The sequence below is a fragment of the Lissotriton helveticus genome, chromosome 6, assembly GCF_964261635.1.
Source record: "Lissotriton helveticus chromosome 6, aLisHel1.1, whole genome shotgun sequence".
Lineage (NCBI taxonomy): Eukaryota > Metazoa > Chordata > Amphibia > Caudata > Salamandridae > Lissotriton > Lissotriton helveticus.
Genome location: NC_136067.1, coordinates 1,129,569,283 through 1,129,641,371, shown reverse-complemented (window position 1 = coordinate 1,129,641,371; position 72,089 = coordinate 1,129,569,283).

The following is a 72,089-nucleotide window of genomic DNA, read 5'->3' as shown; positions in this document are numbered from 1 at the left end:
ACATTTTGAATAATTTTTGGTACAGTCCAAAAAATTAATTTTCTGATGAAAAACGATGACTCCGGATCTGTCGAACGTTCCCAAAATGGTCAATATGGATGAAATTTTAACATTACATTTTTTTACTCTAAATGACAGTTGGATGTGAATTATGACTTTTTCAACAAGAATAAGTGTGTTAAAATTCATTTCTGTGCCTGAAATTGGTCAAAATTGAAGCTTTTGAGTAAGCAAAACTCTGTAAAAATGGCAATTATGGTCACTGTGAGGGTTTAAAAAGTGGTTATTCAACATGAGGCACGATCCAATTTATATTTTGAATCATTTTCGGTACAGTCCAAAAAAATCAATTTTCTGATGAAAAACGATGACTCCGGACCTGTCGAACGTTCCCAAAATGGTCAATATGGATGAAATTTTAACATTTTATTTATTGACTGTAAATGACTGTTGGATGTGAATTATGAGTTTTTCAACTAAAATAAGTGTGTTTAAAGTCATTTCTGTGCCTGAAATTGGTCAAAATTGAAGCTTTTGAGTAAGCAAAACTCTGTAAAAATGGCAATTTTGGTCACTGTGAGGGTTTAAAAAGTGGTTATTCAACATGAGGCACGATCCAATTGACATTTTGAATCATTTTTCTTACAGTCCAAAAAAGTCAATTTTCTGATGAAAAACGATGACTCCGGACCTGTCGAACGTTCCCAAAATGGTCAATATAGATGAAATTTTAACATTTTATTTTTTGACTATAAATGACTGTTGGATGTGAATTATGAGTTTTTCAACCAAAATAAGTGTGTTTAAAGTCATTTCTGTGCCTAAAATTGGTCAAAATTGAAGCTTTTAAGTAAGCAAAACTCTGTAAAAATGGCAATTTTGGTCACTGTGAGGGTTTAAAAAGTGGTTATTCAACATGAGGCATGATCCAATTGACATTTTGAATCATTTTTGTTACAGTCCAAAAAAGTCAATTTTCTGATGAAAAACGATGACTCCGGACCTGTCGAACGTTCCCAAAATGGTCAATATAGATGAAATTTTAACATTTTATTTTTTGACTATAAATGACTGTTGGATGTGAATTATGACTTTTTCAACTACAAAAAGTGTTTTAAAGTCATTTCTGTGCCTTAAATTGGTCAAAATTGAAGCTTTTGAGTAAGCACAACTCAGGTAAAAATGGCAATTTTGGTCAATGTGAGGGTTAAAAAAGTGGTTATTTAACATGAGGCACGATCCAATTGACATTTTGAATAATTTTTGGTACAGTCCCAAAAAAATCAATCTTCTGATGAAAAACGATGACTCCGGATCTGTCGAACGTTCCCAAAATTGTCAATATGGATGAAATGTTAACATTTAATTTTTTGACTGTAAATGACTGTTGGATGTGAATTATAACTTTTTCAACTAAAATAAGTGTGTTTAAAGTGATTTCAGTGCCTGAAATAGGTCAAAATTGTATCTTTTGAGTAAGTAAAACTCTGTAAAAATGGCAATTTTGGTCACTGTGAGCGTTTAAAAAGTGGTTATTCAACATGAGGCACGATCCAATTTACCTTTTGAATCATTTTTCGTACAGTCCAAAAAAATAAATTTTCTGATGAAAAACGATGACTCCTGACCTGTCGAACGTTCCCAAAATGGTCAATATGGATAAAATTTTAACAATTAATTTTTGGACTGTAAATGACTGTTGGCTGTGAATTATGACTTTTTCAACTAAAATAAGTGTGTTTAAAGTCATTTCTGTGTCTGAAATTGGTCAAAATTGAAGCTTTTGAGTTAGCACAACCCTGTAAAATGGTAATTTTTGTCACTGTGAGGGTTTAAAAAGTGGTTATTCAACATGAGGCACGATCCAATTAACATTTTAAATCATTTTTGGTACAGTCCAAAAAAATAAATTTTCTGATGAAAAACAATGACTCCGGACCTGTCGAACGTTCCCAAAATGGTCAATATGGGTGAAATTTTAACATTTAATCTTTTGACTCTAAATGACTGTTGGATGCGAATTATGACTTTTTCAACTAAAATAAGTGTGTTTAAAGTCATTTCTGTGCCTGAAATTGGTCAAAATTGAAGCTTTTGAGTAAGCACAACTCTGTAAAAATGGCAATTTTGGTCACTGTGAGGGTTAAAAAAGTGGTTATTTAACATGAGGCACGATCCAATTGACATTTTGAATAATTTTTGGTACAGTCCAAAAAATCAATTTTCTGATGAAAAACGATGACTCCGGATCTGTCGAACGTTCCCAAAATGGTCAATATGGATGAAATTTTAACATTTAATTTTTTGACTCTAAATGACAGTTGGATGTGAATTATGACTTTTTCAACTAGAATAAGTGTGTTAAAATTCATTTCTGTGCCTGAAATTGGTCAAAATTGAAGCTTTTGAGTAAGCACAACTCTGTAAAAATGGCAATTTTGGTCACTGTGAGGGTTTAAAAAGTGGTTATTCAACATGAGGCACGATCCAATTTACATTTTTAATAATTTTTGGTACAGTCCAAAAAATCTATTTTCTGATGAAAAACGATGACTCCGGACCTGTCGAACGTTCCCAAAATGGTCAATATGGGTGAAATTTTAACATTTAATCTTTTGACTCTAAATGACTGTTGGATGCGAATTATGACTTTTTCAACTAAAATAAGTGTGTTTAAAGTCATTTCTGTGCCTGAAATTTGTCAAAATTGAAGCTTTTGAGTAAGCACAACTCTGTAAAAATTGCAATTTTGGTCACTGTGAGGGTTAAAAAAGTGGTTATTTAACATGAGGCACGATCCAATTGACATTTTGAATAATTTTTGGTACAGTCCAAAAAATCAATTTTCTGATGAAAAACGATGACACCGGATCTGTCGAACGTTCCCAAAATGGTCAATATGGATGAAATTTTAACATTTAATTTTTTGACTCTAAATGACAGTTGGATGTGAATTATGACTTTTTCAACTAGAATAAGTGTGTTAAAATTCATTTCTGTGCCTGAAATTGGTCAAAATTGAAGCTTTTGAGTAAGCACAACTCTGTAAAAATGGCAATTTTGGTCACTGTGAGGGTTTAAAAAGTGGTTATTCAACATGAGGCACGATCCAATTTACATTTTTAATAATTTTTGGTACAGTCCAAAAAATCTATTTTCTGATGAAAAACGATGACTCCGGACCTGTCGAACGTTCCCAAAATGGTCAATATGGATGACATTTTTACATTTAATCTTTTGACTCTAAATGACAGTTGGATGTGAATTATGACTTTTTCAACTAAAATAAGTGTGTTTAAAATCATTTCTGTGCCTGAAATTGGTCAAAATTGAAGCTTTTGAGTAAGCACAACCCTGTACAAATGGCAATTTTGGTCACTGTGAGGGTTTAAAAAGTGGGTATTCAACATGAGGCATGACCCAATTTACATTTTGAATCATTTTTGGTACATTCCAAAAAATCAATTTTCTGATGAAAAACGATGACTCCGGACCTGTCGAACGTTCCCAAAATGGTCAATATGGATGAAATTTTAACATTTAATTTTTTGACTGTAAATGACTGTTGGGTGCAAATTATGACTTTTTTAACTAAAATAAGTGTGTTTAAAGTCATTTCTGTGCCTGAAATTGGTCAAAATTAAAGCTTTTGAGTAAGGATAACTGTAAAAATTGGCAATTTTGGTTACTGTGAGATTTGAAAAAGTGGTTATTCAAAATGAGGCACGATCCAATTGACATTTTGAATCTTTTTTGAAACAGTAAAAAAAAATCTTTTTTCTGATGAAAAACGATGACTCCGGACCTGTCGAACGTTCCCAAAATGGTCAATATGGATGAAATTTTAACATTTAATTTTTGGACTGTAAATGACTGTTGGCTGTGAATTATGAATTTTTCAACTAAAATAAGTGTGTTTAAAGTCATTTCTGTGCCTGAAATTGGTCAAAATTGAAGCTTTTGAGTAAGCAAATCTCTGTAAAAATGGCAATTTTGGTCACTGTGAGGGTTTAAAAAGTGGTTATTCAACATGAGGCACGATAAATTTACATTTTGAATCATTTTTGGTACAGTCCTAAACATCAATTCTCTGATGAAAAACGATGACTCCGGACCTGTCGAACGTTCCCAAAATGGTCAATATCGATGAAATGTTAACATTTTATTTTTTGACTGTAAATGACTGTTGGATGCGAATTATGACTTTTTCAACTAAAATAAGAGTGTTTGAAGTCATTTCTGTGCCTGAAATTGGTCAAAATTGAAGCTTTTGAGTAAGGACAACTCTGTAAAAATGGCAATTTTGGTCACTGCGAGGGTTTAAAAAGTGGTTATTCAACATGAGGCACGATCCAATTGACATTTTGAATCATTTTTGGTACAGTCCAAAAAATCAATTTTCTGATGAAAAACGATGACTCCGGACCTATCGAACGTTCCCAAAATGGTCAATATGGATGAAATTTTAACATTTGATCTTTTGACTCTAATTGACTGTTGGATGTGAATTATGACTTTTTCAACTAAAATAAGTGTGTTTAAAGTCATTTCTGTGTCTGAAATTGGTCAAAATTGAAGCTTTTGAGTAAGCAAAACTCTGTAAAAATGGAAATTTTGGTCACTGTGAGGGTTTAAAAAGTGGTTATTCAACATGAGGCACAATCCAATTGACATTTTGAATCATTTTTGGTACAGTCCAAAAAATCAATTTTCTGATGAAAAACCATGACTCCGGACCTTTAGAACGTTCCCAAAATGGTCAATATGGTTGAAATTTTAACATTTAATCTTTTGACTCTAAATGACTGTTGGATGCGAATTATGACTTTCTCAACTAAAATAAGTGTGTTTAAAGACATTTCTGTGCCTGAAATTGGTCAAAATTGAAGCTTTTGAGTAAGCAAAACTCTGTAAAAATGGCAATTTTGGTCAGGGTGAGGGTTTAAAAAGTGGTTATTCAACATGAGGCACGATCCAATTAACATTTTGAATCATTTTTGGTACAGTCCAAAAAAACAAATTTTGTGATGAAAAACAATGACTCCGGACCTGTCGAACGTTCCCAAAATGGTCAATATGGGTGAAATTTTAACATTTAATCTTTTGACTCTAAATGACTGTTGGATGCGAATTATGACTTTTTCAACTAAAATAAGTGTGTTTAAAGTCATTTCTGTGCCTGAAATTGGTCAAAATTGAAGCTTTTGAGTAAGCACAACTCTGTAAAAATGGCAATTTTGGTCACTGTGAGGGTTAAAAAAGTGGTTATTTAACATGAGGCACGATCCAATTGACATTTTGAATAATTTTTGGTACAGTCCAAAAAATCAATTTTCTGATAAAAAACGATGACTCCGGACCTGTCGAACGTTCCCAAAATGGTCAATATGGATGAAATTTTAGCATTTTATTTTTTGACTCTAAATGACTGTTGGATGTGAATTATGACTTTTTCAACTAAAATAACTGTGTTTAAAGTCATTTCTGTGCCAGAAATTGTTCAAAATTGAAGCTTTTGAGTAAGCAAAACTCTGTAAAAATGGCAATTTCGGTTACTGTGAGGGTTTAAAAAGTGGTTATTCAACATGAGGCACGATCCAATTTACATTTTTAATCATTTTTGATACAGTCCAAAAAATCAATTTCTGATGAAAAACGATGACTCCGGACCTGTCGAACGTTCCCAAAATGGTCAATATGGATGAAATTTTAACATTTAATTTTTGGACTGTAAATGACTGTTGGGTGTGAATTATGAATTTTTCAACTAAAATAAGTGTGTTTAAAGTCATTTCTGTGCCTGAAATTGGTCAAAATTGAAGCTTTTGAGTAAGCAAAACTCTGTAAAAATGGCAATTTTGGTCATGTGAGGGTTTAAAAAGTGGTTATTCAACATGAGGCACGATCCAATTGACATTTTGAATCATTTTTGATACAGTCCAAAAAATCAATTTTCTGATAAAAAACGATGACTCCGGACCTGTCGAACGTTCCCAAAATGGTCAATATGGATGAAATTTTAGCATTTTATTTTTTGACTGTAAATGACTGTTGGATGCGATTTATGACTTTTTCAACTAAAATAAGAGTGTTTGAAGTCATTTCTGTGCCTGAAATTGGTCAAAATTGAAGCTTTTGAGTAAGCAAAACTGTGTAAAAATGGCAATTTTGGTCATGTGAGGGTTTAAAAAGTGGTTATTCAACATGAGGCACGATCCAATTGACATTTTGAATCATTTTTGATACAGTCCAAAAAATCAATTTTCTGATAAAAAACGATGACTCCGGACCTGTCGAACGTTCCCAAAATGGTCAATATGGATGAAATTTTAGCATTTTATTTTTTGACTGTAAATGACTGTTGGATGCGAATTATGACTTTTTCAACTAAAATAAGAGTGTTTGAAGTCATTTCTGTGCCTGAAATTGGTCAAAATTGAATCTTTTGAATAAGGAAAACTCTGTAAAAATGGCAATTTTGGTCACGTGAGGGTTTAAAAAGTGGTTATACAACATGAGGCACAATCCATTTGACATTTTGAATCATTTTTGGTACAGTCCAAAAAAATCAATTTTCTGATTAAAAACGATGACTCCGGACCTGTCGAAGTTCCCAAAATGGTCAATATGGATGAAATTTTAACATTTAATTTTTGCACTGTAAATGACTGGTGGATGTGAATTAAGACTTTTTCAACTACAATAACTGTGTTTAAAGTCATTACTGTGCCTGAAATTGTTCAAAATTGACGCTTTTGAGTAAGCAAAACTCTGTAAAAAAGGCAATATCGGTTACTGTGAGGGTTTAAAAAGTGGTTATTCAACATGAGGCACGATCCAATTTACATTTTGAATCATTTTTGGTACAGTCCAAAAAATCAATTTTCTGATGAAAAACAATGACTCCGGACCTGTCGAACGTTCCCAAAATGGTCAATATGGGTGAAATTTTAACATTTAATCTTTTGACTCTAAATGACTGTTGGATGCGAATTATGACTTTTTCAACTAAAATAAGTGTGTTTAAAGTCATTTCTGTGCCTGAAATTGGTCAAAATTGAAGCTTTTGAGTAAGCACAACTCTGTAAAAATGGCAATTTTGGTCACTGTGAGGGTTAAAAAAGTGGTTATTTAACATGAGGCACGATCCAATTGACATTTTGAATAATTTTTGGTACAGTCCAAAAAATCAATTTTCTGATAAAAAACGATGACTCCGGACCTGTCGAACGTTCCCAAAATGGTCAATATGGATGAAATTTTAGCATTTTATTTTTTGACTCTAAATGACTGTTGGATGTGAATTATGACTTTTTCAACTAAAATAACTGTGTTTAAAGTCATTTCTGTGCCAGAAATTGTTCAAAATTGAAGCTTTTGAGTAAGCAAAACTCTGTAAAAATGGCAATTTCGGTTACTGTGAGGGTTTAAAAAGTGGTTATTCAACATGAGGCACGATCCAATTTACATTTTTAATCATTTTTGATACAGTCCAAAAAATCAATTTCTGATGAAAAACGATGACTCCGGACCTGTCGAACGTTCCCAAAATGGTCAATATGGATGAAATTTTAACATTTAATTTTTGGACTGTAAATGACTGTTGGGTGTGAATTATGAATTTTTCAACTAAAATAAGTGTGTTTAAAGTCATTTCTGTGCCTGAAATTGGTCAAAATTGAAGCTTTTGAGTAAGCAAAACTCTGTAAAAATGGCAATTTTGGTCATGTGAGGGTTTAAAAAGTGGTTATTCAACATGAGGCACGATCCAATTGACATTTTGAATCATTTTTGATACAGTCCAAAAAATCAATTTTCTGATAAAAAACGATGACTCCGGACCTGTCGAACGTTCCCAAAATGGTCAATATGGATGAAATTTTAGCATTTTATTTTTTGACTGTAAATGACTGTTGGATGCGATTTATGACTTTTTCAACTAAAATAAGAGTGTTTGAAGTCATTTCTGTGCCTGAAATTGGTCAAAATTGAAGCTTTTGAGTAAGCAAAACTCTGTAAAAATGGCAATTTTGGTCATGTGAGGGTTTAAAAAGTGGTTATTCAACATGAGGCACGATCCAATTGACATTTTGAATCATTTTTGATACAGTCCAAAAAATCAATTTTCTGATAAAAAACGATGACTCCGGACCTGTCGAACGTTCCCAAAATGGTCAATATGGATGAAATTTTAGCATTTTATTTTTTGACTGTAAATGACTGTTGGATGCGAATTATGACTTTTTCAACTAAAATAAGAGTGTTTGAAGTCATTTCTGTGCCTGAAATTGGTCAAAATTGAATCTTTTGAATAAGGAAAACTCTGTAAAAATGGCAATTTTGGTCACGTGAGGGTTTAAAAAGTGGTTATACAACATGAGGCACAATCCATTTGACATTTTGAATCATTTTTGGTACAGTCCAAAAAAATCAATTTTCTGATTAAAAACGATGACTCCGGACCTGTCGAAGTTCCCAAAATGGTCAATATGGATGAAATTTTAACATTTAATTTTTGCACTGTAAATGACTGGTGGATGTGAATTAAGACTTTTTCAACTACAATAACTGTGTTTAAAGTCATTACTGTGCCTGAAATTGTTCAAAATTGACGCTTTTGAGTAAGCAAAACTCTGTAAAAAAGGCAATATCGGTTACTGTGAGGGTTTAAAAAGTGGTTATTCAACATGAGGCACGATCCAATTTACATTTTGAATCATTTTTGGTACAGTCCAAAAAATCAATTTTCTGATGAAAAACGATGACTTTGGACCTGTCGAACGTTCCCAAAATGGTCAATATGGATGAAATTTTAACATTTAATTTTTGGACTGTAAATGACTGTTGGCTGTGAATTATGAATTTTTCAACTAAAATAAGTGTGTTTAAAGTCATTTCTGTGCCTGAAATTGGTCAAAATTGAAGCTTTTGAGTAAGCAAATCTCTGTAAAAATGCCAATTTTGGTCACTGTGAGGGTTTAAAAAGTGGTTATTCAACATGAGGCACGATAAATTTACATTTTGAATCATTTTTGGTACAGTCCTAAACATCAATTCTCTGATGAAAAACGATGACTCCGGACCTGTCGAACGTTCCCAAAATGGTCAATATCGATGAAATGTTAACATTTTATTTTTTTACTGTAAATGACTGTTGGATGCGAATTATGACTTTTTCAACTAAAATAAGAGTGTTTGAAGTCATTTCTGTGCCTGAAATTGGTCAAAATTGAAGCTTTTGAGTAAGGACAACTCTGTAAAAATGGCAATTTTGGTCACTGTGAGGGTTTAAAAAGTGGTTATTCAACATGAGGCACGATCCAATTGACATTTTGAATCATTTTTGGTACAGTCCAAAAAATCAATTTTCTGATGAAAAACGATGACTCCGGACCTATCGAACGTTCCCAAAATGGTCAATATGGATGAAATTTTAACATTTGATCTTTTGACTCTAAATGACTGTTGGATGTGAATGATGACTTTTTCAACTAAAATAAGTGTGTTTAAAGTCATTTCTGTGTCTGAAATTGGTCAAAATTGAAGCTTTTGAGTAAGCAAAACTCTGTAAAAATGGAAATTTTGGTCACTGTGAGGGTTTAAAAAGTGGTTATTCAACATGAGGCACGATCCAATTAACATTTTGAATCATTTTTGGTACAGTCCAAAAAAATTAATTTTCTGATGAAAAACAATGACTCCAGACCTGTCGAACGTTCCCAAAATGGTCAATATGGGTGAAATTTTAACATTTAATCTTTTGACTCTAAATGACTGTTGGATGCGAATTATGACTTTCTCAACTAAAATAAGTGTGTTTAAAGACATTTCTGTGCCTGAAATTGGTCAAAATTGAAGCTTTTGAGTAAGCAAAACTCTGTAAAAATGGCAATTTTGGTCAGGGTGAGGGTTTAAAAAGTGGTTATTCAACATGAGGCACGATCCAATTAACATTTTGAATCATTTTTGGTACAGTCCAAAAAAATAAATTTTCTGATGAAAAACAATGACTCCGGACCTGTCGAACGTTCCGAAATTGGTCAATATGGGTTAAATTTTAACATTTAATCTTTTGACTCTAAATGACTGTTGGATGCGAATTATGACTTTTTCAACTAAAATAAGTGTGTTTAAAGTCATTTCTGTGCCTGAAATTGGTCAAAATTGAAGCTTTTGAGTAAGCACAACTCTGTAAAAATGGCAATTTTGGTCACTGTGAGGGTTAAAAAAGTGGTTATTTAACATGAGGCACGATCCAATTGACATTTTGAATAATTTTTGGTACAGTCCAAAAAATCAATTTTCTGATAAAAAACGATGACTCCGGACCTGTCGAAACGTTACCAAAATGGTCAATATGGATGAAATTTTAGCATTTTATTTTTTGACTGTAAATGACTGTTGGATGCGAATTATGACTTTTTCAACTAAAATAAGAGTGTTTGAAGTCATTTCTGTGCCTGAAATTGGTCAAAATTGAATCTTTTGAATAAGGAAAACTCTGTAAAAATGGCAATTTTGGTCACGTGAGGGTTTAAAAAGTGGTTATTCAACATGAGGCACAATCCATTTGACATTTTGAATCATTTTTGGTACAGTCCCAAAAAATCAATTTTCTGATGAAAAACGATGACTCCGGACCTGTCGAAGTTCCCAAAATGGTCAATATGGGTGAAATTTTAACATTTAATCTTTTGACTCTAAATGACTGTTGGATGTGAATTATGACTTTTTCAACTAAAATAACTGTGTTTAAAGTCATTTCTGTGCCTGAAATTGGTCAAAATTGAAGCTTTTGTGTAAGGACAACTCTGTAAAAATGGCAATTTTGGTCACTGTGAGGGTTTAAAAAGTGGTTATTCAACATGAGGCACGATCCAATTGACATTTTGAATCGTTTTTGGTACAGTCCAAAAAAATCAATTTTCTGATGAAAAACGATGACTCCGGACCTGTCGAACGTTCCCAAAACGGTCAATATGGATGAAATTTTGACATTTAATCTTTTGACTCTAAATGACAGTTGGATGTGAATTATGACTTTTTCAACTAAAATAAGTGTGTTCAAAGTCATTTCTGTGCCTGAAATTGGTCAAAATTGAAGCTTTTGAGTAAGCAAAACTCTGTAAAAATGGCAATTTTGGTCATGTGAGGGTTTAAAAAGTGGTTATTCAACATGAGGCACGAACCAATTGACATTTTGAATCATTTTTGATACAGTCCAAAAAATCAATTTTCTGATAAAAAACGATGACTCCGGACCTGTCGAACGTTCCCAAAATGGTCAATATGGATGAAATGTTAGCATTTTATTTTTTGACTGTAAATGACTGTTGGATGCGAATTATGACATTTTCAACTAAAATAAGAGTGTTTGAAGTCATTTCTGTGCTTGAAATTGGTCAAAATTGAATCTTTTGAATAAGGAAAACTCTGTAAAAATGGCAATTTTGGTCACGTGAGGGTTTAAAAAGTGGTTATTCAACATGAGGCACAATCCATTTGACATTTTGAATCATTTTTGGTACAGTCCAAAAAAATCAATTTTCTGATGAAAAACGATGACTCCGGACCTGTCGAAGTTCCCAAAATGGTCAATATGGGTGAAATTGTAACATTTAATCCTTTGACTCTAAATGACTGTTGGATGTGAATGATGACTTTTTCAACTAAAATAACTGTGTTTAAAGTCATTTCTGTGCCTGAAATTGTTCAAAATTGACGCTTTTGAGTAAGCAAAACTCTGTAAAAATGGCAATTTTGGTCACGTGAGGGTTTAAAAAGTGGTTATTCAACATGAGGCACGATCCAATTTACATTTTGTATCATTTTTGGTACAGTCCAAAAAATCAATTTTCTGATGAAAAACGATGACTTTGGACCTGTCGAACGTTCCCAAAATGGTCAATATGGATGAAATTTTAACATTTAATTTTTGCACTGTAAATGACTGGTGGATGTGAATTAAGACTTTTTCAACTACAATAACTGTGTTTAAAGTCATTACTGTGCCTGAAATTGTTCAAAATTGACGCTTTTGAGTAAACAAAACTCTGTAAAAATGGCAATTTCGGTTACTGTGAGGTTTTAAAAAGTGGTTATTCAACATGAGGCATGACCCAATTTACATTTTGAATCATTTTTGGTACAGTCCAAAAAATCAATTTTCTGATGAAAAACGATGACTCCGGACCTGTCGAACGTTCCCAAAATGGTCAATATGGATGAAATTTTAACATTTAATTTTTTGACTGTAAATGACTGTTGGGTGCAAATTATGACTTTTTCAACTAAAATAAGTGTGTTTAAAGTCATTTCTGTGTCTGAAATTGGTCAAAATTGAAGCTTTTGAGTAAGCACAACCCTGTAAAATGGCAATTTTTGTCACTGTGAGGGTTTAAAAAGTGGTTAATCAACATGAGGCATGATCCAATTTACATTTTAAATAATTTTTGGTACAGTCCAAAAAATCAATTTTCTGATGAAAAACGATGACTTTGGACCTGTCGAACGTTCCCAAAATGGTCAATATGGATGAAATTTTAACATTTAATTTTTGGACTGTAAATGACTGTTGGGTGTGAATTATGAATTTTTCAACTAAAATAAGTGTGTTTAAAGTCATTTCTGTGCCTGAAATTGGTCAAAATTGAAGCTTTTGAGTAAGCAAAACTCTGTAAAAATGGCAATTTTTGTCACTGTGAGGGTTTAAAAAGTGGTTAATCAACATGAGGCATGATCCAATTTACATTTTAAATAATTTTTGGTACAGTCCAAAAAATCAATTTTCTGATGAAAAACGATGACTTTGGACCTGTCGAACGTTCCCAAAATGGTCAATATGGATGAAATTTTAACATTTAATTTTTTGACTGTAAATGACTGTTGGGTGCAAATTATGACTTTTTCAACTAAAATAAGTGTGTTTAAAGTCATTTCTGTGTCTGAAATTGGTCAAAATTGAAGCTTTTGAGTAAGCACAACCCTGTAAAATGGCAATTTTTGTCACTGTGAGGGTTTAAAAAGTGGTTAATCAACATGAGGCATGATCCAATTTACATTTTAAATAATTTTTGGTACAGTCCAAAAAATCAATTTTCTGATGAAAAACGATGACTTTGGACCTGTCGAACGTTCCCAAAATGGTCAATATGGATGAAATTTTAACATTTAATTTTTGGACTGTAAATGACTGGTGGATGTGAATTATGAATTTTTCAACTAAAATAAGTGTGTTTAAAGTCATTACTGTGCCTGAAATTGTTCAAAATTGACGCTTTTGAGTAAGCAAAACTCTGTAAAAATGGCAATTTCGGTTACTGTGAGGGTTTAAAAAGTGGTTATTCAACATGAGGCACGATCCAATTTACATTTTGAATCATTTTTGATACAGTCCAAAAAATCAATTTCTGATGAAAAACGATGACTCCGGACCTGTCGAACGTTCCCAAAATGGTCAATATGGATGAAATTTTAACATTTAATTTTTGGACTGTAAATGACTGTTGGGTGCAAATTATGTCTTTTTCAACTAAAAAAGTGTGTTTAAAGTCATTTCTGTGCCTGAAATTGGTCAAAATTGAAGCTTTTGTGTAAGGACAACTCTGTAAAAATGGCAATTTTGGTCACTGTGAGGGTTTAAAAAGTGGTTATTCAACATGAGGCACGATCCAATTCACATTTTGAATCATTTTTGGAACAGTCCAAAAAATCATTTTTCTGATGAAAAACGATGACTCCGGACCTGTCGAACGTTCCCAAAATGGTCAATATGGATGAAATTTTAACATTTAATTTTTTGACTGTAAATGACTGTTGGATCCGAATTATAACTTTTTCAACTAAAATAAGTGTGTTTAAAGTGATTTCAGTGCCTGAAATAGGTCAAAATTGTAGCTTTTGAGTAAGTAAAACTCTGTAAAAATGGCAATTTTGGTCACTGTGAGCGTTTAAAAAGTGGTTATTCAACATGAGGCACGATCCAATTTACCTTTTGAATCATTTTTCGTACAGTCCAAAAAAATCAATTTTCTGATGAAAAACGATGACTCCTGACCTGTCGAACGTTCCCAAAATGGTCAATATGGATAAAATTTTAACAATTAATTTTTGGACTGTAAATGACTGTTGGCTGTGAATTATGACTTTTTCAACTAAAATAAGTGTGTTTAAAGTCATTTCTGTGTCTGAAATTGGTCAAAATTGAAGCTTTTGAGTAAGCACAACCCTGTAAAATGGTAATTTTTGTCACTGTGAGGGTTTAAAAAGTGGTTATTCAACATGAGGCACGATCCAATTTACATTTTGAATCATTTTTGGTACAGTCCAAAAAATCAATTTTCTGATGAAAAACGATGACTTTGGACCCGTCGAACGTTCCCAAATGGTCAATATGGATGAAATTTTAACATTTAATTTTTGGACTGTAAATGACTGTTGGGTGTGAATTATGAATTTTTCAACTAAAATAAGTGTGTTTAAAGTCATTTCGGTGCCTGAAATTGGTCAAAATTGAAGCTTTTGAGTAAGCACAACTCTGTAAAAATGGCAATTTTGGTCACTGTGAGGGTTAAAAAAGTGGTTATTTAACATGAGGCACGATCCAATTGACATTTTGAATAATTTTTGGTACAGTCCAAAAAATCAATTTTCTGATGAAAAACGATGACTCCGGATCTGTCGAACGTTCCCAAAATGGTCAATATGGATGAAATTTTAACATTTAATTTTTTGACTCTAAATGACAGTTGGATGTGAATTATGACTTTTTCAACTAGAATAAGTGTGTTAAAATTCATTTCTGTGCCTGAAATTGGTCAAAATTGAAGCTTTTGAGTAAGCACAACTCTGTAAAAATGGCAATTTTGGTCACTGTGAGGGTTTAAAAAGTGGTTATTCAACATGAGGCACGATCCAATTTACATTTTTAATAATTTTTGGTACAGTCCAAAAAATCTATTTTCTGATGAAAAACGATGACTCCGGACCTGTCGAACGTTCCCAAAATGGTCAATATGGGTGAAATTTTAACATTTAATCTTTTGACTCTAAATGACTGTTGGATGCGAATTATGACTTTTTCAACTAAAATAAGTGTGTTTAAAGTCATTTCTGTGCCTGAAATTTGTCAAAATTGAAGCTTTTGAGTAAGCACAACTCTGTAAAAATTGCAATTTTGGTCACTGTGAGGGTTAAAAAAGTGGTTATTTAACATGAGGCACGATCCAATTGACATTTTGAATAATTTTTGGTACAGTCCAAAAAATCAATTTTCTGATGAAAAACGATGACACTGGATCTGTCGAACGTTCCCAAAATGGTCAATATGGATGAAATTTTAACATTTAATTTTTTGACTCTAAATGACAGTTGGATGTGAATTATGACTTTTTCAACTAGAATAAGTGTGTTAAAATTCATTTCTGTGCCTGAAATTGGTCAAAATTGAAGCTTTTGAGTAAGCACAACTCTGTAAAAATGGCAATTTTGGTCACTGTGAGGGTTTAAAAAGTGGTTATTCAACATGAGGCACGATCCAATTTACATTTTTAATAATTTTTGGTACAGTCCAAAAAATCTATTTTCTGATGAAAAACGATGACTCCGGACCTGTCGAACGTTCCCAAAATGGTCAATATGGATGACATTTTTACATTTAATCTTTTGACTCTAAATGACAGTTGGATGTGAATTATGACTTTTTCAACTAAAATAAGTGTGTTTAAAATCATTTCTGTGCCTGAAATTGGTCAAAATTGAAGCTTTTGAGTAAGCACAACCCTGTACAAATGGCAATTTTGGTCACTGTGAGGGTTTAAAAAGTGGGTATTCAACATGAGGCATGACCCAATTTACATTTTGAATCATTTTTGGTACATTCCAAAAAATCAATTTTCTGATGAAAAACGATGACTCCGGACCTGTCGAACGTTCCCAAAATGGTCAATATGGATGACATTTTAACATTTAATTTTTTGACTGTAAATGACTGTTGGGTGCAAATTATGACTTTTTAACTAAAATAAGTGTGTTTAAAGTCATTTCTGTGCCTGAAATTGGTCAAAATTAAAGCTTTTGAGTAAGGATAACTCTGTAAAAATTGGCAATTTTGGTTACTGTGAGATTTGAAAAAGTGGTTATTCAAAATGAGGCACGATCCAATTGACATTTTGAATCTTTTTTGAAACAGTAAAAAAAAATCTTTTTTCTGATGAAAAACGATGACTCCTGACCTGTCGAACGTTCCCAAAATGGTCAATATGGATGAAATTTTAACATTTAATTTTTGGACTGTAAATGACTGTTGGCTGTGAATTATGAATTTTTCAACTAAAATAAGTGTGTTTAAAGTCATTTCTGTGCCTGAAATTGGTCAAAATTGAAGCTTTTGAGTAAGCAAATCTCTGTAAAAATGGCAATTTTGGTCACTGTGAGGGTTTAAAAAGTGGTTATTCAACATGAGGCACGATAAATTTACATTTTGAATCATTTTTGGTACAGTCCTAAACATCAATTCTCTGATGAAAAACGATGACTCCGGACCTGTCGAACGTTCCCAAAATGGTCAATATCGATGAAATGTTAACATTTTATTTTTTGACTGTAAATGACTGTTGGATGCGAATTATGACTTTTTCAACTAAAATAAGAGTGTTTGAAGTCATTTCTGTGCCTGAAATTGGTCAAAATTGAAGCTTTTGAGTAAGGACAACTCTGTAAAAATGGCAATTTTGGTCACTGTGAGGGTTTAAAAAGTGGTTATTCAACATGAGGCACGATCCAATTGACATTTTGAATCATTTTTGGTACAGTCCAAAAAATCAATTTTCTGATGAAAAACGATGACTCCGGACCTATCGAACGTTCCCAAAATGGTCAATATGGATGAAATTTTATCATTTGATCTTTTGACTCTAATTGACTGTTGGATGTGAATTATGACTTTTTCAACTAAAATAAGTGTGTTTAAAGTCATTTCTGTGTCTGAAATTGGTCAAAATTGAAGCTTTTGAGTAAGCAAAACTCTGTAAAAATGGAAATTTTGGTCACTGTGAGGGTTTAAAAAGTGGTTATTCAACATGAGGCACAATCCAATTGACATTTTGAATCATTTTTGGTACAGTCCAAAAAATCAATTTTCTGATGAAAAACCATGACTCCGGACCTTTAGAACGTTCCCAAAATGGTCAATATGGTTGAAATTTTAACATTTAATCTTTTGACTCTAAATGACTGTTGGATGCGAATTATGACTTTCTCAACTAAAATAAGTGTGTTTAAAGACATTTCTGTGCCTGAAATTGGTCAAAATTGAAGCTTTTGAGTAAGCAAAACTCTGTAAAAATGGCAATTTTGGTCAGGGTGAGGGTTTAAAAAGTGGTTATTCAACATGAGGCACGATCCAATTAACATTTTGAATCATTTTTGGTACAGTCCAAAAAAACAAATTTTGTGATGAAAAACAATGACTCCGGACCTGTCGAACGTTCCCAAAATGGTCAATATGGGTGAAATTTTAACATTTAATCTTTTGACTCTAAATGACTGTTGGATGCGAATTATGACTTTTTCAACTAAAATAAGTGTGTTTAAAGTCATTTCTGTGCCTGAAATTGGTCAAAATTGAAGCTTTTGAGTAAGCACAACTCTGTAAAAATGGCAATTTTGGTCACTGTGAGGGTTAAAAAAGTGGTTATTTAACATGAGGCACGATCCAATTGACATTTTGAATAATTTTTGGTACAGTCCAAAAAATCAATTTTCTGATAAAAAACGATGACTCCGGACCTGTCGAACGTTCCCAAAATGGTCAATATGGATGAAATTTTAGCATTTTATTTTTTGACTCTAAATGACTGTTGGATGTGAATTATGACTTTTTCAACTAAAATAACTGTGTTTAAAGTCATTTCTGTGCCAGAAATTGTTCAAAATTGAAGCTTTTGAGTAAGCAAAACTCTGTAAAAATTGCAATTTCGGTTACTGTGAGGGTTTAAATAGTGGTTATTCAACATGAGGCACGATCCAATTTACATTTTGAATCATTTTTGATACAGTCCAAAAAATCAATTTCTGATGAAAAACGATGACTCCGGACCTGTCGAACGTTCCCAAAATGGTCAATATGGATGATATTTTAACATTTAATTTTTGGACTGTAAATGACTGTTGGGTGTGAATTATGAATTTTTCAACTAAAATAAGTGTGTTTAAAGTCATTTCTGTGCCTGAAATTGGTCAAAATTGAAGCTTTTGAGTAAGCAAAACTCTGTAAAAATGGCAATTTTGGTCATGTGAGGGTTTAAAAAGTGGTTATTCAACATGAGGCACGATCCAATTGACATTTTGAATCATTTTTGATACAGTCCAAAAAATCAATTTTCTGATAAAAAACGATGACTCCGGACCTGTCGAACGTTCCCAAAATGGTCAATATGGATGAAATTTTAGCATTTTATTTTTTGACTGTAAATGACTGTTGGATGCGATTTATGACTTTTTCAACTAAAATAAGAGTGTTTGAAGTCATTTCTGTGCCTGAAATTGGTCAAAATTGAAGCTTTTGAGTAAGCAAAACTCTGTAAAAATGGCAATTTTGGTCATGTGAGGGTTTAAAAAGTGGTTATTCAACATGAGGCACGATCCAATTGACATTTTGAATCATTTTTGATACAGTCCAAAAAATCAATTTTCTGATAAAAAACGATGACTCCGGACCTGTCGAACGTTCCCAAAATGGTCAATATGGATGAAATTTTAGCATTTTATTTTTTGACTGTAAATGACTGTTGGATGCGAATTATGACTTTTTCAACTAAAATAAGAGTGTTTGAAGTCATTTCTGTGCCTGAAATTGGTCAAAATTGAATCTTTTGAATAAGGAAAACTCTGTAAAAATGGCAATTTTGGTCACGTGAGGGTTTAAAAAGTGGTTATACAACATGAGGCACAATCCATTTGACATTTTGAATCATTTTTGGTACAGTCCAAAAAAATCTATTTTCTGATTAAAAACGATGACTCCGGACCTGTCGAAGTTCCCAAAATGGTCAATATGGATGAAATTTTAACATTTAATTTTTGCACTGTAAATGACTGGTGGATGTGAATTAAGACTTTTTCAACTACAATAACTGTGTTTAAAGTCATTACTGTGCCTGAAATTGTTCAAAATTGACGCTTTTGAGTAAGCAAAACTCTGTAAAAATGGCAATATCGGTTACTGTGAGGGTTTAAAAAGTGGTTATTCAACATGAGGCACGATCCAATTTACATTTTGAATCATTTTTGGTATACTCCAAAAAATCAATTTTCTGATGAAAAACGATGACTTTGGACCTGTCGAACGTTCCCAAAATGGTCAATATGGATGAAATTTTAACATTTAATTTTTGGACTGTAAATGACTGTTGGCTGTGAATTATGAATTTTTCAACTAAAATAAGTGTGTTTAAAGTCATTTCTGTGCCTGAAATTGGTCAAAATTGAAGCTTTTGAGTAAGCAAATCTCTGTAAAAATGCCAATTTTGGTCACTGTGAGGGTTTAAAAAGTGGTTATTCAACATGAGGCACGATAAATTTACATTTTGAATCATTTTTGGTACAGTCCTAAACATCAATTCTCTGATGAAAAACGATGACTCCGGACCTGTCGAACGTTCCCAAAATGGTCAATATCGATGAAATGTTAACATTTTATTTTTTTACTGTAAATGACTGTTGGATGCGAATTATGACTTTTTCAACTAAAATAAGAGTGTTTGAAGTCATTTATGTGCCTGAAATTGGTCAAAATTGAAGCTTTTGAGTAAGGACAACTCTGTAAAAATGGCAATTTTGGTCACTGTGAGGGTTTAAAAAGTGGTTATTCAACATGAGGCACGATCCAATTGACATTTTGAATCATTTTTGGTACAGTCCAAAAAATCAATTTTCTGATGAAAAACGATGACTCCGGACCTATCGAACATTCCCAAAATGGTCAATATGGGTGAAATTTTAACATTTAATCTTTTGACTCTAAATGACTGTTGGATGCGAATTATGACTTTCTCAACTAAATTAAGTGTGTTTAAAGACATTTCTGTGCCTGAAATTGGTCAAAATTGAAGCTTTTGAGTAAGCAAAACTCTGTAAAAATGGCAATTTTGGTCAGGGTGAGGGTTTAAAAAGTGGTTATTCAACATGAGGCACGATCCAATTAACATTTTGAATCATTTTTGGTACAGTCCAAAAAATCAATTTTCTGATAAAAAACGATGACTCCGGACCTGTCGAAACGTTACCAAAATGGTCAATATGGATGAAATGTTAGCATTTTATTTTTTGACTGTAAATGACTGTTGGATGCGAATTATGACTTTTTCAACTAAAATAAGAGTGTTTGAAGTCATTTCTGTGCCTGAAATTGGTCAAAATTGAATCTTTTGAATAAGGAAAACTCTGTAAAAATGGCAATTTTGGTCACGTGAGGGTTTAAAAAGTGGTTATTGAACATGAGGCACAATCCATTTGACATTTTGAATCATTTTTGGTACAGTCCCAAAAAATCAATTTTCTGATGAAAAACGATGACTCCGGACCTGTCGAAGTTCCCAAAATGGTCAATATGGGTGAAATTTTAACATTTAATCTTTTGACTCTAAATGACTGTTGGATGTGAATTATGACTTTTTCAACTAAAATAACTGTGTTTAAAGTCATTTCTGTGCCTGAAATTGTTCAAAATTGAAGCTTTTGAGTAAGCAAAACTCTGTAAAAATGGCAATTTCGGTTACTGTGAGGGTTTAAAAAGTGGTTATTCAACATGAGGCACGATCCAATTTACATTTTGTATCATTTTTGGTACAGTCCAAAAAATCAATTTTCTGATGAAAAACGATGACTCCGGACCTGTCGAACATTCCCAAAATGGTCAATACGGATGAAATTTTAACATTTAATTTTTGCACTGTAAATGACTGGTGGATGTGAATTATGACTTTTTCAACTAAAATAACTGTGTTTAAAGTCATTACTGTGCCTGAAATTGTTCAAAATTGACGCTTTTGAGTAAGCAAAACTCTGTAAAAATGGCAATTTCAGTTACTGTGAGGGTTTAAAAAGTGGTTATTCGACATGAGGCACGATCCAATTTACATTTTGAATCATTTTTGATACAGTCCAAAAAATCAATTTCTGATGAAAAACGATGACTCCGGACCTGTCGAACGTTCCCAAAACGGTCAATATGGATGAAATTTTGACATTTAATCTTTTGACTTTAAATGACAGTTGGATGTGAATTATGACTTTTTCAACTAAAATAAGTGTGTTCAAAGTCATTTCTGTGCCTGAAATTCGTCAAAATTGAAGCTTTTGAGTAAGCAAAACTCTGCAAAAATGGCAATTTTGGTCATGTGAGGGTTTAAAAAGTGGTTATTCAACATGAGGCACGAACCAATTGACATTTTGAATCATTTTTGATACAGTCCAAAAAATCAATTTTCTGATAAAAAACGATGACTCCGGACCTGTCGAACGTTCCCAAAATGGTCAATATGGATGAAATTTTAGCATTTTATTTTTTGACTGTAAATGACTGTTGGATGCGAATTATGACATTTTCAACTAAAATAAGAGTGTTTGAAGTCATTTCTGTGCTTGAAATTGGTCAAAATTGAATCTTTTGAATAAGGAAAACTCTGTAAAAATGGCAATTTTGGTCACGTGAGGGTTTAAAAAGTGGTTATTCAACATGAGGCACAATCCATTTGACATTTTGAATCATTTTTGGTACAGTCCAAAAAAATCAATTTTCTGATGAAAAACGATGACTCCGGACCTGTCGAAGTTCCCAAAATGGTCAATATGGGTGAAATTTTAACATTTAATCCTTTGACTCTAAATGACTGTTGGATGTGAATGATGACTTTTTCAACTAAAATAAGTGTGTTCAAAGTCATTTCTGTGCCTGAAATTCGTCAAAATTGAAGCTTTTGAGTAAGCAAAACTCTGCAAAAATGGCAATTTTGGTCATGTGAGGGTTTAAAAAGTGGTTATTCAACATGAGGCACGATCCAATTTACATTTTGTATCATTTTTGGTACAGTCCAAAAAATCAATTTTCTGATGAAAAACGATGACTCCGGACCTGTCGAACATTCCCAAAATGGTCAATCTGGATGAAATTTTAACATTTAATTTTTGCACTGTAAATGACTGGTGGATGTGAATTAAGACTTTTTCAACTACAATAACTGTGTTTAAAGTCATTACTGTGCCTGAAATTGTTCAAAATTGACGCTTTTGAGTAAGCAAAACTCTGTAAAAATGGCAATTTCGGTTATTGTGAGGTTTTAAAAAGTGGTTATTCAACATGAGGCATGACCCAATTTACATTTTGAATCATTTTTGGTACAGTCCAAAAAATCAATTTTCTGATGAAAAACGATGACTCCGGACCTGTCGAACGTTCCCAAAATGGTCAATATGGATGAAATTTTAACATTTAATTTTTTGACTGTAAATGACTGTTGGGTGCAAATTATGACTTTTTCAACTAAAATAAGTGTGTTTAAAGTCATTTCTGTGTCTGAAATTGGTCAAAATTGAAGCTTTTGAGTAAGCACAACCCTGTAAAATGGCAATTTTTGTCACTGTGAGGGTTTAAAAAGTGGTTAATCAACATGAGGCATGATCCAATTTACATTTTAAATAATTTTTGGTACAGTCCAAAAAATCAATTTTCTGATGAAAAACGATGACTTTGGACCTGTCGAACGTTCCCAAAATGGTCAATATGGATGAAATTTTAACATTTAATTTTTGGACTGTAAATGACTGTTGGGTGTGAATTATGAATTTTTCAACTAAAATAAGTGTGTTTAAAGTCATTTCTGTGCCTGAAATTGGTCAAAATTGAAGCTTTTGAGTAAGCAAAACTCTGTAAAAATGGCAATTTTTGTCACTGTGAGGGTTTAAAAAGTGGTTAATCAACATGAGGCATGATCCAATTTACATTTTAAATAATTTTTGGTACAGTCCAAAAAAATCAATTTTCTGATGAAAAACGATGACTTTGGACCTGTCGAACGTTCCCAAAATGGTCAATATGGATGAAATTTTAACATTTAATTTTTTGACTGTAAATGACTGTTGGGTGCAAATTATGACTTTTTCAACTAAAATAAGTGTGTTTAAAGTCATTTCTGTGTCTGAAATTGGTCAAAATTGAAGCTTTTGAGTAAGCACAACCCTGTAAAATGGCAATTTTTGTCACTGTGAGGGTTTAAAAAGTGGTTAATCAACATGAGGCATGATCCAATTTACATTTTAAATAATTTTTGGTACAGTCCAAAAAATCAATTTCTGATGAAAAACGATGACTCCGGACCTGTCGAACGTTCCCAAAATGGTCAATATGGATGAAATTTTAACATTTAATTTTTGGACTGTAAATGACTGTTGGGTGCAAATTATGACTTTTTCAACTAAAAAAGTGTGTTTAAAGTCATTTCTGTGCCTGAAATTGGTCAAAATTGAAGCTTTTGTGTAAGGACAACTCTGTAAAAATGGCAATTTTGGTCACTGTGAGGGTTTAAAAAGTGGTTATTCAACATGAGGCACGATCCAATTGACATTTTGAATCGTTTTTGGTACAGTCCAAAAAAATCAATTTTCTGATGAAAAACGATGACTCCGGACCTGTCGAACGTTCCCAAAACGGTCAATATGGATGAAATTTTGACATTTAATCTTTTGACTCTAAATGACAGTTGGATGTGAATTATGACTTTTTCAACTAAAATAAGTGTGTTCAAAGTCATTTCTGTGCCTGAAATTGGTCAAAATTGAAGCTTTTGAGTAAGCAAAACTCTGTAAAAATGGCAATTTTGGTCATGTGAGGGTTTAAAAAGTGGTTATTCAACATGAGGCACGAACCAATTGACATTTTGAATCATTTTTGATACAGTCCAAAAAATCAATTTTCTGATAAAAAACGATGACTCCGGACCTGTCGAACGTTCCCAAAATGGTCAATATGGATGAAATTTTAGCATTTTATTTTTTGACTGTAAATGACTGTTGGATGCGAATTATGACATTTTCAACTAAAATAAGAGTGTTTGAAGTCATTTCTGTGCTTGAAATTGGTCAAAATTGAATCTTTTGAATAAGGAAAACTCTGTAAAAATGGCAATTTTGGTCACGTGAGGGTTTAAAAAGTGGTTATTCAACATGAGGCACAATCCATTTGACATTTTGAATCATTTTTGGTACAGTCCAAAAAAATCAATTTTCTGATGAAAAACGATGACTCCGGACCTGTCGAAGTTCCCAAAATGGTCAATATGGGTGAAATTTTAACATTTAATCCTTTGACTCTAAATGACTGTTGGATGTGAATGATGACTTTTTCAACTAAAATAACTGTGTTTAAAGTCATTTCTGTGCCTGAAATTGTTCAAAATTGACGCTTTTGAGTAAGCAAAACTCTGTAAAAATGGCAATTTCGGTTACTGTGAGGGTTTAAAAAGTGGTTATTCAACATGAGGCACGATCCAATTTACATTTTGTATCATTTTTGGTACAGTCCAAAAAATCAATTTTCTGATGAAAAACGATGACTCCGGACCTGTCGAACATTCCCAAAATGGTCAATATGGATGAAATTTTAACATTTAATTTTTGCACTGTAAATGACTGGTGGATGTGAATTAAGACTTTTTCAACTACAATAACTGTGTTTAAAGTCATTACTGTGCCTGAAATTGTTCAAAATTGACGCTTTTGAGTAAGCAAAACTCTGTAAAAATGGCAATTTCGGTTACTGTGAGGTTTTAAAAAGTGGTTATTCAACATGAGGCATGACCCAATTTACATTTTGAATCATTTTTGGTACAGTCCAAAAAATCAATTTTCTGATGAAAAACGATGACTCCGGACCTGTCGAACGTTCCCAAAATGGTCAATTTGGATGAAATTTTAACATTTAATTTTTTGACTGTAAATGACTGTTGGGTGCAAATTATGACTTTTTCAACTAAAATAAGTGTGTTTAAAGTCATTTCTGTGTCTGAAATTGGTCAAAATTGAAGCTTTTGAGTAAGCACAACCCTGTAAAATGGCAATTTTTGTCACTGTGAGGGTTTAAAAAGTGGTTAATCAACATGAGGCATGATCCAATTTACATTTTAAATAATTTTTGGTACAGTCCAAAAAATCAATTTTCTGATGAAAAACGATTACTTTGGACCTGTCGAACGTTCCCAAAATGGTCAATATGGATGAAATTTTAACATTTAATTTTTGGACTGTAAATGACTGTTGGGTGTGAATTATGAATTTTTCAACTAAAATAAGTGTGTTTAAAGTCATTTCTGTGCCTGAAATTGGTCAAAATTGAAGCTTTTGAGTAAGCAAAACTCTGTAAAAATGGCAATTTTTGTCACTGTGAGGGTTTAAAAAGTGGTTAATCAACATGAGGCATGATCCAATTTACATTTTAAATAATTTTTGGTACAGTCCAAAAAATCAATTTTCTGATGAAAAACGATGACTTTGGACCTGTCGAACGTTCCCAAAATGGTCAATATGGATGAAATTTTAACATTTAATTTTTTGACTGTAAATGACTGTTGGGTGCAAATTATGACTTTTTCAACTAAAATAAGTGTGTTTAAAGTCATTTCTGTGTCTGAAATTGGTCAAAATTGAAGCTTTTGAGTAAGCACAACCCTGTAAAATGGCAATTTTTGTCACTGTGAGGGTTTAAAAAGTGGTTAATCAACATGAGGCATGATCCAATTTACATTTTAAATAATTTTTGGTACAGTCCAAAAAATCAATTTTCTGATGAAAAACGATGACTTTGGACCTGTCGAACGTTCCCAAAATGGTCAATATGGATGAAATTTTAACATTTAATTTTTGGACTGTAAATGACTGGTGGATGTGAATTATGAATTTTTCAACTAAAATAAGTGTGTTTAAAGTCATTACTGTGCCTGAAATTGTTCAAAATTGACGCTTTTGAGTAAGCAAAACTCTGTAAAAATGGCAATTTCGGTTACTGTGAGGGTTTAAAAAGTGGTTATTCAACATGAGGCACGATCCAATTTACATTTTGAATCATTTTTGATACAGTCCAAAAAATCAATTTCTGATGAAAAACGATGACTCCGGACCTGTCGAACGTTCCCAAATGGTCAATATGGATGAAATTTTTACATTTAATTTTTGGACTGTAAATGACTGTTGGGTGCAAATTATGACTTTTTCAACTAAAAAAGTGTGTTTAAAGTCATTTCTGTGCCTGAAATTGGTCAAAATTGAAGCTTTTGTGTAAGGACAACTCTGTAAAAATGGCAATTTTGGTCATGTGAGGGTTTAAAAAGTGGTTATTCAACATGAGGCACGAACCAATTGACATTTTGAATCATTTTTGATACAGTCCAAAAAATCAATTTTCTGATAAAAAACGATGACTCCGGACCTGTCGAACGTTCCCAAAATGGTCAATATGGATGAAATTTTAGCATTTTATTTTTTGACTGTAAATGACTGTTGGATGCGAATTATGACATTTTCAACTAAAATAAGAGTGTTTGAAGTCATTTCTGTGCTTGAAATTGGTCAAAATTGAATCTTTTGAATAAGGAAAACTCTGTAAAAATGGCAATTTTGGTCACGTGAGGGTTTAAAAAGTGGTTATTCAACATGAGGCACAATCCATTTGACATTTTGAATCATTTTTGGTACAGTCCAAAAAATCAATTTTCTGATGAAAAACGATGACTCCGGACCTGTCGAAGTTCCCAAAATGGTCAATATGGGTGAAATTTTAACATTTAATCTTTTGACTCTAAATGACTGTTGGATGTGAATGATGACTTTTTCAACTAAAATAACTGTGTTTAAAGTCATTTCTGTGCCTGAAATTGTTCAAAATTGACGCTTTTGAGTAAGCAAAACTCTGTAAAAATGGCAATTTCGGTTACTGTGAGGGTTTAAAAAGTGGTTATTCAACATGAGGCACGATCCAATTTACATTTTGTATCATTTTTGGTACAGTCCAAAAAATCAATTTTCTGATGAAAAACGATGACTCCGGACCTGTCGAACATTCCCAAAATGGTCAATATGGATGAAATTTTAACATTTAATTTTTGCACTGTAAATGACTGGTGGATGTGAATTAAGACTTTTTCAACTACAATAACTGTGTTTAAAGTCATTACTGTGCCTGAAATTGTTCAAAATTGACGCTTTTGAGTAAGCAAAACTCTGTAAAAATGGCAATTTCGGTTACTGTGAGGTTTTAAAAAGTGGTTATTCAACATGAGGCATGACCCAATTTACATTTTGAATCATTTTTGGTACAGTCCAAAAAATCAATTTTCTGATGAAAAACGATGACTCCGGACCTGTCGAACGTTCCCAAAATGGTCAATATGGATGAAATTTTAACATTTAATTTTTTGACTGTAAATGACTGTTGGGTGCAAATTATGACTTTTTCAACTAAAATAAGTGTGTTTAAAGTCATTTCTGTGTCTGAAATTGGTCAAAATTGAAGCTTTTGAGTAAGCACAACCCTGTAAAATGGCAATTTTTGTCACTGTGAGGGTTTAAAAAGTGGTTAATCAACATGAGGCATGATCCAATTTACATTTTAAATAATTTTTGGTACAGTCCAAAAAATCAATTTTCTGATGAAAAACGATGACTTTGGACCTGTCGAACGTTCCCAAAATGGTCAATATGGATGAAATTGTAACATTTAATTTTTGGACTGTAAATGACTGTTGGGTGTGAATTATGAATTTTTCAACTAAAATAAGTGTGTTTAAAGTCATTTCTGTGCCTGAAATTGGTCAAAATTGAAGCTTTTGAGTAAGCAAAACTCTGTAAAAATGGCAATTTTGGTCATGTGAGGGTTTAAAAAGTGGTTATTCAACATGAGGCACAATCCAATTGACATTTTGAATCATTTTTGATACAGTCCCAAAAAATCAATTTTCTGATGAAAAACGATGACTCCGGACCTGTCGAAGTTCCCAAAATGTTCAATATGGATGAAATTTTAACATTTAATTTTTGGACTGTAAATGACTGTTGGGTGTGAATTATGAATTTTTCAACTAAAATAAGTGTGTTTAAAGTCATTTCTGTGCCTGAAATTGGTCAAAATTGAAGCTTTTGAGTAAGCAAATCTCTGTAAAAATGGCAATTTTGGTCACTGTGAGGGTTTAAAAAGTGGTTATTCAACATGAGGCACGATAAATTTACATTTTGAATCATTTTTGGTACAGTCCTAAACATCAATTCTCTGATGAAAAACGATGACTCCGGACCTGTCGAACGTTCCCAAAATGGTCAATATCGATGAAATGTTAACATTTTATTATTTGACTGTAAATGACTGTTGGATGCGAATTATGACTTTTTCAACTAAAATAAGTTTGTTTAAAGTCATTTCTGTGCCTGAAATTGGTCAAAATTGAAGCTTTTGAGTAAGCAAAACTCTGTAAAAATGGCAATTTTGGTCACTTTGAGGGTTCAAAAAGTGGTTATTCAACATGAGGCACGATCCAATTGACATTTTGAATCATTTTTGATACAGTCCAAAAAATAAATTTTCTGATGAAAAACGATGACTCCGGACCTGTCGAACGTTCCCAAAATGGTCAATATGGATGAAATTTTAGCATTTTATTTTTTGACTGTAAATGACTGTAGGATGCGAATTATGACTTTTTCAACTACAATAAGAGTGTTTGAAGTCATTTCTGTGCCTGAAATTGGTCAAAATTGAAGCTTTTGAGTAAGGACAACTCTGTAAAAATGGCAATTTTGGTCACTGTGAGGGTTTAAAAAGTGGTTATTCAACATGAGGCACAATCCAATTGACATTTTGAATCATTTTTGGTACAGTCCAAAAAATCAATTTTCTGATGAAAAACGATGACTCCGGACCTTTAGAACGTTCCCAAAATGGTCAATATGATTGAAATTTTAACATTTAATCTTTTGACTCTAAATGACTGTTGGATGCGAATTATGACTTTCTCAACTAAAATAAGTGTGTTTAAAGACATTTCTGTGCCTGAAATTGGTCAAAATTGAAGCTTTTGAGTAAGCAAAACTCTGTAAAAATGGCAATTTTGGTCAGGGTGAGGGTTTAAAAAGTGGTTATTTAACATGAGGCACGATCCAATTGACATTTTGAATAATTTTTGGTACAGTCCCAAAAATCTATTTTCTGATGAAAAACGATGACTCCGGACCTGTCGAACGTTCCCAAAATGGTCAATATGGATGACATTTTTACATTTAATCTTTTGACTCTAAATGACAGTTGGATGTGAATTATGACTTTTTCAACTAAAATAAGTGTGTTTAAAGTCATTTCTGTGCCTGAAATTGGTCAAAATTGAAGCTTTTGAGTAAGCACAACCCTGTACAAATGGCAATTTTGGTCACTGTGAGGGTTTAAAAAGTGGTTATTCAACATGAGGCATGATCCAATTTACATTTTGAATCATTTGTCGTACAGTCCAAAAAAATCAATTTTCTGATGAAAAACGATGACTCCTGACCTGTCGAACGTTCCCAAAATGGTCAATATGGATGAAATTTTAACATTTAATTTTTGGACTGTAAATGACTGTTGGATGTGAATTATGAATTTTTCAACTAAAATAAGAGTGTTTGAAGTCATTTCTGTGTCTGAAATTGGTCAAAATTGAAGCTTTTGAGTAAGCACAACCCTGTAAAATGGCAATTTTTGTCACTGTGAGGGTTTAAAAAGTGGTTAATCAACATGAGGCATGATCCAATTTACATTTTAAATAATTTTTGGTACAGTCCAAAAAATCAATTTTCTGATGAAAAACGATGACTTTGGACCTGTCGAACGTTCCCAAAATGGTCAATATGGATGAAATTGTAACATTTAATTTTTGGACTGTAAATGACTGTTGGGTGTGAATTATGAATTTTTCAACTAAAATAAGTGTGTTTAAAGTCATTTCTGTGCCTGAAATTGGTCAAAATTGAAGCTTTTGAGTAAGCAAAACTCTGTAAAAATGGCAATTTTGGTCATGTGAGGGTTTAAAAAGTGGTTATTCAACATGAGGCACAATCCAATTGACATTTTGAATCATTTTTGATACAGTCCCAAAAAATCAATTTTCTGATGAAAAACGATGACTCCGGACCTGTCGAAGTTCCCAAAATGTTCAATATGGGTGAAATTTTAACATTTAATCTTTTGACTCTAAATGACTGTTGGATGTGAATTATGACTTTTTCAACTAAAATAACTGTGTTTAAAGTCATTTCTGTGCCTGAAATTGTTCAAAATTGACGCTTTTGAGTAAGCAAAACTCTGTAAAAATGGCAATATCGGTTACTGTGAGGGTTTAAAAAGTGGTTATTCAACATGAGGCATGATCCAATTTACATTTTGAATCATTTTTGGTACAGTCCAAAAAATCAATTTTCTGATGAAAAACGATGACTTTGGACCTGTCGAACGTTCCCAAAATGGTCAATATGGATGAAATTTTAACATTTAATTTTTGGACTGTAAATGACTGTTGGGTGTGAATTATGAATTTTTCAACTAAAATAAGTGTGTTTAAAGTCATTTCTGTGCCTGAAATTGGTCAAAATTGAAGCTTTTGAGTAAGCAAATCTCTGTAAAAATGGCAATTTTGGTCACTGTGAGGGTTTAAAAAGTGGTTATTCAACATGAGGCACGATAAATTTACATTTTGAATCATTTTTGGTACAGTCCTAAACATCAATTCTCTGATGAAAAACGATGACTCCGGACCTGTCGAACGTTCCCAAAAAGGTCAATATCGATGAAATGTTAACATTTTATTATTTGACTGTAAATGACTGTTGGATGCGAATTATGACTTTTTCAACTAAAATAAGTTTGTTTAAAGTCATTTCTGTGCCTGAAATTGGTCAAAATTGATTTTGATTTTGAACTGATTTTGTTGGACCTCACGGCAGCGTTCGACACTATCTCCCACCAAATACTCCTAGATCGACTTAAGGACATTGGCATCGCCGACCGGGCATTGGATTGGATAATATCCTTCCTTTCTGAAAGATCACAATCCGTGAAACTAGGACCCTTCAACTCCACAGAGAAAAAGATTCGATCAGGAGTCCCACAGGGCTCCGTTTTAAGCCCCCTGCTTTTTAATGTCTATCTCATACCCCTCATCTCCCTGATCGAATCATACGGTATCACAGTTACATCCTACGCCGACGATACCCAACTTATAGTCCCTCTAGAGGAGAACTCTACAAGTGCCGAACAAAATTTAACTAACTGCCTGAAAGAGGTCTTCCTGTGGTTGGAAACCAACCACCTCAAATGTAATACAGGGAAGACAGAAATCCTCCCCATAGGGAAAAACGTCAACTTCTGTCCCCACCTCTGGTGGCCAAAGGACTCCACAGCCCCCCCACAGACCGTCACCACTGCAAGAAACCTTGGCGTCACCTTCGACACTAACCTGTCCTTTGACCAGCATGTCAGGACTGTCGCAGGAAGCTGTTTCGGAATCATCAAATCCCTCAAAAATTTTTTTGATTTCCTTCCAATTGAAGCCAGAAAGACGGTTACCGTGGCACTAATCCTATCTCGCATAGATTACTGCAACGGCCTCCTGGCAGGTGTGAAGAAATCCACACTCAAAAAACTCCAGAGTGTCCAACACTCGGCGGCGAGGCTCGTGCTCAAACTCCCCAGAAGATCTTCAGCCGCGTCCGCCCTGAGAACCCTCCACTGGTTACCCCTGCACAAAAGGATCCTGTTCAAGATCCTAACCGTGGCTTTCCGGTCATTCAACCATATTGGTCCCAAGTACCTAGTTAAACGCTACCCCCACTATAATCCTCACAGGTCCCTGAGATCCTCCAACAACAACCTTCTAACACTAGTTAGGTTCAACCTAAAAACCAAAGGGGGTAAAACTCTTACCCACTTATCCTCCAAAGCATGGAACGCAATGCCCCAGCATCTGAGATCACTGACAAAGGAAAGCCAATTCAGGAAACAACTGAAAACATGGATCTTCAGCTTATCAGACGAGTATGTGCGGAACGCCATCTAATCCTGCCTTAAATTCTCCCACCTCCGCTCACCTTCCAGTTAGCGCCAGGATGCTTCTTCCGAAGCGACAGTCGCACTTTATAAATACCGATTCCAATTCCAATTCCAATTCCAAAAATTGAAGCTTTTGAGTAAGCAAAACTCTGTAAAAATGGCAATTTTGGTCACTTTGAGGGTTCAAAAAGTGGTTATTCAACATGAGGCACGATCCAATTGACATTTTGAATCATTTTTGATACAGTCCAAAAAATAAATTTTCTGATGAAAAACGATGACTCCGGACCTGTCGAACGTTCCCAAAATGGTCAATATGGATGAAATTTTAGCATTTTATTTTTTGACTGTAAATGACTGTAGGATGCGAATTATGACTTTTTCAACTACAATAAGAGTGTTTGAAGTCATTTCTGTGCCTGAAATTGGTCAAAATTGAAGCTTTTGAGTAAGGACAACTCTGTAAAAATGGCAATTTTGGTCACTGTGAGGGTTTAAAAAGTGGTTATTCAACATGAGGCACAATCCAATTGACATTTTGAATCATTTTTGGTACAGTCCAAAAAATCAATTTTCTGATGAAAAACGATGACTCCGGACCTTTAGAACGTTCCCAAAATGGTCAATATGATTGAAATTTTAACATTTAATCTTTTGACTCTAAATGACTGTTGGATGCGAATTATGACTTTCTCAACTAAAATAAGTGTGTTTAAAGACATTTCTGTGCCTGAAATTGGTCAAAATTGAAGCTTTTGAGTAAGCAAAACTCTGTAAAAATGGCAATTTTGGTCAGGGTGAGGGTTTAAAAAGTGGTTATTTAACATGAGGCACGATCCAATTGACATTTTGAATAATTTTTGGTACAGTCCCAAAAATCTATTTTCTGATGAAAAACGATGACTCCGGACCTGTCGAACGTTCCCAAAATGGTCAATATGGATGACATTTTTACATTTAATCTTTTGACTCTAAATGACAGTTGGATGTGAATTATGACTTTTTCAACTAAAATAAGTGTGTTTAAAGTCATTTCTGTGCCTGAAATTGGTCAAAATTGAAGCTTTTGAGTAAGCACAACCCTGTACAAATGGCAATTTTGGTCACTGTGAGGGTTTAAAAAGTGGTTATTCATCATGAGGCATGATCCAATTTACATTTTGAATCATTTGTCGTACAGTCCAAAAAAATCAATTTTCTGATGAAAAACGATGACTCCTGACCTGTCGAACGTTCCCAAAATGGTCAATATGGATGAAATTTTAACATTTAATTTTTGGACTGTAAATGACTGTTGGATGTGAATTATGAATTTTTCAACTAAAATAAGAGTGTTTGAAGTCATTTCTGTGTCTGAAATTTGTCAAAATTGAAGCTTTTGAGTAAGCACAACCCTGTAAAATGGCAATTTTTGTCACTGTGAGGGTTTAAAAAGTGGTTAATCAACATGAGGCACGATCCAATTTACATTTTAAATCATTTTTGGTACAGTCCAAAAAATCAATTTTCTGATGAAAAACGATGACTCCGGACCTGTCGAACGTCCCCAAAATGGTCAATATGGATGAAATTTTAGCATTTTATTTTTTGACTGTAAATGACTGTTGGATGCGAATTATGACTTTTTCAACTAAAATAAGAGTGTTTGAAGTCATTTCTGTGCCTGAAATTGGTCAAAATTGAATCTTTTGAATAAGGAAAACTCTGTAAAAATGGCAATTTTGGTCACGTGAGGGTTTAAAAAGTGGTTATTCAACATGAGGCACAATCCATTTGACATTTTGAATCATTTTTGGTACAGTCCCAAAAAATCAATTTTCTGATGAAAAACGATGACTCCGGACCTGTCGAAGTTCCCAAAATGGTCAATATGGGTGAAATTTTAACATTTAGTCTTTTGACTCTAAATGACTGTTGGATGTGAATTATGACTTTTTCAACTAAAATAACTGTGTTTAAAGTCATTTCTGTGCCTGAAATTGTTCAAAATTGAATCTTTTGAGTAAGCAAAACTCTGTAAAAATGGCAATTTCGGTTACTGTGAGGGTTTAAAAAGTGGTTATTCAACATGAGGCACGATCCAATTTACATTTTGTATCATTTTTGGTACAGTCCAAAAAATCAATTTTCTGATGAAAAACGATGACTCCGGACCTGTCGACCATTCCCAAAATGGTCAATACGGATGAAATTTTAACATTTAAGTTTTTGCACTGTAAATGACTGGTGGATGTGAATTATGACTTTTTCAACTAAAATAACTGTGTTTAAAGTCATTACTGTGCCTGAAATTGTTCAAAATTGACGCTTTTGAGTAAGCAAAACTCTGTAAAAATGGCAATTTCGGTTACTGTGAGGGTTTAAAAAGTGGTTATTCAACATGAGGCACGATCCAATTTACATTTTGAATCATTTTGATACAGTCCAAAAAATCAATTTCTGATGAAAAACGATGACTCCGGACCTGTCGAACGTTCCCAAAATGGTCAATATGGATGAAATTTTAACATTTAATTTTTGGACTGTAAATGACTGTTGGGTGCAAATTATGACTTTTTCAACTAAAAAAGTGTGTTTAAAGTCATTTCTGTGCCTGAAATTGGTCAAAATTGAAGCTTTTGTGTCAGGACAACTCTGTAAAAATGGCAATTTTGGTCACTGTGAGGGTTTAAAAAGTGGTTATTCAACATGAGGCACGATCCAATTGACATTTTGAATCGTTTTTGGTACAGTCCAAAAAAATCAATTTTCTGATGAAAAACGATGACTCCGGACCTGTCGAACGTTCCCAAAACGGTCAATATGGATGAAATTTTGACATTTAATCTTTTGACTCTAAATGACAGTTGGATGTGAATTATGACTTTTTCAACTAAAATAAGTGTGTTCAAAGTCATTTCTGTGCCTGAAATTGGTCAAAATTGAAGCTTTTGAGTAAGCAAAACTCTGTAAAAATGGCAATTTTGGTCATGTGAGGGTTTAAAAAGTGGTTATTCAACATGAGGCACGAACCAATTGACATTTTGAATCATTTTTGATACAGTCCAAAAAATCAATTTTCTGATAAAAAACGATGACTCCGGACCTGTCGAACGTTCCCAAAATGGTCAATATGGGTGAAATTTTAACATTTAATCTTTTGACTCTAAATGACTGTTGGATGTGAATGATGACTTTTTCAACTAAAATAACTGTGTTTAAAGTCATTTCTGTGCCTGAAATTGTTCAAAATTGACGCTTTTGAGTAAGCAAAACTCTGTAAAAATGGCAATTTCGGTTACTGTGAGGGTTTAAAAAGTGGTTATTCAACATGAGGCACGATCCAATTTACATTTTGTATCATTTTTGGTACAGTCCAAAAAATCAATTTTCTGATGAAAAACGATGACTCCGGACCTGTCGAACATTCCCAAAATGGTCAATATGGATGAAATTTTAACATTTAATTTTTGCACTGTAAATGACTGGTGGATGTGAATTAAGACTTTTTCAACTACAATAACTGTGTTTAAAGTCATTACTGTGCCTGAAATTGTTCAAAATTGACGCTTTTGAGTAAGCAAAACTCTGTAAAAATGGCAATTTCGGTTACTGTGAGGTTTTAAAAAGTGGTTATTCAACATGAGGCATGATCCAATTTACATTTTAAATAATTTTTGGTACAGTCCAAAAAATCAATTTTCTGATGAAAAACGATGACTTTGGACCTGTCGAACGTTCCCAAAATGGTCAATATGGATGAAATTTTAACATTTAATTTTTGGACTGTAAATGACTGTTGGGTGTGAATTATGAATTTTTCAACTAAAATAAGTGTGTTTAAAGTCATTTCTGTGCCTGAAATTGGTCAAAATTGAAGCTTTTGAGTAAGCAAAACTCTGTAAAAATGGCAATTTTGGTCATGTGAGGGTTTAAAAAGTGGTTATTCAACATGAGGCACAATCCAATTGACATTTTGAATCATTTTTGATACAGTCCAAAAAATAAATTTTCTGATAAAAAACGATGACTCCGGACCTGTCGAACGTTCCCAAAATGGTCAATATGGATGAAATTTTAGCATTTTAATTTTTTGACTGTAAATGACTGTTGGATGCGAATTATGACTTTTTCAACTAAAATAAGAGTGTTTGAAGTCATTTCTGTGCCTGAAATTGGTCAAAATTGAATCTTTTGAATAAGGAAAACTCTGTAAAAATTGCAATTTTGGTCACGTGAGGGTTTAAAAAGTGGTTATTCAACATGAGGCACAATCCATTTGACATTTTGAATCATTTTTGGTACAGTCCCAAAAAATCAATTTTCTGATGAAAAACGATGACTCCGGACCTGTCGAAGTTCCCAAAATGTTCAATATGGGTGAAATTTTAACATTTAATCTTTTGACTCTAAATGACTGTTGGATGTGAATTATGACTTTTTCAACTAAAATAACTGTGTTTAAAGTCATTTCTGTGCCTGAAATTGTTCAAAATTTACGCTTTTGAGTAAGCAAAACTCTGTAAAAATGGCAATATCGGTTACTGTGAGGGTTTAAAAAGTGGTTATTCAACATGAGGCACGATCCAATTTACATTTTGAATCATTTTTGGTACAGTCCAAAAAATCAATTTTCTGATGAAAAACGATGACTTTGGACCTGTCGAACGTTCCCAAAATGGTCAATATGGATGAAATTTTAACATTTAATTTTTGGACTGTAAATGACTGTTGGGTGTGAATTATGAATTTTTCAACTAAAATAAGTGTGTTTAAAGTCATTTCTGTGCCTGAAATTGGTCAAAATTGAAGCTTTTGAGTAAGCAAATCTCTGTAAAAATGGCAATTTTGGTCACTGTGAGGGTTTAAAAAGTGGTTATTCAACATGAGGCACGATAAATTTACATTTTGAATCATTTTTGGTACAGTCCTAAACATCAATTCTCTGATGAAAAACGATGACTCCGGACCTGTCGAACGTTCCCAAAATGGTCAATGTGGATGAAATTTTAGCATTTTATTTTTTGACTGTAAATGACTTTAGGATGCGAATTATGACTTTTTCAACTACAATAAGAGTGTTTGAAGTCATTTCTGTGCCTGAAATTGGTCAAAATTGAAGCTTTTGAGTAAGGACAACTCTGTAAAAATGGCAATTTTGGTCACTGTGAGGGTTTAAAAAGTGGTTATTCAACATGAGGCACGATCCAATTGACATTTTGAATCATTTTTGGTACAGTCCAAAAAATCAATTTTCTGATGAAAAACGATGACTCCGGACCTATCGAACGTTCCCAAAATGGTCAATATGGATGAAATTTTAACATTTCATCTTTTGACTCTAAATGACTGTTGGATGTGAATTATGACTTTTTCAACTAAAATAAGTGTCTTTAAAGTCATTTCTGTGTCTGAAATTGGTCAAAATTGAAGCTTTTGAGTAAGCAAAACTCTGTAAAAATGGAAATTTTGGTCACTGTGAGGGTTTAAAAAGTGGTTATTCAACATGAGGCACAATCCAATTGACATTTTGAATCATTTTTGGTACAGTCCAAAAAATCAATTTTCTGATGAAAAACGATGACTCCGGACCTGTCGAACGTTCCCAAAATGGTCAATATGGATGACATTTTTACATTTAATCTTTTGACTCTAAATGACAGTTGGATGTGAATTATGACTTTTTCAACTAAAATAAGTGTGTTTAAAGTCATTTCTGTGCCTGAAATTGGTCAAAATGGAAGCTTTTGAGTAAGCACAACCCTGTACAAATGGCAATTTTGGTCACTGTGAGGGTTTAAAAAGTGGTTATTCAATATGAGGCATGATCCAATTTACATTTTGAATCATTTGTCGTACAGTCCAAAAAAATCAATTTTCTGATGAAAAACGATGACTCCTGACCTGTCGAACGTTCCCAAAATGGTCAATATGGATGAAATTTTAACATTTAATTTTTGGACTGTAAATGACTGTTGGATGTGAATTATGAATTTTTCAACTAAAATAAGAGTGTTTGAAGTCATTTCTGTGTCTGAAATTGGTCAAAATTGAAGCTTTTGAGTAAGCACAACCCTGTAAAATGGCAATTTTTGTCACTGTGAGGGTTTAAAAAGTGGTTAATCAACATGAGGCACGATCCAATTTACATTTTAAATCATTTTTGGTACAGTCCAAAAAAATCAATTTTCTGATGAAAAACGATGACTTTGGACCTGTCGAACGTTCCCAAAATGGTCAATATGGATGAAATGTTAACATTTAATTTTTGGACTGTAAATGACTGTTGGGTGTGAATTATGAATTTTTCAACTAAAATAAGTGTGTTTAAAGTCATTTCTGTGCCTGAAATTGGTCAAAATTGAAGCTTTTGAGTAAGCAAAACTCTGTAAAAATGGCAATTTTGGTCATGTGAGGGTTTAAAAAGTGGTTATTCAACATGAGGCACAATCCAATTGACATTTTGAATCATTTTTGATACAGTCCAAAAAATAAATTTTCTGATAAAAAACGATGACTCCGGACCTGTCGAACGTTCCCAAAATGGTCAATATGGATGAAATTTTAGCATTTTATTTTTTGACTGTAAATGACTGTTGGATGCGAATTATGACTTTTTCAACTAAAATAAGAGTGTTTGAAGTCATTTCTGTGCCTGAAATTGGTCAAAATTGAATCTTTTGAATAAGGAAAACTCTGTAAAAATGGCAATTTTGGTCACGTGAGGGTTTAAAAAGTGGTTATTCAACATGAGGCACAATCCATTTGACATTTTGAATCATTTTTGGTACAGTCCCAAAAAATCAATTTTCTGATGAAAAACGATGACTCCGGACCTGTCGAAGTTCCCAAAATGGTCAATATGGGTGAAATTTTAACATTTAATCTTTTGACTCTAAATGACTGTTGGATGTGAATTATGACTTTTTCAACTAAAATAACTGTGTTTAAATTTCTGTGCCTGAAATTGTTCAAAATTGACGCTTTTGAGTAAGCAAAACTCTGTAAAAATGGCAATATCGGTTACTGTGAGGGTTTAAAAAGTGGTTATTCAACATGAGGCACGATCCAATTTACATTTTGAATCATTTTTGGTACAGTCCAAAAAATCAATTTTCTGATGAAAAACGATGACTTTGGACCTGTCGAACGTTCCCAAAATGGTCAATATGGATGAAATTTTAACATTTAATTTTTGGACTGTAAATGACTGTTGGATCCAAATTATAACTTTTTCAACTAAAATAAGTGTGTTTAAAGTTATTTCAGTGCCTGAAATTGGTCAAAATTGAAGCTTTTGAGTAAGCAAAACTCTGTAAAAATGGCAATTTTGGTCACTTTGAGGGTTCAAAAAGTGGTTATTCAACATGAGGCACGATCCAATTGACATTTTGAATCATTTTTGATACAGTCCAAAAAATAAATTTTCTGATGAAAAACGATGACTCTGGACCTGTCGAACGTTCCCAAAATGGTCAATATGGATGAAATTTTAGCATTTTATTTTTTGACTGTAAATGACTGTTGGATGCGAATTATGACTTTTTCAACTACAATAAGAGTGTTTGAAGTCATTTCTGTGCCTGAAATGGGTCAAAATTGAAGCTTTTGAGTAAGGACAACTCTGTAAAAATGGCAATTTTGGTCACTGTGAGGGTTTAAAAAGTGGTTATTCAACATGAGGCACGATCCAATTGACATTTTGAATCATTTTTGGTACAGTCCAAAAAATCAATTTTCTGATGAAAAACGATGACTCCGGACCAATCGAACGTTCCCAAAATGGTCAATATGGATGAAATTTTAACATTTGATCTTTTGACTCTAAATCACTGTTGGATGTGAATTATGACTTTTTCAACTAAAATAAGTGTGTTTAAAGTCATTTCTGTGTCTGAAATTGGTCAAAATTGAAGCTTTTGAGTAAGCAAAACTCTGTAAAAATGGAAATTTTGGTCACTGTGAGAGTTTAAAAAGTGGTTATTCAACATGAGGCACAATCCAATTGACATTTTGAATCATTTTTGGTACAGTCCAAAAATTCAATTTTCTGATGAAAAACGATGACTCCGGACCTTTAGAACGTTCCCAAAATGGTCAATATGGATGACATTTTTACATTTAATCTTTTGACTCTAAATGACAGTTGGATGTGAATTATGACTTTTTCAACTAAAATAAGTGTGTTTAAAGTCATTTCTGTGCCTGAAATTGGTCAAAATTGAAGCTTTTGAGTAAGCACAACCCTGTACAAATGGCAATTTTGGTCACTGTGAGGGTTTAAAAAGTGGTTATTCAACATGAGGCACAATCCATTTGACATTTTGAATAATTTTTGGTACAGTCCCAAAAAATCAATTTTCTGATGAAAAACGATGACTCCGGACCTGTCGAAGTTCCCAAAATGGTCAATATGGGTGAAATTTTAACATTTAATCTTTTGACTCTAAATGACTGTTGGATGTGAATTATGACTTTTTCAACTAAAATAACTGTGTTTAAATTTCTGTGCCTGAAATTGTTCAAAATTGACGCTTTTGAGTAAGCAAAACTCTGTAAAAATGGCAATATCGGTTACTGTGAGGGTTTAAAAAGTGGTTATTCAACATGAGGCACGATCCAATTTACATTTTGAATCATTTTTGAAACATTCAAAAAAATCATTTTTCTGATGAAAAACGATGACTGCGGACCTGTCGAACGTTCCCAAAATGGTCAATATGGATGAAATTTTAACATTTAATTTTTGGACTGTAAATGACAGTTGGGTTTGAATTATGAATTTTTCAACTAAAATAAGTGTGTTTAAAGTCATTTCTGTGCCTGAAATTGGTCAAAATTGAAGCTTTTGAGTAAGCAAAACTCTGTAAAAATGGCAATTTTGGTCATGTGAGGGTTTAAAAAGTGGTTATTCAACATGAGGCACAATCCAATTGACATTTTGAATCATTTTTGATACAGTCCAAAAAATTAATTTTCTGATAAAAAACGATGACTCCGGACCTGTCGAACCTTCCCAAAATGGTCAATATGGATGAAATTTTAGCATTTTATTTTTTGACTGTAAATGACTGTTGGATGCGAATTATGACTTTTTCAACTAAAATAAGAGTGTTTGAAGTCATTTCTGTGCCTGAAATTGGTCAAAATTGAATCTTTTGAATAAGGAAAACTCTGTAAAAATGGCAATTTTGGTCACGTGAGGGTTTAAAAAGTGGTTATTCAACATGAGGCACAATCCATTTGACATTTTGAATCATTTTTGGTACAGTCCCAAAAAATCAATTTTCTGATGAAAAACGATGACTCCGGACCTGTCGAAGTTCCCAAAATGGTCAATATGGCTGAAATTTTAACATTTAATCTTTTGACTCTAAATGACTGTTGGATGTGAATTATGACTTTTTCAACTAAAATAACTGTGTTTAAAGTCATTTCTGTGCCTGAAATTGTTCATAATTGACGCTTTTGAGTAAGCAAAACTCTGTAAAAATGGCAATATCGGTTACTGTTAGGGTTTAAAAAGTGGTTATTCAACATGAGGCACGATCCAATTTACATTTTGAATCATTTTTGGTACAGTTCAAAAAATCAATTTTCTGATGAAAAACGATGACTTTGGACCTGTCGAACGTTCCCAAAATGGTCAATATGGATGAAATTTTAACATTTAATTTTTGGACTGTAAATGACTGTTGGGTGTGAATTATGAATTTTTCAACTAAAATAAGTGTGTTTAAAGTCATTTCTGTGCCTGAAATTGGTCAAAATTGAAGCTTTTGAGTAAGCAAATCTCTGTAAAAATGGCAATTTTGGTCACTGTGAGGGTTTAAAAAGTGGTTATTCAACATGAGGCACGATAAATTTACATTTTGAATCATTTTTGGTACAGTCCTAAACATCAATTCTCTGATGAAAAACGATGACTCCTCCGGACCTGTCGAACGTTCCCAAAATGGTCAATATGGATGAAATTTTAGCATTTTATTTTTTGACTGTAAATGACTTTAGGATGCGAATTATGACTTTTTCAACTACAATAAGAGTGTTTGAAGTCATTTCTGTGCCTGAAATTGGTCAAAATTGAAGCTTTTGAGTAAGGACAACTCTGTAAAAATGGCAATTTTGGTCACTGTGAGGGTTTAAAAAGTGGTTATTCAACATGAGGCACGATCCAATTGACATTTTGAATCATTTTTGGTACAGTCCAAAAAATCAATTTTCTGATGAAAAACGATGACTCCGGACCTATCGAACGTTCCCAAAATGGTCAATATGGATGAAATTTTAACATTTCATCTTTTGACTCTAAATGACTGTTGGATGTGAATTATGACTTTTTCAACTAAAATAAGTGTCTTTAAAGTCATTTCTGTGTCTGAAATTGGTCAAAATTGAAGCTTTTGAGTAAGCAAAACTCTGTAAAAATGGAAATTTTGGTCACTGTGAGGGTTTAAAAAGTGGTTATTCAACATGAGGCACAATCCAATTGACATTTTGAATCATTTTTGGTACAGTCCAAAAAATCAATTTTCTGATGAAAAACGATGACTCCGGACCTGTCGAACGTTCCCAAAATGGTCAATATGGATGACATTTTTACATTTAATCTTTTGACTCTAAATGACAGTTGGATGTGAATTATGACTTTTTCAACTAAAATAAGTGTGTTTAAAGTCATTTCTGTGCCTGAAATTGGTCAAAATGGAAGCTTTTGAGTAAGCACAACCCTGTACAAATGGCAATTTTGGTCACTGTGAGGGTTTAAAAAGTGGTTATTCAATATGAGGCATGATCCAATTTACATTTTGAATCATTTGTCGTACAGTCCAAAAAAATCAATTTTCTGATGAAAAACGATGACTCCTGACCTGTCGAACGTTCCCAAAATGGTCAATATGGATGAAATTTTAACATTTAATTTTTGGACTGTAAATGACTGTTGGATGTGAATTATGAATTTTTCAACTAAAATAAGAGTGTTTGAAGTCATTTCTGTGTCTGAAATTGGTCAAAATTGAAGCTTTTGAGTAAGCACAACCCTGTAAAATGGCAATTTTTGTCACTGTGAGGGTTTAAAAAGTGGTTAATCAACATGAGGCACGATCCAATTTACATTTTAAATCATTTTTGGTACAGTCCAAAAAAATCAATTTTCTGATGAAAAACGATGACTTTGGACCTGTCGAACGTTCCCAAAATGGTCAATATGGATGAAATGTTAACATTTAATTTTTGGACTGTAAATGACTGTTGGGTGTGAATTATGAATTTTTCAACTAAAATAAGTGTGTTTAAAGTCATTTCTGTGCCTGAAATTGGTCAAAATTGAAGCTTTTGAGTAAGCAAAACTCTGTAAAAATGGCAATTTTGGTCATGTGAGGGTTTAAAAAGTGGTTATTCAACATGAGGCACAATCCAATTGACATTTTGAATCATTTTTGATACAGTCCAAAAAATAAATTTTCTGATAAAAAACGATGACTCCGGACCTGTCGAACGTTCCCAAAATGGTCAATATGGATGAAATTTTAGCATTTTATTTTTTGACTGTAAATGACTGTTGGATGCGAATTATGACTTTTTCAACTAAAATAAGAGTGTTTGAAGTCATTTCTGTGCCTGAAATTGGTCAAAATTGAATCTTTTGAATAAGGAAAACTCTGTAAAAATGGCAATTTTGGTCACGTGAGGGTTTAAAAAGTGGTTATTCAACATGAGGCACAATCCATTTGACATTTTGAATCATTTTTGGTACAGTCCCAAAAAATCAATTTTCTGATGAAAAACGATGACTCCGGACCTGTCGAAGTTCCCAAAATGGTCAATATGGGTGAAATTTTAACATTTAATCTTTTGACTCTAAATGACTGTTGGATGTGAATTATGACTTTTTCAACTAAAATAACTGTGTTTAAATTTCTGTGCCTGAAATTGTTCAAAATTGACGCTTTTGAGTAAGCAAAACTCTGTAAAAATGGCAATATCGGTTACTGTGAGGGTTTAAAAAGTGGTTATTCAACATGAGGCACGATCCAATTTACATTTTGAATCATTTTTGGTACAGTCCAAAAAATCAATTTTCTGATGAAAAACGATGACTTTGGACCTGTCGAACGTTCCCAAAATGGTCAATATGGATGAAATTTTAACATTTAATTTTTGGACTGTAAATGACTGTTGGATCCAAATTATAACTTTTTCAACTAAAATAAGTGTGTTTAAAGTTATTTCAGTGCCTGAAATTGGTCAAAATTGAAGCTTTTGAGTAAGCAAAACTCTGTAAAAATGGCAATTTTGGTCACTTTGAGGGTTCAAAAAGTGGTTATTCAACATGAGGCACGATCCAATTGACATTTTGAATCATTTTTGATACAGTCCAAAAAATAAATTTTCTGATGAAAAACGATGACTCTGGACCTGTCGAACGTTCCCAAAATGGTCAATATGGATGAAATTTTAGCATTTTATTTTTTGACTGTAAATGACTGTTGGATGCGAATTATGACTTTTTCAACTACAATAAGAGTGTTTGAAGTCATTTCTGTGCCTGAAATGGGTCAAAATTGAAGCTTTTGAGTAAGGACAACTCTGTAAAAATGGCAATTTTGGTCACTGTGAGGGTTTAAAAAGTGGTTATTCAACATGAGGCACGATCCAATTGACATTTTGAATCATTTTTGGTACAGTCCAAAAAATCAATTTTCTGATGAAAAACGATGACTCCGGACCAATCGAACGTTCCCAAAATGGTCAATATGGATGAAATTTTAACATTTGATCTTTTGACTCTAAATCACTGTTGGATGTGAATTATGACTTTTTCAACTAAAATAAGTGTGTTTAAAGTCATTTCTGTGTCTGAAATTGGTCAAAATTGAAGCTTTTGAGTAAGCAAAACTCTGTAAAAATGGAAATTTTGGTCACTGTGAGAGTTTAAAAAGTGGTTATTCAACATGAGGCACAATCCAATTGACATTTTGAATCATTTTTGGTACAGTCCAAAAATTCAATTTTCTGATGAAAAACGATGACTCCGGACCTTTAGAACGTTCCCAAAATGGTCAATATGGATGACATTTTTACATTTAATCTTTTGACTCTAAATGACAGTTGGATGTGAATTATGACTTTTTCAACTAAAATAAGTGTGTTTAAAGTCATTTCTGTGCCTGAAATTGGTCAAAATTGAAGCTTTTGAGTAAGCACAACCCTGTACAAATGGCAATTTTGGTCACTGTGAGGGTTTAAAAAGTGGTTATTCAACATGAGGCACAATCCATTTGACATTTTGAATAATTTTTGGTACAGTCCCAAAAAATCAATTTTCTGATGAAAAACGATGACTCCGGACCTGTCGAAGTTCCCAAAATGGTCAATATGGGTGAATTTTTAACATTTAATCTTTTGACTCTAAATGACTGTTGGATGTGAATTATGACTTTTTCAACTAAAATAACTGTGTTTAAATTTCTGTGCCTGAAATTGTTCAAAATTGACGCTTTTGAGTAAGCAAAACTCTGTAAAAATGGCAATATCGGTTACTGTGAGGGTTTAAAAAGTGGTTATTCAACATGAGGCACGATCCAATTTACATTTTGAATCATTTTTGAAACATTCAAAAAAATCATTTTTCTGATGAAAAACGATGACTGCGGACCTGTCGAACGTTCCCAAAATGGTCAATATGGATGAAATTTTAACATTTAATTTTTGGACTGTAAATGACAGTTGGGTTTGAATTATGAATTTTTCAACTAAAATAAGTGTGTTTAAAGTCATTTCTGTGCCTGAAATTGGTCAAAATTGAAGCTTTTGAGTAAGCAAAACTCTGTAAAAATGGCAATTTTGGTCATGTGAGGGTTTAAAAAGTGGTTATTCAACATGAGGCACAATCCAATTGACATTTTGAATCATTTTTGATACAGTCCAAAAAATTAATTTTCTGATAAAAAACGATGACTCCGGACCTGTCGAACCTTCCCAAAATGGTCAATATGGATGAAATTTTAGCATTTTATTTTTTGACTGTAAATGACTGTTGGATGCGAATTATGACTTTTTCAACTAAAATAAGAGTGTTTGAAGTCATTTCTGTGCCTGAAATTGGTCAAAATTGAATCTTTTGAATAAGGAAAACTCTGTAAAAATGGCAATTTTGGTCACGTGAGGGTTTAAAAAGTGGTTATTCAACATGAGGCACAATCCATTTGACATTTTGAATCATTTTTGGTACAGTCCCAAAAAATCAATTTTCTGATGAAAAACGATGACTCCGGACCTGTCGAAGTTCCCAAAATGGTCAATATGGCTGAAATTTTAACATTTAATCTTTTGACTCTAAATGACTGTTGGATGTGAATTATGACTTTTTCAACTAAAATAACTGTGTTTAAAGTCATTTCTGTGCCTGAAATTGTTCATAATTGACGCTTTTGAGTAAGCAAAACTCTGTAAAAATGGCAATATCGGTTACTGTTAGGGTTTAAAAAGTGGTTATTCAACATGAGGCACGATCCAATTTACATTTTGAATCATTTTTGGTACAGTTCAAAAAATCAATTTTCTGATGAAAAACGATGACTTTGGACCTGTCGAACGTTCCCAAAATGGTCAATATGGATGAAATTTTAACATTTAATTTTTGGACTGTAAATGACTGTTGGGTGTGAATTATGAATTTTTCAACTAAAATAAGTGTGTTTAAAGTCATTTCTGTGCCTGAAATTGGTCAAAATTGAAGCTTTTGAGTAAGCAAATCTCTGTAAAAATGGCAATTTTGGTCACTGTGAGGGTTTAAAAAGTGGTTATTCAACATGAGGCACGATAAATTTACATTTTGAATCATTTTTGGTACAGTCCTAAACATCAATTCTCTGATGAAAAACGATGACTCCGGACCTGTCGAACGTTCCCAAAATGGTCAATATCGATGAAATGTTAACATTTTATTTTTTGACTGTAAATGACTGTTGGATGCGAATTATGACTTTTTCAACTAAAATAAGTTTGTTTAAAGTCATTTCTGTGCCTGAAATTGGTCAAAATTGAAGCTTTTGAGTAAGCAAAACTCTGTAAAAATGGCAATTTTGGTCACTTTGAGGGTTCAAAAAGTGGTTATTCAACATGAGGCACGATCCAATTGACATTTTGAATCATTTTTGATACAGTCCAAAAAATAAATTTTCTGATGAAAAACGATGACTCCGGACCTGTCGAACGTTCCCCAAAATGGTCAATATGGATGAAATGTTAGCATTTTATTTTTTGACTGTAAATGACTGTTGGGTGCAAATTATGACTTTTTCAACTAAAATAAGTGTGTTTAAAGTCATTTCTGTGTCTGAAATTGGTCAAAATTGAAGCTTTTGAGTAAGCACAACCCTGTAAAATGGCAATTTTTGTCACTGTGAGGGTTTAAAAAGTGGTTAATCAACATGAGGCACGATCCAATTTACATTTTAAATCATTTTTGGTACAGTCCAAAAAATCAATTTTCTGATGAAAAACGATGACTTTGGACCTGTCGAACGTTCCCAAAATGGTCAATATGGATGAAATTTTAACATTTAATTTTTGGACTGTAAATGACAGTTGGGTTTGAATTATGAATTTTTCAACTAAAATAAGTGTGTTTAAAGTCATTTCTGTGCCTGAAATTGGTCAAAATTGAAGCTTTTGAGTAAGCAAAACTCTGTAAAAATGGCAATTTTGGTCATGTGAGGGTTTAAAAAGTGGTTATTCAACATGAGGCACAATCCAATTGACATTTTGAATCATTTTTGATACAGTCCAAAAAATAAATTTTCTGATAAAAAACGATGACTCCGGACCTGTCGAACCTTCCCAAAATGGTCAATATGGATGAAATTTTAGCATTTTATTTTTTGACTGTAAATGACTGTTGGATGCGAATTATGACTTTTTCAACTAAAATAAGAGTGTTTGAAGTCATTTCTGTGCCTGAAATTGGTCAAAATTGAATCTTTTGAATAAGGAAAACTCTGTAAAAATGGCAATTTTGGTCACGTGAGGGTTTAAAAAGTGGTTATTCAACATGAGGCACAATCCATTTGACATTTTGAATCATTTTTGGTACAGTCCCAAAAAATCAATTTTCTGATGAAAAACGATGACTCCGGACCTGTCGAAGTTCCCAAAATGGTCAATATGGCTGAAATTTTAACATTTAATCTTTTGACTCTAAATGACTGTTGGATGTGAATTATGACTTTTTCAACTAAAATAACTGTGTTTAAAGTCATTTCTGTGCCTGAAATTGTTCAAAATTGACGCTTTTGAGTAAGCAAAACTCTGTAAAAATGGCAATATCGGTTACTGTTAGGGTTTAAAAAGTGGTTATTCAACATGAGGCACGATCCAATTTACATTTTGAATCATTTTTGGTACAGTTCAAAAAATCAATTTTCTGATGAAAAACGATGACTTTGGACCTGTCGAACGTTCCCAAAATGGTCAATATGGATGAAATTTTAACATTTAATTTTTGGACTGTAAATGACTGTTGGGTGTGAATTATGAATTTTTCAACTAAAATAAGTGTGTTTAAAGTCATTTCTGTGCCTGAAATTGGTCAAAAAAGCTTTTGAGTAAGCAAATCTCTGTAAAAATGGCAATTTTGGTCACTGTGAGGGTTTAAAAAGTGGTTATTCAACATGAGGCACGATAAATTTACATTTTGAATCATTTTTGGTACAGTCCTAAACATCAATTCTCTGATGAAAAACGATGACTCCGGACCTGTCGAACGTTCCCAAAATGGTCAATATCGATGAAATGTTAACATTTTATTTTTTGACTGTAAATGACTGTTGGATGCGAATTATGACTTTTTCAACTAAAATAAGTTTGTTTAAAGTCATTTCTGTGCCTGAAATTGGTCAAAATTGAAGCTTTTGAGTAAGCAAAACTCTGTAAAAATGGCAATTTTGGTCACTTTGAGGGTTCAAAAAGTGGTTATTCAACATGAGGCACGATCCAATTGACATTTTGAATCATTTTTGATACAGTCCAAAAAATAAATTTTCTGATGAAAAACGATGACTCCGGACCTGTCGAACGTTCCCAAAATGGTCAATATGGATGAAATGTTAGCATTTTATTTTTTGACTGTAAATGACTGTTGGATGCGAATTATGACTTTTTCAACTACAATAAGAGTGTTTGAAGTCATTTCTGTGTCTGAAATTGGTCAAAATTGAAGCTTTTGAGTAAGCAAAACTCTGTAAAAATGGAAATTTTGGTCACTGTGAGGGTTTAAAAAGTGGTTATTCAACATGAGGCACAATCCAATTGACATTTTGAATCATTTTTGGTACAGTCCAAAAAATCAATTTTCTGATGAAAAACGATCACTCCGGACCTTTAGAACGTTCCCAAAATGGTCAATATGGTTGAAATTTTAACATTTAATCTTTTGACTCTAAATGACTGTTGGATGCGAATTATGACTTTCTCAACTAAAATAAGTGTGTTTAAAGACATTTCTGTGCCTGAAATTGTTCAAAATTGACGCTTTTGAGTAAGCAAAACTCTGTAAAAATGGCAATTTCGGTTACTGTGAGGGTTTAAAAAGTGGTTATTCAACATGAGGCACGATCCAATTTACATTTTGTATTATTTTTGGTACAGTCCAAAAAATCAATTTTCTGATGAAAAACGATGACTCCGGACCTGTCGAACATTCCCAAAATGGTCAATATGGATGAAATTTTAACATTTAATTTTTGCACTGTAAATGACTGGTGGATGTGAATTAAGACTTTTTCAACTACAATAACTGTGTTTAAAGTCATTACTGTGCCTGAAATTGTTCAAAATTTACGCTTTTGAGTAAGCAAAACTCTGTAAAAATGGCAATTTCGGTTACTGTGAGGGTTTAAAAAGTGGTTATTCAACATGAGGCACGATCCAATTTACATTTTGAATGATTTTTGATACAGTCCGAAAAAATCAATTTCTGATGAAAAACGATGACTCCGGACCTGTCGAACGTTCCCAAAATGGTCAATATGGACGAAATTTTAACATTTAATTTTTGGACTGTAAATGACTGTTGGGTGCAAATTATGACTTTTTCAACTAAAATAAGTGTGTTTAAAGTCATTTCTGTGTCTGAAATTGGTCAAAATTGAAGCTTTTGAGTAAGCACAACCCTGTAAAATGGCAATTTTTGTCACTGTGAGGGTTTAAAAAGTGGTTAATCAACATGAGGCACGATCCAATTTACATTTTAAATCATTTTTGGTACAGTCCAAAAAATCAATTTTCTGATGAAAAACGTTGACTTTGGACCTGTCGAACGTTCCCAAAATGGTCAATATGGATGAAATTTTAACATTTAATTTTTGGACTGTAAATGACAGTTGGGTGTGAATTATGAATTTTTCAACTGAAATAAGTGTGTTTAAAGTCATTTCTGTGCCTGAAATTGGTCAAAATTGAAGCTTTTGAGTAAGCAAAACTCTGTAAAAATGGCAATTTTGGTCATGTGAGGGTTTAAAAAGTGGTTATTCAACATGAGGCACAATCCAATTGACATTTTGAATCATTTTTGATACAGTCCAAAAAATTAATTTTCTGATAAAAAACGATGACTCCGGACCTGTCGAACGTTCCCAAAATGGTCAATATGGATGAAATTTTAGCATTTTATTTTTTGACTGTAAATGACTGTTGGATGCGAATTATGACTTTTTCAACTAAAATAAGAGTGTTTGAAGTCATTTCTGTGCCTGAAATTGGTCAAAATTGAATCTTTTGAATAAGGAAAACTCTGTAAAAATGGCAATTTTGGTCACGTGAGGGTTTAAAAAGTGGTTATTCAACATGAGGCACAATCCATTTGACATTTTGAATCATTTTTGGTACAGTCCCAAAAAATCAATTTTCTGATGAAAAACGATGACTCCGGACCTGTCGAAGTTCCCAAAATGGTCAATATGGCTGAAATTTTAACATTTAATCTTTTGACTCTAAATGACTGTTGGATGTGAATTATGACTTTTTCAACTAAAATAACTGTGTTTAAAGTCATTTCTGTGCCTGAAATTGTTCAAAATTGACGCTTTTGAGTAAGCAAAACTCTGTAAAAATGGCAATATCGGTTACTGTGAGGGTTTAAAAAGTGGTTATTCAACATGAGGCACGATCCAATTTACATTTTGAATCATTTTTGGTACAGTCCAAAAAATCAATTTTCTGATGAAAAACGATGACTTTGGACCTGTCGAACGTTCCCAAAATGGTCAATATGGATGAAATTTTAACATTTAATTTTTGGACTGTAAATGACTGTTGGGTGTGAATTATGAATTTTTCAACTAAAATAAGTGTGTTTAAAGTCATTTCTGTGCCTGAAATTGGTCAAAATTGAAGCTTTTGAGTAAGCAAATCTCTGTAAAAATGGCAATTTTGGTCACTTTGAGGGTTCAAAAAGTGGTTATTCAACATGAGGCACGATCCAATTGACATTTTGAATCATTTTTGATACAGTCCAAAAAATAAATTTTCTGATGAAAAACGATGACTCTGGACCTGTCGAACGTTCCCAAAATGGTCAATATGGATGAAATTTTAGCATTTTATTTTTTGACTGTAAATGACTGTTGGATGCGAATTATGACTTTTTCAACTACAATAAGAGTGTTTGAAGTCATTTCTGTGCCTGAAATGGGTCAAAATTGAAGCTTTTGAGTAAGGACAACTCTGTAAAAATGGCAATTTTGGTCACTGTGAGGGTTTAAAAAGTGGTTATTCAACATGAGGCACGATCCAATTGACATTTTGAATCATTTTTGGTACAGTCCAAAAAATCAATTTTCTGATGAAAAACGATGACTCCGGACCAATCGAACGTTCCCAAAATGGTCAATATGGATGAAATTTTAACATTTGATCTTTTGACTCTAAATCACTGTTGGATGTGAATTATGACTTTTTCAACTAAAATAAGTGTGTTTAAAGTCATTTCTGTGTCTGAAATTGGTCAAAATTGAAGCTTTTGAGTAAGCAAAACTCTGTAAAAATGGAAATTTTGGTCACTGTGAGAGTTTAAAAAGTGGTTATTCAACATGAGGCACAATCCAATTGACATTTTGAATCATTTTTGGTACAGTCCAAAAATTCAATTTTCTGATGAAAAACGATGACTCCGGACCTTTAGAACGTTCCCAAAATGGTCAATATGGATGACATTTTTACATTTAATCTTTTGACTCTAAATGACAGTTGGATGTGAATTATGACTTTTTCAACTAAAATAAGTGTGTTTAAAGTCATTTCTGTGCCTGAAATTGGTCAAAATTGAAGCTTTTGAGTAAGCACAACCCTGTACAAATGGCAATTTTGGTCACTGTGAGGGTTTAAAAAGTGGTTATTCAACATGAGGCACAATCCATTTGACATTTTGAATAATTTTTGGTACAGTCCCAAAAAATCAATTTTCTGATGAAAAACGATGACTCCGGACCTGTCGAAGTTCCCAAAATGGTCAATATGGGTGAATTTTTAACATTTAATCTTTTGACTCTAAATGACTGTTGGATGTGAATTATGACTTTTTCAACTAAAATAACTGTGTTTAAATTTCTGTGCCTGAAATTGTTCAAAATTGACGCTTTTGAGTAAGCAAAACTCTGTAAAAATGGCAATATCGGTTACTGTGAGGGTTTAAAAAGTGGTTATTCAACATGAGGCACGATCCAATTTACATTTTGAATCATTTTTGAAACATTCAAAAAAATCATTTTTCTGATGAAAAACGATGACTGCGGACCTGTCGAACGTTCCCAAAATGGTCAATATGGATGAAATTTTAACATTTAATTTTTGGACTGTAAATGACAGTTGGGTTTGAATTATGAATTTTTCAACTAAAATAAGTGTGTTTAAAGTCATTTCTGTGCCTGAAATTGGTCAAAATTGAAGCTTTTGAGTAAGCAAAACTCTGTAAAAATGGCAATTTTGGTCATGTGAGGGTTTAAAAAGTGGTTATTCAACATGAGGCACAATCCAATTGACATTTTGAATCATTTTTGATACAGTCCAAAAAATTAATTTTCTGATAAAAAACGATGACTCCGGACCTGTCGAACCTTCCCAAAATGGTCAATATGGATGAAATTTTAGCATTTTATTTTTTGACTGTAAATGACTGTTGGATGCGAATTATGACTTTTTCAACTAAAATAAGAGTGTTTGAAGTCATTTCTGTGCCTGAAATTGGTCAAAATTGAATCTTTTGAATAAGGAAAACTCTGTAAAAATGGCAATTTTGGTCACGTGAGGGTTTAAAAAGTGGTTATTCAACATGAGGCACAATCCATTTGACATTTTGAATCATTTTTGGTACAGTCCCAAAAAATCAATTTTCTGATGAAAAACGATGACTCCGGACCTGTCGAAGTTCCCAAAATGGTCAATATGGCTGAAATTTTAACATTTAATCTTTTGACTCTAAATGACTGTTGGATGTGAATTATGACTTTTTCAACTAAAATAACTGTGTTTAAAGTCATTTCTGTGCCTGAAATTGTTCATAATTGACGCTTTTGAGTAAGCAAAACTCTGTAAAAATGGCAATATCGGTTACTGTTAGGGTTTAAAAAGTGGTTATTCAACATGAGGCACGATCCAATTTACATTTTGAATCATTTTTGGTACAGTTCAAAAAATCAATTTTCTGATGAAAAACGATGACTTTGGACCTGTCGAACGTTCCCAAAATGGTCAATATGGATGAAATTTTAACATTTAATTTTTGGACTGTAAATGACTGTTGGGTGTGAATTATGAATTTTTCAACTAAAATAAGTGTGTTTAAAGTCATTTCTGTGCCTGAAATTGGTCAAAATTGAAGCTTTTGAGTAAGCAAATCTCTGTAAAAATGGCAATTTTGGTCACTGTGAGGGTTTAAAAAGTGGTTATTCAACATGAGGCACGATAAATTTACATTTTGAATCATTTTTGGTACAGTCCTAAACATCAATTCTCTGATGAAAAACGATGACTCCGGACCTGTCGAACGTTCCCAAAATGGTCAATATCGATGAAATGTTAACATTTTATTTTTTGACTGTAAATGACTGTTGGATGCGAATTATGACTTTTTCAACTAAAATAAGTTTGTTTAAAGTCATTTCTGTGCCTGAAATTGGTCAAAATTGAAGCTTTTGAGTAAGCAAAACTCTGTAAAAATGGCAATTTTGGTCACTTTGAGGGTTCAAAAAGTGGTTATTCAACATGAGGCACGATCCAATTGACATTTTGAATCATTTTTGATACAGTCCAAAAAATAAATTTTCTGATGAAAAACGATGACTCCGGACCTGTCGAACGTTCCCCAAAATGGTCAATATGGATGAAATGTTAGCATTTTATTTTTTGACTGTAAATGACTGTTGGGTGCAAATTATGACTTTTTCAACTAAAATAAGTGTGTTTAAAGTCATTTCTGTGTCTGAAATTGGTCAAAATTGAAGCTTTTGAGTAAGCACAACCCTGTAAAATGGCAATTTTTGTCACTGTGAGGGTTTAAAAAGTGGTTAATCAACATGAGGCACGATCCAATTTACATTTTAAATCATTTTTGGTACAGTCCAAAAAATCAATTTTCTGATGAAAAACGATGACTTTGGACCTGTCGAACGTTCCCAAAATGGTCAATATGGATGAAATTTTAACATTTAATTTTTGGACTGTAAATGACAGTTGGGTTTGAATTATGAATTTTTCAACTAAAATAAGTGTGTTTAAAGTCATTTCTGTGCCTGAAATTGGTCAAAATTGAAGCTTTTGAGTAAGCAAAACTCTGTAAAAATGGCAATTTTGGTCATGTGAGGGTTTAAAAAGTGGTTATTCAACATGAGGCACAATCCAATTGACATTTTGAATCATTTTTGATACAGTCCAAAAAATAAATTTTCTGATAAAAAACGATGACTCCGGACCTGTCGAACCTTCCCAAAATGGTCAATATGGATGAAATTTTAGCATTTTATTTTTTGACTGTAAATGACTGTTGGATGCGAATTATGACTTTTTCAACTAAAATAAGAGTGTTTGAAGTCATTTCTGTGCCTGAAATTGGTCAAAATTGAATCTTTTGAATAAGGAAAACTCTGTAAAAATGGCAATTTTGGTCACGTGAGGGTTTAAAAAGTGGTTATTCAACATGAGGCACAATCCATTTGACATTTTGAATCATTTTTGGTACAGTCCCAAAAAATCAATTTTCTGATGAAAAACGATGACTCCGGACCTGTCGAAGTTCCCAAAATGGTCAATATGGCTGAAATTTTAACATTTAATCTTTTGACTCTAAATGACTGTTGGATGTGAATTATGACTTTTTCAACTAAAATAACTGTGTTTAAAGTCATTTCTGTGCCTGAAATTGTTCAAAATTGACGCTTTTGAGTAAGCAAAACTCTGTAAAAATGGCAATATCGGTTACTGTTAGGGTTTAAAAAGTGGTTATTCAACATGAGGCACGATCCAATTTACATTTTGAATCATTTTTGGTACAGTTCAAAAAATCAATTTTCTGATGAAAAACGATGACTTTGGACCTGTCGAACGTTCCCAAAATGGTCAATATGGATGAAATTTTAACATTTAATTTTTGGACTGTAAATGACTGTTGGGTGTGAATTATGAATTTTTCAACTAAAATAAGTGTGTTTAAAGTCATTTCTGTGCCTGAAATTGGTCAAAATTGAAGCTTTTGAGTAAGCAAATCTCTGTAAAAATGGCAATTTTGGTCACTGTGAGGGTTTAAAAAGTGGTTATTCAACATGAGGCACGATAAATTTACATTTTGAATCATTTTTGGTACAGTCCTAAACATCAATTCTCTGATGAAAAACGATGACTCCGGACCTGTCGAACGTTCCCAAAATGGTCAATATCGATGAAATGTTAACATTTTATTTTTTGACTGTAAATGACTGTTGGATGCGAATTATGACTTTTTCAACTAAAATAAGTTTGTTTAAAGTCATTTCTGTGCCTGAAATTGGTCAAAATTGAAGCTTTTGAGTAAGCAAAACTCTGTAAAAATGGCAATTTTGGTCACTTTGAGGGTTCAAAAAGTGGTTATTCAACATGAGGCACGATCCAATTGACATTTTGAATCATTTTTGATACAGTCCAAAAAATAAATTTTCTGATGAAAAACGATGACTCCGGACCTGTCGAACGTTCCCAAAATGGTCAATATGGATGAAATGTTAGCATTTTATTTTTTGACTGTAAATGACTGTTGGATGCGAATTATGACTTTTTCAACTACAATAAGAGTGTTTGAAGTCATTTCTGTGTCTGAAATTGGTCAAAATTGAAGCTTTTGAGTAAGCAAAACTCTGTAAAAATGGAAATTTTGGTCACTGTGAGGGTTTAAAAAGTGGTTATTCAACATGAGGCACAATCCAATTGACATTTTGAATCATTTTTGGTACAGTCCAAAAAATCAATTTTCTGATGAAAAACGATCACTCCGGACCTTTAGAACGTTCCCAAAATGGTCAATATGGTTGAAATTTTAACATTTAATCTTTTGACTCTAAATGACTGTTGGATGCGAATTATGACTTTCTCAACTAAAATAAGTGTGTTTAAAGACATTTCTGTGCCTGAAATTGTTCAAAATTGACGCTTTTGAGTAAGCAAAACTCTGTAAAAATGGCAATTTCGGTTACTGTGAGGGTTTAAAAAGTGGTTATTCAACATGAGGCACGATCCAATTTACATTTTGTATTATTTTTGGTACAGTCCAAAAAATCAATTTTCTGATGAAAAACGATGACTCCGGACCTGTCGAACATTCCCAAAATGGTCAATATGGATGAAATTTTAACATTTAATTTTTGCACTGTAAATGACTGGTGGATGTGAATTAAGACTTTTTCAACTACAATAACTGTGTTTAAAGTCATTACTGTGCCTGAAATTGTTCAAAATTTACGCTTTTGAGTAAGCAAAACTCTGTAAAAATGGCAATTTCGGTTACTGTGAGGGTTTAAAAAGTGGTTATTCAACATGAGGCACGATCCAATTTACATTTTGAATGATTTTTGATACAGTCCGAAAAAATCAATTTCTGATGAAAAACGATGACTCCGGACCTGTCGAACGTTCCCAAAATGGTCAATATGGACGAAATTTTAACATTTAATTTTTGGACTGTAAATGACTGTTGGGTGCAAATTATGACTTTTTCAACTAAAATAAGTGTGTTTAAAGTCATTTCTGTGTCTGAAATTGGTCAAAATTGAAGCTTTTGAGTAAGCACAACCCTGTAAAATGGCAATTTTTGTCACTGTGAGGGTTTAAAAAGTGGTTAATCAACATGAGGCACGATCCAATTTACATTTTAAATCATTTTTGGTACAGTCCAAAAAATCAATTTTCTGATGAAAAACGTTGACTTTGGACCTGTCGAACGTTCCCAAAATGGTCAATATGGATGAAATTTTAACATTTAATTTTTGGACTGTAAATGACAGTTGGGTGTGAATTATGAATTTTTCAACTGAAATAAGTGTGTTTAAAGTCATTTCTGTGCCTGAAATTGGTCAAAATTGAAGCTTTTGAGTAAGCAAAACTCTGTAAAAATGGCAATTTTGGTCATGTGAGGGTTTAAAAAGTGGTTATTCAACATGAGGCACAATCCAATTGACATTTTGAATCATTTTTGATACAGTCCAAAAAATTAATTTTCTGATAAAAAACGATGACTCCGGACCTGTCGAACGTTCCCAAAATGGTCAATATGGATGAAATTTTAGCATTTTATTTTTTGACTGTAAATGACTGTTGGATGCGAATTATGACTTTTTCAACTAAAATAAGAGTGTTTGAAGTCATTTCTGTGCCTGAAATTGGTCAAAATTGAATCTTTTGAATAAGGAAAACTCTGTAAAAATGGCAATTTTGGTCACGTGAGGGTTTAAAAAGTGGTTATTCAACATGAGGCACAATCCATTTGACATTTTGAATCATTTTTGGTACAGTCCCAAAAAATCAATTTTCTGATGAAAAACGATGACTCCGGACCTGTCGAAGTTCCCAAAATGGTCAATATGGCTGAAATTTTAACATTTAATCTTTTGACTCTAAATGACTGTTGGATGTGAATTATGACTTTTTCAACTAAAATAACTGTGTTTAAAGTCATTTCTGTGCCTGAAATTGTTCAAAATTGACGCTTTTGAGTAAGCAAAACTCTGTAAAAATGGCAATATCGGTTACTGTGAGGGTTTAAAAAGTGGTTATTCAACATGAGGCACGATCCAATTTACATTTTGAATCATTTTTGGTACAGTCCAAAAAATCAATTTTCTGATGAAAAACGATGACTTTGGACCTGTCGAACGTTCCCAAAATGGTCAATATGGATGAAATTTTAACATTTAATTTTTGGACTGTAAATGACTGTTGGGTGTGAATTATGAATTTTTCAACTAAAATAAGTGTGTTTAAAGTCATTTCTGTGCCTGAAATTGGTCAAAATTGAAGCTTTTGAGTAAGCAAATCTCTGTAAAAATGGCAATTTTGGTCACTGTGAGGGTTTAAAAAGTGGTTATTCAACATGAGGCACGATAAATTTACATTTTGAATCATTTTTGGTACAGTCTTAAACATCAATTCTCTGATGAAAAACGATGACTCCGGACCTGTCGAACGTTCCCAAAATGGTCAATATCGATGAAATGTTAACATTTTATTTTTTGACTGTAAATGACTGTTGGATGCGAATTATGACTTTTTCAACTAAAATAAGTTTGTTTAAAGTCATTTCTGTGCCTGAAATTGGTCAAAATTGAAGCTTTTGAGTAAGCAAAACTCTGTAAAAATGGCAATTTTGGTCACTTTGAGGGTTCAAAAAGTGGTTATTCAACATGAGGCACGATCCAATTGACATTATGAATCATTTTTGATACAGTCCAAAAAATAAATTTTCTGATGAAAAACGATGACTCCGGACCTGTCGAACGTTCCTAAAATGGTCAATATGGATGAAATTTTAGCATTTTATTTTTTGACTGTAAATGACTGTTGGATGCGAATTATGACTTTTTCAACTACAATAAGAGTGTTTGAAGTCATTTCTGTGCCTGAAATTGGTCAAAATTGAAGCTTTTGAGTAAGGACAACTCTGTAAAAATGGCAATTTTGGTCACTGTGAGCGTTTTTAAAAGTGGTTATTCAACATGAGGCACGATCCAATTGACATTTTGAATCATTTTTGGTACAGTCCAAAAAATCAATTTTCTGATGAAAAACGATGACTCCGGACCTATCGAACGTTCCCAAAATGGTCAATATGGATGAAATTTTAACATTTGATCTTTTGACTCTAAATGACTGTTGGATGTGAATTATGACTTTTTCAACTAAAATAAGTGTGTTTAAAGTCATTTCTGTGTCTGAAATTGGTCAAAATTGAAGCTTTTGAGTAATCAAAACTCTGTAAAAATGGAAATTTTGGGCACTGTGAGGGTTTAAAAAGTGGTTATTCAACATGAGGCACAATCCAATTGACATTTTGAATCATTTTTGGTACAGTCCAAAAAATCAATTTTCTGATGAAAAACGATGACTCCGGACCTTTAGAACGTTCCCAAAATGGTCAATATGGGTGAAATTTTAACATTTAATCTTTTGACTCTAAATGACTGTTGGATGCGAATTATGACTTTTTCAACTAAAATAAGTGTGTTTAAAGTCATTTGTGTGCCTGAAATTGGTCAAAACTGAAGCTTTTGAGTAAGCACAACTCTGTAAAAATGGCAATTTTGGTCACTGTGAGGGTTAAAAAAGTGGTTATTTAACATGAGGCACGATCCAATTGACATTTTGAATAATTTTTGGTACAGTCCAAAAAATCAATTTTCTGATGAAAAACGATGACTCCGGATCTGTCGAACGTTCCCAAAATGGTCAATATGGATGAAATTTTAACATTTAATTTTTTGACTGTAAATGACAGTTGGATGTGAATTATGACTTTTTCAACTAAAATAAGTGTGTTAAAATTCATTTCTGTGCCTGAAATTGGTCAAAATTGAAGCTTTTGAGTAAGCACAACTCTGTAAAAATGGCAATTTTGGTCACTGTGAGGGTTTAAAAAGTGGTTATTCAACATGAGGCACGATCCAATTTACATTTTGAATCATTTTTGGTACAGTCCAAAAAATCAATTTTCTGATGAAAAACGATGACTTTGGACCTGTCGAACGTTCCCAAAATGGTCAATATGGATGAAATTTTAACATTTAATTTTTGGACTGTAAATGACTGTTGGGTGTGAATTATGAATTTTTCAACTAAAATAAGTGTGTTTAAAGTCATTTCTGTGCCTGAAATTGGTCAAAATTGAAGCTTTTGAGTAAGCAAATCTCTGTAAAAATGGCAATTTTGGTCACTGTGAGGGTTTAAAAAGTGGTTATTCAACATGAGGCACGATAAATTTACATTTTGAATCATTTTTGGTACAGTCTTAAACATCAATTCTCTGATGAAAAACGATGACTCCGGACCTGTCGAACGTTCCCAAAATGGTCAATATCGATGAAATGTTAACATTTTATTTTTTGACTGTAAATGACTGTTGGATGCGAATTATGACTTTTTCAACTAAAATAAGTTTGTTTAAAGTCATTTCTGTGCCTGAAATTGGTCAAAATTGAAGCTTTTGAGTAAGCAAAACTCTGTAAAAATGGCAATTTTGGTCACTTTGAGGGTTCAAAAAGTGGTTATTCAACATGAGGCACGATCCAATTGACATTTTGAATCATTTTTGATACAGTCCAAAAAATAAATTTTCTGATGAAAAACGATGACTCCGGACCTGTCGAACGTTCCTAAAATGGTCAATATGGATGAAATTTTAGCATTTTATTTTTTGACTGTAAATGACTGTTGGATGCGAATTATGACTTTTTCAACTACAATAAGAGTGTTTGAAGTCATTTCTGTGCCTGAAATTGGTCAAAATTGAAGCTTTTGAGTAAGGACAACTCTGTAAAAATGGCAATTTTGGTCACTGTGAGGGTTTTTAAAAGTGGTTATTCAACATGAGGCACGATCCAATTGACATTTTGAATCATTTTTGGTACAGTCCAAAAAATCAATTTTCTGATGAAAAACGATGACTCCGGACCTATCGAACGTTCCCAAAATGGTCAATATGGATGAAATTTTAACATTTGATCTTTTGACTCTAAATGACTGTTGGATGTGAATTATGACTTTTTCAACTAAAATAAGTGTGTTTAAAGTCATTTCTGTGTCTGAAATTGGTCAAAATTGAAGCTTTTGAGTAAGCAAAACTCTGTAAAAATGGAAATTTTGGGCACTGTGAGGGTTTAAAAAGTGGTTATTCAACATGAGGCACAATCCAATTGACATTTTGAATCATTTTTGGTACAGTCCAAAAAATCAATTTCCTGATGAAAAACGATGACTCCGGACCTTTAGAACGTTCCCAAAATGGTCAATATGGGTGAAATTTTAACATTTAATCTTTTGACTCTAAATGACTGTTGGATGCGAATTATGACTTTTTCAACAAAAATAAGTGTGTTTAAAGTCATTTCTGTGCCTGAAATTGGTCAAAACTGAAGCTTTTGAGTAAGCACAACTCTGTAAAAATGGCAATTTTGGTCACGTGAGGGTTTAAAAAGTGGTTATTCAACATGAGGCACAATCCATTTGACATTTTGAATCATTTTTGGTACAGTCCCAAAAAATCAATTTTCTGATGAAAAACGATGACTCCGGACCTGTCGAAGTTCCCAAAATGGTCAATATGGCTGAAATTTTAACATTTAATCTTTTGACTCTAAATGACTGTTGGATGTGAATTATGACTTTTTCAACTAAAATAACTGTGTTTAAAGTCATTTCTGTGCCTGAAATTGGTCAAAATTGAAGCTTTTGAGTAAGCAAAACTCTGTAAAAATGGCAATTTTGGTCATGTGAGGGTTTAAAAAGTGGTTATTCAACATGAGGCACAATCCAATTGACATTTTGAATCATTTTTGATACAGTCCAAAAAATAAATTTTCTGATAAAAAACGATGACTCCGGACCTGTCGAACCTTCCCAAAATGGTCAATATGGATGAAATTTTAGCATTTTATTTTTTGACTGTAAATGACTGTTGGATGCGAATTATGACTTTTTCAACTAAAATAAGAGTGTTTGAAGTCATTTCTGTGCCTGAAATTGGTCAAAATTGAATCTTTTGAATAAGGAAAACTCTGTAAAAATGGCAATTTTGGTCACATGAGGGTTTAAAAAGTGGTTATTCAACATGAGGCACAATCCATTTGACATTTTGAATCATTTTTGGTACAGTCCCAAAAAATCAATTTTCTGATGAAAAACGATGACTCCGGACCTGTCGAAGTTCCCAAAATGGTCAATATGGCTGAAATTTTAACATTTAATCTTTTGACTCTAAATGACTGTTGGATGTGAATTATGACTTTTTCAACTAAAATAACTGTGTTTAAAGTCATTTCTGTGCCTGAAATTGTTCAAAATTGACGCTTTTGAGTAAGCAAAACTCTGTAAAAATGGCAATATCGGTTACTGTTAGGGTTTAAAAAGTGGTTATTCAACATGAGGCACGATCCAATTTACATTTTGAATCATTTTTGGTACAGTTCAAAAAATCAATTTTCTGATGAAAAACGATGACTTTGGACCTGTCGAACGTTCCCAAAATGGTCAATATGGATGAAATTTTAACATTTAATTTTTGGACTGTAAATGACTGTTGGGTGTGAATTATGAATTTTTCAACTAAAATAAGTGTGTTTAAAGTCATTTCTGTGCCTGAAATTGGTCAAAATTGAAGCTTTTGAGTAAGCAAATCTCTGTAAAAATGGCAATTTTGGTCACTGTGAGGGTTTAAAAAGTGGTTATTCAACATGAGGCACGATAAATTTACATTTTGAATCATTTTTGGTACAGTCCTAAACATCAATTCTCTGATGAAAAACGATGACTCCGGACCTGTCGAACGTTCCCAAAATGGTCAATATCGATGAAATGTTAACATTTTATTTTTTGACTGTAAATGACTGTTGGATGCGAATTATGACTTTTTCAACTAAAATAAGTTTGTTTAAAGTCATTTCTGTGCCTGAAATTGGTCAAAATTGAAGCTTTTGAGTAAGCAAAACTCTGTAAAAATGGCAATTTTGGTCACTTTGAGGGTTCAAAAAGTGGTTATTCAACATGAGGCACGATCCAATTGACATTTTGAATCATTTTTGATACAGTCCAAAAAATAAATTTTCTGATGAAAAACGATGACTCCGGACCTGTCGAACGTTCCCAAAATGGTCAATATGGATGAAATGTTAGCATTTTATTTTTTGACTGTAAATGACTGTTGGATGCGAATTATGACTTTTTCAACTACAATAAGAGTGTTTGAAGTCATTTCTGTGTCTGAAATTGGTCAAAATTGAAGCTTTTGAGTAAGCAAAACTCTGTAAAAATGGAAATTTTGGTCACTGTGAGGGTTTAAAAAGTGGTTATTCAACATGAGGCACAATCCAATTGACATTTTGAATCATTTTTGGTACAGTCCAAAAAATCAATTTTCTGATGAAAAACGATCACTCCGGACCTTTAGAACGTTCCCAAAATGGTCAATATGGTTGAAATTTTAACATTTAATCTTTTGACTCTAAATGACTGTTGGATGCGAATTATGACTTTCTCAACTAAAATAAGTGTGTTTAAAGACATTTCTGTGCCTGAAATTGTTCAAAATTGACGCTTTTGAGTAAGCAAAACTCTGTAAAAATGGCAATTTCGGTTACTGTGAGGGTTTAAAAAGTGGTTATTCAACATGAGGCACGATCCAATTTACATTTTGTATTATTTTTGGTACAGTCCAAAAAATCAATTTTCTGATGAAAAACGATGACTCCGGACCTGTCGAACATTCCCAAAATGGTCAATATGGATGAAATTTTAACATTTAATTTTTGCACTGTAAATGACTGGTGGATGTGAATTAAGACTTTTTCAACTACAATAACTGTGTTTAAAGTCATTACTGTGCCTGAAATTGTTCAAAATTTACGCTTTTGAGTAAGCAAAACTCTGTAAAAATGGCAATTTCGGTTACTGTGAGGGTTTAAAAAGTGGTTATTCAACATGAGGCACGATCCAATTTACATTTTGAATGATTTTTGATACAGTCCGAAAAAATCAATTTCTGATGAAAAACGATGACTCCGGACCTGTCGAACGTTCCCAAAATGGTCAATATGGACGAAATTTTAACATTTAATTTTTGGACTGTAAATGACTGTTGGGTGCAAATTATGACTTTTTCAACTAAAATAAGTGTGTTTAAAGTCATTTCTGTGTCTGAAATTGGTCAAAATTGAAGCTTTTGAGTAAGCACAACCCTGTAAAATGGCAATTTTTGTCACTGTGAGGGTTTAAAAAGTGGTTAATCAACATGAGGCACGATCCAATTTACATTTTAAATCATTTTTGGTACAGTCCAAAAAATCAATTTTCTGATGAAAAACGTTGACTTTGGACCTGTCGAACGTTCCCAAAATGGTCAATATGGATGAAATTTTAACATTTAATTTTTGGACTGTAAATGACAGTTGGGTGTGAATTATGAATTTTTCAACTGAAATAAGTGTGTTTAAAGTCATTTCTGTGCCTGAAATTGGTCAAAATTGAAGCTTTTGAGTAAGCAAAACTCTGTAAAAATGGCAATTTTGGTCATGTGAGGGTTTAAAAAGTGGTTATTCAACATGAGGCACAATCCAATTGACATTTTGAATCATTTTTGATACAGTCCAAAAAATTAATTTTCTGATAAAAAACGATGACTCCGGACCTGTCGAACGTTCCCAAAATGGTCAATATGGATGAAATTTTAGCATTTTATTTTTTGACTGTAAATGACTGTTGGATGCGAATTATGACTTTTTCAACTAAAATAAGAGTGTTTGAAGTCATTTCTGTGCCTGAAATTGGTCAAAATTGAATCTTTTGAATAAGGAAAACTCTGTAAAAATGGCAATTTTGGTCACGTGAGGGTTTAAAAAGTGGTTATTCAACATGAGGCACAATCCATTTGACATTTTGAATCATTTTTGGTACAGTCCCAAAAAATCAATTTTCTGATGAAAAACGATGACTCCGGACCTGTCGAAGTTCCCAAAATGGTCAATATGGCTGAAATTTTAACATTTAATCTTTTGACTCTAAATGACTGTTGGATGTGAATTATGACTTTTTCAACTAAAATAACTGTGTTTAAAGTCATTTCTGTGCCTGAAATTGTTCAAAATTGACGCTTTTGAGTAAGCAAAACTCTGTAAAAATGGCAATATCGGTTACTGTGAGGGTTTAAAAAGTGGTTATTCAACATGAGGCACGATCCAATTTACATTTTGAATCATTTTTGGTACAGTCCAAAAAATCAATTTTCTGATGAAAAACGATGACTTTGGACCTGTCGAACGTTCCCAAAATGGTCAATATGGATGAAATTTTAACATTTAATTTTTGGACTGTAAATGACTGTTGGGTGTGAATTATGAATTTTTCAACTAAAATAAGTGTGTTTAAAGTCATTTCTGTGCCTGAAATTGGTCAAAATTGAAGCTTTTGAGTAAGCAAATCTCTGTAAAAATGGCAATTTTGGTCACTGTGAGGGTTTAAAAAGTGGTTATTCAACATGAGGCACGATAAATTTACATTTTGAATCATTTTTGGTACAGTCTTAAACATCAATTCTCTGATGAAAAACGATGACTCCGGACCTGTCGAACGTTCCCAAAATGGTCAATATCGATGAAATGTTAACATTTTATTTTTTGACTGTAAATGACTGTTGGATGCGAATTATGACTTTTTCAACTAAAATAAGTTTGTTTAAAGTCATTTCTGTGCCTGAAATTGGTCAAAATTGAAGCTTTTGAGTAAGCAAAACTCTGTAAAAATGGCAATTTTGGTCACTTTGAGGGTTCAAAAAGTGGTTATTCAACATGAGGCACGATCCAATTGACATTATGAATCATTTTTGATACAGTCCAAAAAATAAATTTTCTGATGAAAAACGATGACTCCGGACCTGTCGAACGTTCCTAAAATGGTCAATATGGATGAAATTTTAGCATTTTATTTTTTGACTGTAAATGACTGTTGGATGCGAATTATGACTTTTTCAACTACAATAAGAGTGTTTGAAGTCATTTCTGTGCCTGAAATTGGTCAAAATTGAAGCTTTTGAGTAAGGACAACTCTGTAAAAATGGCAATTTTGGTCACTGTGAGCGTTTTTAAAAGTGGTTATTCAACATGAGGCACGATCCAATTGACATTTTGAATCATTTTTGGTACAGTCCAAAAAATCAATTTTCTGATGAAAAACGATGACTCCGGACCTATCGAACGTTCCCAAAATGGTCAATATGGATGAAATTTTAACATTTGATCTTTTGACTCTAAATGACTGTTGGATGTGAATTATGACTTTTTCAACTAAAATAAGTGTGTTTAAAGTCATTTCTGTGTCTGAAATTGGTCAAAATTGAAGCTTTTGAGTAATCAAAACTCTGTAAAAATGGAAATTTTGGGCACTGTGAGGGTTTAAAAAGTGGTTATTCAACATGAGGCACAATCCAATTGACATTTTGAATCATTTTTGGTACAGTCCAAAAAATCAATTTTCTGATGAAAAACGATGACTCCGGACCTTTAGAACGTTCCCAAAATGGTCAATATGGGTGAAATTTTAACATTTAATCTTTTGACTCTAAATGACTGTTGGATGCGAATTATGACTTTTTCAACTAAAATAAGTGTGTTTAAAGTCATTTGTGTGCCTGAAATTGGTCAAAACTGAAGCTTTTGAGTAAGCACAACTCTGTAAAAATGGCAATTTTGGTCACTGTGAGGGTTAAAAAAGTGGTTATTTAACATGAGGCACGATCCAATTGACATTTTGAATAATTTTTGGTACAGTCCAAAAAATCAATTTTCTGATGAAAAACGATGACTCCGGATCTGTCGAACGTTCCCAAAATGGTCAATATGGATGAAATTTTAACATTTAATTTTTTGACTGTAAATGACAGTTGGATGTGAATTATGACTTTTTCAACTAAAATAAGTGTGTTAAAATTCATTTCTGTGCCTGAAATTGGTCAAAATTGAAGCTTTTGAGTAAGCACAACTCTGTAAAAATGGCAATTTTGGTCACTGTGAGGGTTTAAAAAGTGGTTATTCAACATGAGGCACGATCCAATTTACATTTTGAATCATTTTTGGTACAGTCCAAAAAATCAATTTTCTGATGAAAAACGATGACTTTGGACCTGTCGAACGTTCCCAAAATGGTCAATATGGATGAAATTTTAACATTTAATTTTTGGACTGTAAATGACTGTTGGGTGTGAATTATGAATTTTTCAACTAAAATAAGTGTGTTTAAAGTCATTTCTGTGCCTGAAATTGGTCAAAATTGAAGCTTTTGAGTAAGCAAATCTCTGTAAAAATGGCAATTTTGGTCACTGTGAGGGTTTAAAAAGTGGTTATTCAACATGAGGCACGATAAATTTACATTTTGAATCATTTTTGGTACAGTCTTAAACATCAATTCTCTGATGAAAAACGATGACTCCGGACCTGTCGAACGTTCCCAAAATGGTCAATATCGATGAAATGTTAACATTTTATTTTTTGACTGTAAATGACTGTTGGATGCGAATTATGACTTTTTCAACTAAAATAAGTTTGTTTAAAGTCATTTCTGTGCCTGAAATTGGTCAAAATTGAAGCTTTTGAGTAAGCAAAACTCTGTAAAAATGGCAATTTTGGTCACTTTGAGGGTTCAAAAAGTGGTTATTCAACATGAGGCACGATCCAATTGACATTTTGAATCATTTTTGATACAGTCCAAAAAATAAATTTTCTGATGAAAAACGATGACTCCGGACCTGTCGAACGTTCCTAAAATGGTCAATATGGATGAAATTTTAGCATTTTATTTTTTGACTGTAAATGACTGTTGGATGCGAATTATGACTTTTTCAACTACAATAAGAGTGTTTGAAGTCATTTCTGTGCCTGAAATTGGTCAAAATTGAAGCTTTTGAGTAAGGACAACTCTGTAAAAATGGCAATTTTGGTCACTGTGAGGGTTTTTAAAAGTGGTTATTCAACATGAGGCACGATCCAATTGACATTTTGAATCATTTTTGGTACAGTCCAAAAAATCAATTTTCTGATGAAAAACGATGACTCCGGACCTATCGAACGTTCCCAAAATGGTCAATATGGATGAAATTTTAACATTTGATCTTTTGACTCTAAATGACTGTTGGATGTGAATTATGACTTTTTCAACTAAAATAAGTGTGTTTAAAGTCATTTCTGTGTCTGAAATTGGTCAAAATTGAAGCTTTTGAGTAAGCAAAACTCTGTAAAAATGGAAATTTTGGGCACTGTGAGGGTTTAAAAAGTGGTTATTCAACATGAGGCACAATCCAATTGACATTTTGAATCATTTTTGGTACAGTCCAAAAAATCAATTTCCTGATGAAAAACGATGACTCCGGACCTTTAGAACGTTCCCAAAATGGTCAATATGGGTGAAATTTTAACATTTAATCTTTTGACTCTAAATGACTGTTGGATGCGAATTATGACTTTTTCAACAAAAATAAGTGTGTTTAAAGTCATTTCTGTGCCTGAAATTGGTCAAAACTGAAGCTTTTGAGTAAGCACAACTCTGTAAAAATGGCAATTTTGGTCACGTGAGGGTTTAAAAAGTGGTTATTCAACATGAGGCACAATCCATTTGACATTTTGAATCATTTTTGGTACAGTCCCAAAAAATCAATTTTCTGATGAAAAACGATGACTCCGGACCTGTCGAAGTTCCCAAAATGGTCAATATGGCTGAAATTTTAACATTTAATCTTTTGACTCTAAATGACTGTTGGATGTGAATTATGACTTTTTCAACTAAAATAACTGTGTTTAAAGTCATTTCTGTGCCTGAAATTGTTCAAAATTGACGCTTTTGAGTAGGCAAAACTCTGTAAAAATGGCAATATCGGTTACTGTGAGGGTTTAAAAAGTGGTTATTCAACATGAGGCACGATCCAATTTACATTTTGAATCATTTTTGGTACAGTCCAAAAAATCAATTTTCTGATGAAAAACGATGACTTTGGACCTGTCGAACGTTCCCAAAATGGTCAATATGGATGAAATTTTAACATTTAATTTTTGGACTGTAAATGACTGTTGGGTGTGAATTATGAATTTTTCAACTAAAATAAGTGTGTTTAAAGTCATTTCTGTGCCTGAAATTGGTCAAAATTGAAGCTTTTGAGTAAGCAAATCTCTGTAAAAATGGCAATTTTGGTCACTGTGAGGGTTTAAAAAGTGGTTATTCAACATGAGGCACGATAAATTTACATTTTGAATCATTTTTGGTACAGTCTTAAACATCAATTCTCTGATGAAAAACGATGACTCCGGACCTGTCGAACGTTCCCAAAATGGTCAATATCGATGAAATGTTAACATTTTATTTTTTGACTGTAAATGACTGTTGGATGCGAATTATGACTTTTTCAACTAAAATAAGTTTGTTTAAAGTCATTTCTGTGCCTGAAATTGGTCAAAATTGAAGCTTTTGAGTAAGCAAAACTCTGTAAAAATGGCAATTTTGGTCACTTTGAGGGTTCAAAAAGTGGTTATTCAACATGAGGCACGATCCAATTGACATTATGAATCATTTTTGATACAGTCCAAAAAATAAATTTTCTGATGAAAAACGATGACTCCGGACCTGTCGAACGTTCCTAAAATGGTCAATATGGATGAAATTTTAGCATTTTATTTTTTGACTGTAAATGACTGTTGGATGCGAATTATGACTTTTTCAACTACAATAAGAGTGTTTGAAGTCATTTCTGTGCCTGAAATTGGTCAAAATTGAAGCTTTTGAGTAAGGACAACTCTGTAAAAATGGCAATTTTGGTCACTGTGAGGGTTTTTAAAAGTGGTTATTCAACATGAGGCACGATCCAATTGACATTTTGAATCATTTTTGGTACAGTCCAAAAAATCAATTTTCTGATGAAAAACGATGACTCCGGACCTATCGAACGTTCCCAAAATGGTCAATATGGATGAAATTTTAACATTTGATCTTTTGACTCTAAATGACTGTTGGATGTGAATTATGACTTTTTCAACTAAAATAAGTGTGTTTAAAGTCATTTCTGTGTCTGAAATTGGTCAAAATTGAAGCTTTTGAGTAATCAAAACTCTGTAAAAATGGAAATTTTGGGCACTGTGAGGGTTTAAAAAGTGGTTATTCAACATGAGGCACAATCCAATTGACATTTTGAATCATTTTTGGTACAGTCCAAAAAATCAATTTTCTGATGAAAAACGATGACTCCGGACCTTTAGAACGTTCCCAAAATGGTCAATATGGGTGAAATTTTAACATTTAATCTTTTGACTCTAAATGACTGTTGGATGCGAATTATGACTTTTTCAACTAAAATAAGTGTGTTTAAAGTCATTTCTGTGCCTGAAATTGGTCAAAACTGAAGCTTTTGAGTAAGCACAACTCTGTAAATATGGCAATTTTGGTCACTGTGAGGGTTAAAAAAGTGGTTATTTAACATGAGGCACGATCCAATTGACATTTTGAATAATTTTTGGTACAGTCCAAAAAATCAATTTTCTGATGAAAAACGATGACTCCGGATCTGTCGAACGTTCCCAAAATGGTCAATATGGATGAAATTTTAACATTAAATTTTTTGACTGTAAATGAGAGTTGGATGTGAATTATGACTTTTTCAACTAAAATTAGTGTGTTAAAATTCATTTCTGTGCCTGAAATTGGTCAAAATTGAAGCTTTTGAGTAAGCACAACTCTGTAAAAATGGCAATTTTGGTCACTGTGAGGGTTTAAAAAGTGGTTATTCAACATGAGGCACGATCCAATTTACATTTTGAATCATTTTTGGTACAGTCCAAAAAATCAATTTTCTGATGAAAAACGATGACTTTGGACCTGTCGAACGTTCCCAAAATGGTCAATATGGATGAAATTTTAACATTTAATTTTTGGACTGTAAATGACTGTTGGGTGTGAATTATGAATTTTTCAACTAAAATAAGTGTGTTTAAAGTCATTTCTGTGCCTGAAATTGGTCAAAATTGAAGCTTTTGAGTAAGCAAATCTCTGTAAAAATGGCAATTTTGGTCACTGTGAGGGTTTAAAAAGTGGTTATTCAACATGAGGCACGATAAATTTACATTTTGAATCATTTTTGGTACAGTCTTAAACATCAATTCTCTGATGAAAAACGATGACTCCGGACCTGTCGAACGTTCCTAAAATGGTCAATATGGATGAAATTTTAGCATTTTATTTTTTGACTGTAAATGACTGTTGGATGCGAATTATGACTTTTTCAACTACAATAAGAGTGTTTGAAGTCATTTCTGTGCCTGAAATTGGTCAAAATTGAAGCTTTTGAGTAAGGACAACTCTGTAAAAATGGCAATTTTGGTCACTGTGAGGGTTTTTAAAAGTGGTTATTCAACATGAGGCACGATCCAATTGACATTTTGAATCATTTTTGGTACAGTCCAAAAAATCAATTTTCTGATGAAAAACGATGACTCCGGACCTATCGAACGTTCCCAAAATGGTCAATATGGATGAAATTTTAACATTTGATCTTTTGACTCTAAATGACTGTTGGATGTGAATTATGACTTTTTCAACTAAAATAAGTGTGTTTAAAGTCATTTCTGTGTCTGAAATTGGTCAAAATTGAAGCTTTTGAGTAAGCAAAACTCTGTAAAAATGGAAATTTTGGGCACTGTGAGGGTTTAAAAAGTGGTTATTCAACATGAGGCACAATCCAATT